At 40.6% G+C, this 72,089-nt stretch overlaps 1 protein-coding gene across 1 annotated transcript; it reads left to right on the top strand.

The window, feature by feature from the left end:
* Positions 1–36,838: 36,838 nt before the first annotated feature.
* On the top strand, positions 36,839–62,423 carry LOC145418149 (uncharacterized). The gene is made up of 7 exons (XM_080286670.1): positions 36,839–36,844; positions 36,991–37,297; positions 37,981–38,054; positions 60,915–60,991; positions 61,447–61,591; positions 61,806–61,892; positions 62,202–62,423. The coding sequence occupies exons 1-7, from the start codon at positions 36,839–36,841 to the stop codon at positions 62,319–62,321; spliced, it is 816 nt and encodes a 271-aa protein (XP_080142796.1). The 3' UTR covers positions 62,322–62,423.
* The last annotated feature ends 9,666 nt before the right edge of the window (positions 62,424–72,089 follow it).

Genomic DNA, 72,089 nt, shown 5'->3' with positions numbered 1-72,089 from the left:
TCTCCCGGTGACGACTCGAGGTGCCTGGAACCACTGTCTGACTCTCTTCTTCTTCATTTCTGCAACATTCGCGGCCTTTCCTCAAACTTTCGCTCTGTTGAGCACCACCTCTCCTCCTCTGAACCTCAACTTCTTTTTCTAACGGAGACTCAGCTGTCTGAGGCAACTGACAGCAAACCCTTTTCTGTATCCTCCTACTTTCTCTATACTCATTTCAAAGCCAAAGGTGGCTGTTGTGTATATATACGCAACGACTTATCTTGCTCTCGTGTTCCTGAACTCGATTCTTCTGAATTCTCTACACTCTGGCTTCTGGTTTCCTGTCATTCTCTGACTAAATATATCTGTGCTGTTTACTTATCCCCTAATTCTACTGACTATCAAAAATTCTTCGACTATCTTACTTCTACGATGGAACACATTCTATCCATTTCTCCTTTCTCTGAAATCTCCATTCTAGGAGATTTCAATATTCACCACCACCTTTGGCTCTCCTCTCCTTTCACGGATCCACCTGGTGAACAAGCCTACATCTTTTCTATACTTAATGACCTAGAGCAGCTTGTACAGCACCCTACCCATATCCCTGACCGCCTTGGAGAGAGCTCCAACATACTTGACCTCTTCCTCACAACTAATCCTTCTGCTTACTCTGTTAATTTTTTCTCTCCGTTGGGCTCCTCCGATCACAACCTTATTACCTTAACCTGTCCTATCACTACGGTACGGCCTGTGGACCCTCCAGGGAAACGTCGTCTGCGGCATTTTGGAGCCGCGGACTGGGAGGCCCTCAGGCAGTACTTCTTTGATTTTCCCTGGAATGATTATTGCTTCCATGGCCAGGAGCCATCTGAGTGTGCCTTGCGCATTACGGAGGTTATTCTCTCGGGCATGGAAGCATACATTCCTTTCTCATATCCTTTGACTAACGCAAGAAAGCCTTGGTTTAATCATGCTTGTTCTAATGCTGTCCACAACAAGGAGAGGGCCTACAAAAGGTACTGGAGCCAACCCACCCCTGAATCACATCATCTTTACGTTTCTGCCCGGAATCGTGCTAAGTCTGTTCTTCGCTCTACTAAAAATAATTTCATCCATACTAAATGCTCTCAACTCTCCAACTTGAATTCTTCTCGCTCCTTCTGGCACCTTGCCAAAAAACTTTCTAACAACTTTACCTCATCATCCTTCCCTCCTCTTTTCTACTCTGATGGTTCTGTAGCTATTTCTTCTACTGATAAAGCAGATCTCTTCACACAGACTTTCCCCTCCAATTCCACCTTAGACGATTCCGGTGCTGTTCTTCCATCACTTCCCCCCTCTGACTTCCTCATGGCAGACATTAAAATTTCTTCAGTTGATGTATTTTCTGCCATCACTGGCCTCAGTACTAACAAGGCAAATGAGCCTGATTGGGTCCCTCCTGTTGTTCTCAAGAACTGTGCTTCTGTGCTTACACCCTGCCTAGGCAAACTCTTTCGCCTTTGTCTGTCAACTTGTACCTTTCCTTCTTGCTGGAAGTTTGCTCTCATTCAGCCAGTCCCAAAGAAGGGTGACAACTCCCAACCCTCCAACTATCGTCCAATTGCTTTAACGTCCTGTATTTCAAAAGTTTTCGAGTCAATTCTCAATAGAAAAATTTTAAGGCATCTTTCCTATCACAACCTTCTTTCAGATCATCAGTACGGGTTCCGTCAGGGACGCTCCACTGGCGATCTTCTCACCTACCTTTCAGACTCCTGGTCATCCTCCTTTAGGTACTTTGGCCAAAGCTTTGCCATTGCACTTGACATCTCAAAGGCTTTCGATCGAGTCTAGCATAAATCTTTATTTTCCAAACTGCCCTCCTACGGTTTCTATCCTTCTATCTGTGCCTTCATCGTTAGCTTCCTTTCTGGTCGTTCTATAGCTGCTGTTGTAGACGGCCATCGTTCTTCTCCTAGATCTATCAACAGTGGTGTTCCTCAGGGCTCTGTCCTATCACCAACTCTATTCCTTTTATTCATCAATGATCTTCTAAGCTGTACATCTAACCCTATCCACTCATACGCTGATGACTCCACCTTTCACCTTTCCATTCGGTTCCCGCAACGCCCATCTCAACAGTTACTTCAACAAACAAGGGATGAGGCTATGGCACACCTAATGTCTGACTTGGCTCGTATCTCTGACTGGGGTAAAAATAATATGGTTGTTTTTAATGCATCTAAGACTCAGTTCTTACACCTATCAACCCGACATAATCTTCCACAGGTATACCCACTAATGTTTAATAATATTCAGCTTAATGCTGCATCATCCTTGAACATGCTTGGGGTTTCATTTACTCGGGACTTATCTTGGAAAGATCATATTACATCTCTTGTAAAATCTGCTTCCAAGAGATTGGGTGTGCTGAGCCGACTCCGCTCTTTCTTTACCCCTGCACAATTGTTGACTCTATACAGGGGTTTTATCCACCCCTGTGTGGAGTACAACTCTCATGTGTGGGGAGGCTCCCCACATACAGCTCTTCTCAATAGGGTGGAGTCAAAGGCTTTTCGTCTCATTAACTCTCCTCCTCTTACTGACTCCTTTCAACCTCTGTCTCTTCGCCACACTGTTGCATCTTTATCTCTTTTCTATCGCTACTTCAATGGTCACTGCTCCTCTGAACTGTCTGCTTGCATTCCTCCACCTCTACGATGGGTGCGTAGCACCCGTCTGGCAGCAAACTCTCATCCCTTTTCTGTCCAACTCTCTAATGCAAGAGTTAACCGTTACTCCCAGTCTTTCATTTATGCAACAGGTCAGCTCTGGAACTGTCTCCCTCTGTCTGTATTTCCTGCTGCCTATGATCTCCAGTCTTTCAAATGCAGTGTGTCCATGCATCTCACAATAATCGGATCTTGAACTTGGCTCTCTATTGTATTTTGTTTTTCTCTTGGAGGGAACTGTTACTGCGGGCTCATGGCCTTTGGTTCCTTCTTCCTCGCATAAAAAAAAAAAAAAACAGTACAGGGAGTTTCCAAACACTGCCCTCTCTCATTATGGCTGCTCCAACATCCACTGCCCTATCTTTTATCTCTTTTATAACCCCATCCATATACAGACTGAACAACCATGGAGACATGACACATCCCTGTTTCAATCCAACCTTCAAATAGAAAAATTCACTAAGTTCTCTATCCACATGCACTGCAGCCTCAGCACCCTCATACATAGGATACAAAAACTCACACTGGCAGACGAAAAAAGATGTATTCCAAACAGTTTCGGCGACGGCTGTCGCCCTCTTCAGTGGATCTACAGACCAAGAGTCTGCCAGTGTGGGTTTTTGTATCCTATTTCATGGTCACGATAGTGTGACTCTTCAACCCTCATACATGCTCTTCACGGCATTCAACAACTTCCCATCTACTCCATATATTCTTAATACTTTCCACAATTCTTGTCTATCCATCCTGTCATATGCTTTCTCCAAATCCATGAAGGCCGCATACAACTTCTGCCCCTTCTCTAAAAACTTTTCCACTAAAGATCTAAGAATGAATAACTGATGAACACAACCTCTTCCCTTTCTAAAACCTCCCTGTTTTTCTCCAACTAATTCCTGTTATTTCCGTAACTCTGTCAATAAGTATCCTACCATGTACTTTTCCTACTGCATTAAGAAGACAAATGCCCCTATGATTAACACATACTTCTTTGTCCCCTTTTCCTTTGCACAGGGGAATAATTGTACCTGACTTCCAGTCATCCGGGACTCTACCTCCAGGCCAATTTGCACATCTTCCACATCCATTCTATTACTCTCTCTCCCCCATGCTTTAGCATTTCACCACACACTCCATGAATTCCTGGGTCTTTCCCCATTTTAACTTTCTTCATTGCTTCCACAACTTCCATCCCACTGATTTCTTCCTCTCCTCTCACATACCTCCGTCTCCCAGCCATTCCCCAGCCACATATACTCGCATTACTTTCATTCTCTATGTTCAACAATTCGTTAAAGTGTTGTCTCCATCTACTCACTTTTTCTCCCTTCTCCACTAGTAATCTACCATTTTCATCTTTCACTCCCCAACTAACTTCTTTGACACCTTGTCTAACTCCCCTTACCTCTCTCCAGAACATTTTCTTACATTCCTTTTACTTTACACTCAAATTCCTTCCAAATTCCTCATCCACTCTCTTCTTACTCTCTCACACTAATCTTTGCACCTCTTTCTTCCTCTCTACATTCAACTCTCTCTTCCGTCTCTCAACTTCTTGCACGACCCTGTTTCTCATCCACTCATTATATGCTTTCTTCTTTTGTGTCACAGCCTCTCTCACTTCATTCTATCATGCTGTTCTCTGCACCCCTTTTCGTCTTCTCTTCATCCCGCACTCAACCTCACATGCTGTACAGATTTCTTCTGTGAATATCTTGCACACACCTTCCACATCCCCCATCTGCCCCAGTCAATACTTCCCCAGTCGCTCCTCGACTTCTTTCTTATATTCTGCCCTTTTTTCATCTTTTTGTAAACTTTCCACCCTCCTTGTATGAGCTACTTCCTCATGTCCTTCCCTTCTTCTTTTTCTCCATTTTGTTTGGCCACTGATTCTGACCACCACCATGTGGTGGTCAGAGAGTCCACTACCCCAGCCTCTATACACTCTTCCATCCATTATATACTTTCTCATCCTGTCATCCACACATAAATAACCAATCATTGCCTTCCATTCATTCATTTCACTATCCATCCTTCTCATCACTCGCCACGTATACCTGTGGATCCTTTTGTGCCTGAGGAGGGTATTGGCTATCACCAACCCCCTCCCGGCACAAATATCCACTAAAGCATATTACAGTATATATATATATATATATATATATATATATATATATATATATATATATATATATATATCTATCTATATAATATGTATATATTGTTACGAAACAGAGAAAGATAATGTACACTTTAAGTGAGAATACGAAGAGTCACTACTGTCCCGTAAAGTTCCAGGTTCAAAACAAAAGAGTTAGGTAAAATTACAAGTTAAAGTTTAATGCTCAAACTAACAACAAAACATTCAGGACTCATAAGGATAATGTAATGGCAAAAACAGGTTAAATATATGGTTAACTGCAATAGCCTCTATTAACACGAAATTAGCAAGAGTAAATTTATCTAAGTCAGCCCTGATAAAATGAGATACCAGATAATACTCAGTGAATGCCAGATAAATTATTACAGATACAAACTATTATCAAAAATGACTGACATAAAACTCTACATTAATCACAAAGACCTCACTAGGCCTAAGAATCAACCATATGCTACACAATACAAGAAAAAATACAACAACAGTTATACTCAAATTACACACAGCTGCTAGATGTTTGGAGATTTCTTGAGCACTCACAATAATAATATCTGTACAGGGGAGGACAGAGATGTGAACAAAATGAGGAGCAGATCTAAGTGGCAATGATGCAGAGACTGAGCTCATTATATAGGGGCCAGCAGAGCCTGATACAACTTGTAAGCAGGACGCGCAAATGAAGCCATGGGGACAAAGAGCTGATAATCCCGCTCTAAGCAACAGAGAGAACGACTTACTCCACTATAACGGTAGAAGGGGGGAACTGAGGCAGAACACGCTCGTGATCAAACATGCAGCATACTGAGCGTTAAAATTACACAAAGGATGATGAAATCATAGGCTATGTAACACCTCCCCACAAAGAAAAAGAAATTTACAAAGGAAATTTCTTATTACTCTAAAACAATCTGTACATAGCATTACAGAATATGCAAATGTCTTTCCTAATGTTACAAAACATGAGATCTCCCTAGCACGTTCAGTCATAGGTACTTGCCAGTATCCCCTTAACAAATCAAACTTACTTATGTACCTGGCCTTTCCGATCTTGTCTGTGCAATCTTCCACACGAGGGAGAGGGTAAGTGTCTGTATTAGTTATCTGATTAACACGTCTGTAGTCGATGCAAAGCCGCTGTGACCCACCTGGCTTAGGGACCAGAGTGACAGGAGAACTCCACTCGCTCTGACAGGGCTCAATCATCTTGTGGTCCAACAGGTAGCCAAGCTCCTTCTGGATGAGAGGAACTTTCACTGGGTTCACACGGTAAGGAGGCAATTTAATTGGCTTTGCGTCTCCAACATCGACATCATGCATCAACACAGTGGTTCTTCCTGGAGTGGCACGGAACACTTGCGGGTACTCCTGCAGTAATGCCGAAAACTCCTGCCTTTCCTTGGGTGGTAGATGAGAAAGCTTAGTCTGGAGATCATTCATGATATCAGGATTCTTCCCCAAACTATCACTCAGGCTCATACTGCATGGGAGAACTTCACTTGTAGACTCGGGTGGAACAGCTACAGTGCAGACTGGATTATTTTCGTCCCGCCTGTGATATAACTTTAGCATGTTGATGTGACATAGTTGCTTGCTCTTTCTACGATCTGGTGTGGCGATGACATAGTTGACATCACTGAGTTTCTTCTCCACGAAATAAGGACCACTAAACTTGGCTTGAAGAGGTTGCCCATGAACTGGTAGCAGAATCAAAACCTGATCTCCTGGCTGAAAGTGGCGTAACCTGGACTTCTTATCATACCAAGTCTTCATCTTCTCCTGAGCAGCTCCTAAATTCTCTCTCGCCAGCTGTAAAGCAGTGGACAGCCGTTCTTTGAAATTCATCACATACTCCAGCAGGTTGACGTCATCTTCCTCCGACAGCCAGCATTCCTTGAGTAGCTTAAGGGGTCCTCTTACTTCATGGCCAAACAGTAGTTCAAAAGGTGAGAAGCCCAGTGATTCATTTGGAGATTCTCTTGCAGCAAACACAACGAATGGAAGACCTTTATCCCAGTCTTACTGATGTTCCAAACAGTATTTCTTGAGCATCGATTTGAGTGTTTGATGATATCTCTCCAACGCTCCTTGGGTCTGGGGATGGTAAGCTGAAGACGTGATCTGGGTGATGCCCAACTCTTTCAGAGACTGCTTGAAAACATTTGACATGAAATTACTTCCCCGGTCTGACTGTACCTCCTTGGGCAGACCAAACTTTGTGAAGAACCCTAGCATTTCCTTAACCACGTTCTTTGCTGAGATGTTTCTAAGTGGAATAGCTTCAGGATAACGAGTAGCCATATCAATCATGGTCAACACATAAGAAAATCCTGAAGAAGTCTTAGGAAGAGGGCCCACAATATCCACCAACACACTGGTGAAAGGCGCCTCAAAAGGAGGAATGGGAACTAGAGGTGCAACCTTCTCAGTCTGATTACACTTCCCCACAACTTGACAGGTGTGACAAGACTTACAATACCAGGAAACATCCCTGAAGATACCTGGCCAGTAGAAGTGTTTCAAAATGCGTGCCACAGTCTTCCTCACTCCCAGGTGTCCTGCCAAACTGGAATCATGAGCCACTCTAATGATATCCTGCCTACAAACACGAGGGATGACAACTTGATGTACAACCTCCCATTCACAGTCGGCTGATGCTGTTGGGGGTCTCCACTTCCTCATAAGTACTCCTGACTTTACATAATAACAAGTAGAAGCACCGGCTGACTCTTCTTCACTCTAAGCAGCGTTAGCTAGACCTTTCAACTCAGGGTCAGCAATCTGCAACTCAACCAACTCTTGACGAGACAAATTATCAACACTACGGGGTACTGCCTCATCTGGTGAGTGGTCCAAATTAGCAAGAAAAGTGTCAGCTAGGATAACATCATCATCATCATTATCCTCTAAATCACCTGTAACTTTAGACTTAGCCCTAGTGACAGCACATGCAGGGAACACATCAGGGACATCACAATCCTGGGACGCAGCCACTGGCTCACTAGACAACTGAGGAGCTGGACACACTTGACTTCCACCAATATCATTTCCAAGTAAGAAAGTTACACCTGACATTGGGAGTGTCTCAACCAACCCGACCATAACGGAACCATTAACAAAACCAGACTCTAAATTCACTCTGCACAGAGGGACAGAGAAGTAATTATTCCCTACACCTTGTAAGATTACAGTTTCATCAGAGGAATTAACATTAGAGCCTAGAACACTGGTCAGCATAAGGGATTGGCAAGCACCTGTATCACGATATATTTGAACTGATTTCCTGTCATTACTGTCCAGAGGACTGACAAAACCATCAGACAGGAAATTAGCACATGAACTCTTGAGAGTGTCACCCACGTTACTGCTCAAAAGAGGAGCTCCATCATGAGAATTTAAGTTACCCCTCAAAGCAGGTTCAGTTAACTCAGTTAAAGAATTCTGGGAACTCTCAAGAGTGGACACTAGACCAATTGACTGAATATTTAAAGACTCCTTTTTGTTCACATCACGCTGTCTCCTGAAACATCTCTCCGTAGTATGACCAAGCTTACTACAATAAGTACATTTACTTTTCTGAAATCTAGAGGTGAAGCTGGTATTTACTTCCTGAGAAACATCATCTTTATTCTCTTTCCTGTTACCTGTACTCTGAGTAGAGGCAACGTACTTACTCTCAGCTTTCCCTTTTTCTCTAGAATATCTCTTGTGAGTGAGAACATATTCATCAGCTAAAACTGCAGCATCAGACAAATTATCTATTCTTTTCTCATCAAGATATAGGCTTACATCTTTACTAATACACCTTTTGAAGTCCTCCAGCAAAATCATCTGCTTAAATTTACCAAAATCAGAATCCACATTCTTAGAATTTAACCACCGCTCTAACAAATCTTCTTTGATTTTTGCATACTCAACATGGGATTGCTTATCTTGCTTGTAAGTTGTCCTAAATTTTACTCTATAAGCTTCAGGAACAAGCTCATAGGCCTTAAGAATCAAGCTCTTAACTACATCATAATTATCAGACTGATCCTGAGGCAAAGATGCATAAGTTACTTGAGCTTTACCGGTGAGAACAGTTTGAAGGAGTACTGGCCAATACTCCTTAGGCCAATTAAAACCTGTAGCTACCCTCTCAAACAACTGAAAATACTTTGTTAAATCAGATTCATTAAAAGGAGGGACAAGTTTAACATTTTTAGCCACATCAAAATCATCAGAGCTAGATGATCCAGTTCCACCTTGTTTCATGCGATACTCATGGTCTGCCTGAATCCTAGCAATTTCAACTTGTGCCTGAGCCTGTACCTCTGCCTCTTGAATACGAGCATTTGCCTCATTAACACGAGCCTCCTTAGCACGTGCTTGAAATTCAACTTCCTTCACTCAAGCCTCCTGCAGGGCTAGCTGTAACTTAGCTAATTCAATCTGCGTTTGCTCATTTGGAGGAGTTACATTAAACAAGATTTCATTAATCATGTCAACAATTTGATCTTTAGAATGATGAGAGTGAACTGCAATTCCCAATTGTTGAGCAACAAGCTTAAGTTCATTCTTTGTTCTATTTTCAATATCACACACTGTTTGCACATTTGACAAAAAATCTTTGGCTTCATCAAGTGTAGAAATAGTAGCCATCATGAATATATCACAGTCACAAAATATCAAACAATATCCTTATGATAATATCCTGAATATCCTGATATGAGGCCGCCAAATTTATGTTACGAAACAGAGAAAGATAATGTACACTTTAAGTGAGAATACGAAGAGTCACTACTGTCCCGTAAAGTTCCAGGTTCAAAACAAAAGAGTTAGGTAAAATTACAAGTTAAAGTTTAATGCTCAAACTAACAACAAAACATTCAGGACTCATAAGGATAATGTAATGGCAAAAACAGGTTAAATATATGGTTAACTGCAATAGCCTCTATTAACACGAAATTAGCAAGAGTAAATTTATCTAAGTCAGCCCTGATAAAATGAGATACCAGATAATACTCAGTGAATGCCAGATAAATTATTACAGATACAAACTATTATCAAAATTGACTGACATAAAACTCTACATTAATCACAAAGACCTCACTAGGCCTAAGAATCAACCATATGCTACACAATACAAGAAAAAATACAACAACAGTTATACTCAAATTACACACAGCTGCTAGATGTTTGGAGATTTCTTGAGCACTCACAATAATAATATCTGTACAGGGGAGGACAGAGATGTGAACAAAATGAGGAGCAGATCTAAGTGGCAATGATGCAGAGACTGAGCTCATTATATAGGGGCCAGCAGAGCCTGATACAACTTGTAAGCAGGACGCGCAAATGAAGCCATGGGGACAAAGAGCTGATAATCCCGCTCTAAGCAACAGAGAGAACGACTTACTCTACTATAACGGTAGAAGGGGGGAACTGAGGCAGAACACGCTCGTGATCAAACATGCAGCATACTGAGCGTTAAAATTACACAAAGGATGATGAAATCATAGGCTATGTAACAATATATATATATATATATATATATATATATATATATATATATATATATATATATATATATATATATATATATTTAAGCACATGTCTAAGAAGGAAAAAAGGCTGCAATAATTCAGGGGTACATATAGTGGGTGTTAATGCGTCCATACCTGGTCTATTATACCAGCCTCTTTGGCTTATGTATGTTCTCAGGGAGATACGGAGAAACTCTACAGCGACTGATTGGTGACTTTTGTAGTTTTACATATTTATCTCTCTCTCTCTCTCTCTCTCTCTCTCTCTCTCTCTCTCTCTCTCTCTCTCTCTCTATATATATATATGGGTAAGTCAACTGGAGGTCTATTAAATGTAGATAAGTACTATACTACTGGCATCCATGTTTTACTGTAAATTATACATGTCAATACCCACCTAGTCACTTGACTTTCCTTGTTCCTCAATGCCTAAAACTGCTGTGTCGGTTGGTGGTTTCAGCTCCATATGTGACAATAACACACACTTGAGAAATGTTTTATATTTGTTTTTGTCCCACAGACAGTTATACTGTTATTAAAAAAGGCAATGTTGCCTTTTTCCTGACATTAAAAAGGCAACATTTTCATACGAAAACCTAAAAAGTGAAGACATGATATTTTGACGAGTATTAGTCAAAAATATTAAAAGCCACTCTTTCCCCGTTCGCCCTGAATCAGCTTTCTTATATAAAAGTCATAAGATAGAAAGAAGAAAATCACACAAACATGATGCAACAAGCAGAACTAAAATAAAGTAAAGCGTTTTGGACCTATAAGTAAAAGAAAAAAAGTTTTTCAGAACGAAAGTGAAAAAAAACTTGGTGCTAGGCACAACAAACCTCGCCCGACGGCAGTTGTTAAATGCTGTTAAATGCCGAGTGGATACTGCCATTTAGTGTATGGTACACAATTAAAGTCCAAGGTAATGGTGCACATCATATCAAATTACAACCACTGCAAATCCGTGATCTTGCATTTGACCTTTCAAGGTCACTCAAGATCAAAGATCTTATTGCCAAATGAAAGCTCATATGAGACTTATATCTTGATAATAGTAAATATCATTCTTCAACGAGTTTCGAGTTATAGCCCCCTGAAAATCCGCGACCTTGAGTTTGACATTTCAAGGTCACTCAAGGTCAAAGGTCTTGGTGCCAAATGAAAGCCCATATTACGAGTTCCTGTATGTTCAGAATAGTAAATATCTCTATGCTCAACAGGTTTCAAGGTATCACCCTCTGAAAATCCAAGACCTTGATTTTGACCTTTCAGGTTCACTCAATTACCCGCTAAATTTTATCACTTTCTTCTAGGGCCAGTGCTCACATATCCTGTAAATTTCATGTGATTTCATTCAGCTGTTTTTACATAATTTTCTAAACAAACAAACGATCAAATAAACTCGACCAAAATCAATACCTCGCTAGAGTCCGTCCAGGCGAGGTATGTACCGGTATACACCATTTTATTCTGCGTTTTTTAACTGTAACATTGAAAAGTGCTAGTTTTTATTTCATAATCAAATACAAATTTTTGTGAAGAAAATGACTCAAAATAGATGTCTAAGTTTGAGAAACACAGAGAATATGAGGTTAAGAAAAAAAAAAAAAAAAGGATTCTACGAAACATTCTCCCATTTCTTTTTCGGTATGTCAAAGATGTATCAATTTGACTGGTTCTTTACTATGCAGTGCTGTGTTTTGATGTATGGACGTATATGGTAGTCATGGAAATATAAAACAAGAGGTGGTGTCAGGCAAAACAAACTTCGCCTGACAGCAGTTATTACATTGCTGCTAAATACTGACTCGTTTCAGCCAGTTAGTGTCGGATCATAATTAAAGTCTAAGGTAATGGCGCAAATGTTTTCAAGTTACCTCCTCTGAAAATCCGTTATCTTGCGCTTGGCCTTTCAATGTCACTCCAGGTCAAAGGTCATGTTGCCCAATGAAAGCTCATGTGAGACTTTCTATATCTTGGGTAGTACCGTAGTAAATATCTCTATCTTCAACGAGTTTCGAGTTATAGCCCCCTGAATATCCGTGACCCTGAGTTTGACCATTCAAGGTCACTTAAGGTCAAAGGTCAAGGTACCAGTTAAAAACCCATACGGATTTCCTATATGCTGACAATAGCAAATATCTCTTTCTTCAGCCAGTTTCAAGTTATAGCCCCCTTAATATCCGTGACCTTGAGTTTGACCTTTCAGGGTCATTCAAGGCTAAAGTTCTTGGTGCCAAAGGAAAGCCCATATTATGAATTCTTGTATGTTCCGGTAGTAAATATCTATATCTTCAACCGTTTTCAAGTTATAGCCCTCTGAAAATCCATGACCTTGATTTTGACCTTTCAAGGTCACTCGATTACCTCCAAAATTTAAATACTTTCTTTGGGGACGAGGGTCACATATCCTCAAATTTCATGTAATTGCATCCAACCATTTTTCCGTAATGTTGCCAACCAGACAGCACACAAAGAAACTCGACCAAAAACAATACCTCGTCTGACTCTGTCCAGGCAAGGTAAAAATATGAGGAAGACGACCGAACAAAGAGAAGTGAGGTAAGTCTGATATGTTTGAAGCCACAGAAAGGTAAAGAACAACTCCATATGGAGACAAACCATTCTAGATTATTATGTTATAAGTAGAACCGGAGAAATTAAGATTTAAAATGATCGAATGCACTTTGTGATGTGATGGTGGTGTGGTTGTGGTGGTAGTGTGGTGTGTAGGAATGGGGTAGTGATGGTGTAATGGTGTGGTGGTGGTGTAACGATGTGGTGGTGTCATGGCGTACTGGTCACAGGGTGCTGTATTTATGTAGTAACGTTTATCTATATATTGATGATAACTGATGCTTTCCTAACTGATTTCCAAACTGAAAATTATTTTGAAGCAATGTAATTCTAAGCAGCATGTGTCATACGAATTAATATAATCATCGTATCAAGACAATATGACAGAGTCTTAAAAAAAGAAAAAATACAAGATTAAATCTCTCTCTCTCTCTCTCTCCATGAATGTGCAACCGCTTCTGTATTAATATGTGAGTTGGCACGCAGATGTATGATTTTCTATAGTACCTTGTTTCAGAAGGAAGATATTTATAAGTATACATGGGTTAGACAGGAGGATGGAAGGGTTGTTGACAGAGCACTGATGAACTATGTGGCTGTGTCCATGAATGTCAGAGGAAAATTGTTGGATGTGAGTTTTGAGAGGGAAGTGTTAAGCTATGTCTGACCATTAACTGCTGGAGGGAATGTTTAGAGTAGGTAAGAGATGGGTGAGAGCTAGGTAAGTTAGGTGTGGCAGGCAGGTTTTGAAAGTGTGTTGGATGAAAGAGAGGAAATGATAAAGTATCAGGAGAAATTGAAAGATGAGTGGAACGCTGTGAAAGATCAGGAAAATGGCAGTGTGGAGGAAGAATGGCAGTTAAGAGCGCTGTAGAGGGACATGCGGAAGAGGTGTGTGGTGTGGTGTGGTGTGGTGTAAGACGAGTGGGTGTTTGAAAAGGAAGTGAATGGTGGTGTGAAGAAGTAATTAAGGCTGTGGCTGAGAGGAGACGTCCATACGAAGTGTGGCTGAAGAGGAAGGATATGTCATATGAGAGGTATAAGGAAAAGATGAATAGGGCGAGGAAAAGATGAATAGGGCTGTGCGTGATGCTAAAGTGGCAGCAGGTGAGACATGGGGTAGGCGGCTGACTGGGAATTTTCAACAGAATAAGAAAATATTTTGGAAGGAGGTGAAGAGGCTGCAAAAAGAAGAGTCTGGGAAGGAAGAGTGAGTAAAAGAAGAGGATGGAAGGATGTTATTTGAGATGAATGCAGTAAGGAAGAGATGGGCGGAGTATTCTGAAAGATTGTTAAATGTTGAGGAGGAAAGGGAGGCTAAGATTGTGGCGGATGGAAGGGTGCAAGGAATAAATGTCTCGGGAGAGTAGAATGATTCTTTGATCACGATGGATGACGTGCAGGAGGCTGTAAAGGAGATGAAAACAGAGAGAGCTGCAGGTATGGATGGGTGTGCTGTGGAATGACTGAAAGGTGGTGGAGCGACTATTGTTGAGTTGTTAGTAAGATTGTTGAGTGTGTTTTGTGAAAGGTATGATGCCAATGGACTGGGCAAGTGCTTGTGTGGTTCCGTTGTATAAAAGTAACGGTGATAAGTATGAATGTACTACCTATAACGGTGTAAGGCTGCTGAGTGTTGCAGGTAATGTGTATGGCACAGTGCTAATTAAGAGAGAGAGGGTACAGAAGGAGTGATTGGTGATAAGCATTGTGGCTTTAGGAGATGGAGGGGATGAGTGGATCAGGTGTTTGCTGGGAGACAAGTGTGTGAAAAGTATTTACTGAAGGGTAAGGATATGTTTTGGACATTCATGGATTTAGAGAATGCGTTTAATAGAACTGACAGGGAGGCTCTGTGGACTGTTTTAAGATTTTATGGACTTGATGGTAGCTTACTACAAGAGTGAAAGTTTTTATGTAAATAGTAGAGCGTGTGTAAGAATGGGAAATACTGTGAGTGATTGGTTTCCCGTAAGAGTGGGGCTGCGGCAATGATGTGTGATGTTGCCTTGGTTGTTTAATATTTATATGGATGGTGTTGTAAGGGGGGTGAATGCAAGAGTTTTAGGTGGAAGTCTGAGTCTGATGAATGTTGATGGTGGAGAGTTGAATTTGAAACAGCTGCTGTATGCAGATGATACTGCACTGGTGGCTGATTCGGAGAAGAAATTGAGACAATTGGTAGAGGAGTTTGGAAGGGTGTGTGAAAGGAGGAAATTGAAAGTAAAAAAGAATAAAAATGATGAAGTGTACGAGTTTGATAGATGGTAGGAGGATGAATATAGTTTTGAATGGTGAGTTGCTTGAGGAGGTATAGTGTTTTAAGTATGTAGGGACACATGTTCCTGTAGACGGAAGAAAAGATGCAAAAGTGAAGTTTAGAATGAAGTAGGAAAGGTGCTGGGAGGAATGAAAAAAGTGTTTAGATGTCGTTCGATTAGAATGGATGTAAAGAGAAGGCTGTAAGAGGGTGTTTCGGTACTGACTGCAGTATATGGGGCTGAAACATGGAATATGTGTGCAGCAGAGAGGAAAAGTTTGAATGTAATGGAGATGAGGTGTCTGAGGAGTATGTGTGGATTGGCGTGTGTGGATGAAGTGTGAAATAATGGAGTGCGGAGGAGAACTGGAGTTGTGCGGGAGATGGCTGATCGAGTTGAGCAGAGGATGTTGCGATGGTCTGGGCATATGGAGAGAATGGATGATGAGCAATTTGTGAAAAAGATAACTGGATCGGATGTGAAAGATGTAAGGCTGAGAGGATGACCACGAATAGAATGGATGGACAGTGTGCAGAGAGCATTGGATGCGAGTGGGATGTCTGGTGAGCAAGGAAGAGTGGCTGCACATGATAGGAATGAGTGGAGAGAAGTTGTGAATGAATAAATGGTGACAGCCCTGAGGGGCTATTCTCCCATGTTTGGTCTGATCAGCTGATCAGATCAGGTGTGGGTAATGAGATGGGTCCATTATGATGTGGCAAGGGTAAACCAGCACTGCTGTCAAGGCCTGCTGCGGATGTCACTGATTGCAGTGTGCAGTTGACCCTCGTCCGATGTGGTGCGGTAAGGATCTGTCCCTTCTTCCCTTGGGGTTAAGATGCAAATGAATGTGTGTGTGTGGATGAGTAAATTGGGAGTATGTCGTCCTGTCTCGGCTACCTCCCTTTCTTTGGGGGAAGCAGCCTAGGTATTTGGACAGACATTATGACAAGAGGAGGAAGTTCAGCTGACATCTGGCATGACGACTACATTGTGCATGAAGACTGACTAAAGTAGCCCTCGAGTGAATCAAACAGGATCTTGGCTCAGCCTACATGCTGCTGGAGAGTTGAAGAGTTTGCAACGTACTTATCCCAAAGTGGATACCTATATTTTTTATCCAGCTAAATAACAAGAAGCCGTGATTGACAGTCTTCAACTTTGAGAATGATTCTTCAGCAACTACAGTACACACGTGTGCTAACGCTTCATTCCATATCCACACAGTTGAGTAACCTTAACCTCGCAATTAGCACGGAAATTACCATTCTGGTTGATTTTAACATACATATTGTTGAATGGTTATTGCATTCTGCCAGGACTGATGATGCTGGTCTAGAGTGCGAGCTGTTTGCAGAATCGTTTAATCTTACGTAGCTGGTAAAGTAACCAACAGAATACCAGACAATCCTGACCATAATGCCCATCTCTTATATCTATTCCTGACAAATAATCCTGATCAATACAGGATAGAGGTATTGTCTCCACTTGGATCCTCTGACCACAATCTCATCAAATCATCATTAGTTAGCCCCCCCAAACCTCCCTGTTCTGAACCTGTCAGCGTGACCTGATGGCACTTTGATAGGGCAAACTGGGATGGATTTAGAATGCTGACATTCCATGGCAGTGTTTCTTCTCTAGTGATGCCAATTCTATCCAGTCCCACATTTGCGACTTAATACTAGCTGGTATGGATTTATTCATAACAAGTCAGAACTTCACTAGATGATCGAACTCTCCAAAATGGTTTGATAGCATCTGTGCCAGAGTAACAGCCCAAAAACCATTAGCAAATAACTCTTAAAATCAAAAACATCTGAATCACTCTCACAATTTAAAATTGCTAGAAACCATGCAAAAGCTGTAATAGATCTCGTTAAATCAAACTTTCTTCAAAATCAAGCATCAAAACTACTTAACAACCCTAATGACAATAGAATATTCTGGTTAACTTTCAATTCTTTCAATAATAACTTTAACAAGTCATCATCTATTCCCCCATTAAAATCTTCAGATGGCAACATTACAAATGACCCGCGTAGGAAAGCAGTTATCTTTGCCAGTACATTTGCTAGAAATTCTACCATATAGGAAGCCAGCCAGAAAGTCCCAGTACTAGAACTTGACTCTCCCGAAATTGTTCCACTTAAAATACAGAGAGGATATGTAAAATCCATTCTAGACAATTTACCTACCAACAAAGCTCCAGGCTCTGATGGAATTCCTCCAATTGTTTTGAAAAAGTGTTGCCCACAACTTGCCTCTGTTCTTGTTATATTATTCAGACTGTGCATACATACTTCTTCATTCCCTAATTCATGGAAAGAAGCCAATATCCACCCAATATCTAAGAAAGGAGTTCCTCTGATCCTTCTGATTACAGACCAATAGCTGTTACATCTTCCCTTGGTAAGGTATTTGAAACTTTAATTAATCAGCACATAGTCAAACATCTTGAATTCAGCAACTTGATTAGTGATAGACAATATGGTTTTCGCCAAGAAAGATCCACCATTGACATACTCAATCTCCTGACACATACCATCCATCAATCAATCGACCTACATGGAGAAACTCATGCAGTAGCCCTGGATATTTCTAAGGCTTTCGACAGAGTATGGCATCGTTCCCTGTTGTCCAAACTCCCTTGTTATGGACTAGGTCTTTTGTTCCTTTTATTTTCTCATGTCTCAGTAACAGAAAAATAACAGTAAAAGTAGATGATGCATATTCCAATTTCCACTCAGTTAACGCCGGCGTGCCGCAGGGATCAGTTCTGGCACCAACCCTGTTCCTAATTCACATTAATGATCTCTTATCTGTCACCCACAATTCCATCTATTCATATGCAGATGACTCAACTCTTCATGGTTCCTTCACACTCAGACACCCATTTACAAATTCTGAATATCGCTAACTCTGAACTTAGTACCGCCATCTCTATACATCAAGACCTATCTATGATCAGTGAATGGGGACAAAACAACCTTGTCTCATTTAATGCTAGTAAAACTAAATATATACATTTTACTAATAGACAGGTATTCCCAGATTCGTATATTACCTTTAATGGTACAAATATTCCCATCTCCAAAACTATTGAAATTCCCGGTGTCTCACTAAACAATGCCCTCAGCTGGACCTCTCATGTCAGATCACTTGCTAAAACTGCATCAGAGAAACTTGGATTATTGTACAGAGTCCGTAACTTCTTCACTGACGAGCAGTTAGCTATAATTTATAAGAGTCATGTGCGACCTCAGCTTGAATACTGCTCACACTTGTGGAATGGATGTGGAAAGGTTGCATTAAAACAGCCAGACAGGGTTCAGAACAGGGCTGTTAGAATTATTATTAACCCTGCTTTTACTCATAAACTACCTCCCCTACAGGTAAGAAGGAATGTTGCCTCCCTTGCATTATTTTACAGATATTTTTATAACAAATGCTCAGACGAACTTGTGTCCATTGTGCCACCTCTCCATGCCTTTCCTCGTGCTACACGGGTATCTGATAGCGCTCATGCCTGGACTGTCACATTACCATATTGCAGAACTTCTGCCTATCAGAATTCTTTCATTCCCCGAACTGCATATCTCTGGAACTTGCCTCCCCAGAGTTGTTTCCCTAACAAAACTTCAACCTACAGCTGTTCAAGACTAACTGTTACAGATATTTTATGAACAGAGGACACCAAGAATCTGGTGTATGGATTAGTTTTTTTTTATTCATTTGTCTTTCTTCCTCTGTTCCGTTATTTAAAAAAAAATTGCGTTTACTTCCGTCCGAATGCTTAAGTTCCTATTTTCAGTCCATTATGCCAGCTGTTCGGCTAATGCATGTACCCAGGGCGATCTAACAGGCTTTGTACTCTTCGACTACTGAATTTTGATGTTAAATATATGAGAAGGTTAAACAGAAATCTATTAAGACAAATGACTGTTTTCAAACATGATGTACTTCGTTGTATGCAGTGCTAATGTCCCCATATCTAGCTCATTATGCCAACCTACTTTATGTATGTACCCAGAGGGAAAGGAGAAAGTATCAGATCGACCCAGATCAGAAACCCATCCGTCTCCAGTTCGTTTTAATTAGTTTAAGATAGGTTAGTTTGGGTTACATTGCTAGGTTAGGTTAGGTTAGGTCCTCTGTGAAGTCAGAAACTGGTTTTGCAATCACACTATAGAAACTTACTTTTTTTCATCTGTTACTTATTATATGACATGCAGTGAATCCTTAGACAAATATTTGATCCTTTTGAGCAAAGCCATTATTTAAAAAATATTTTCAAGTGAGGTGCAGTTGTGCAGGGAAGCCATATACATCCAGCTTAAGTATGATGCAGAATAAAACTCTTTAGTTATCTTACAAAATTACGATGTTTTCGGGACTATAGTGATGCAAGTGGTCTTGGCACAGTACTATATATATATATATATATATATATATATATATATATATATATATATATATATATATATATATATATATATATTTATAGTTATGTCTAGTCCCACACTGCCAAAGGCTCCAACAGCAGTAGTTCAGTATAGGAAGGATGTCACCCAGTGAATCGTTCTTCGTAGGGTCTGCCTTTCAATGTACAGTACACAAGATCACCTCAGGCGTAATGACGAAGCTACATAATAAACAGTATATAGGCATAACCCTTAATCCAAGCTAAACATTTTATTATACACTGTCACGAATCAAATTCGCGACATTCCCCTTTTGTGAGAAGCCATGAACTATTAGTGGAAAACTCACTGTGTATCGCTCAGTTAACCTTTTCTCTCTCCATTTCGGGGTATACTTTTCAAAACATTCGTCACTGTTTTCAAAAGTGACCGATTTAATGCACGTCACTAAGTGCTGTACTGAGCGATACTATTGTTTCTTTATTGTTCGCCCCTGCTTGCCTCGACCATTAGAAAAATGCGGCCTACTGCTCCCCCTTTGTTCCCACGACTTAGTCAGTCCAGTGTTTGTTGTGACGGAGAGAGGTCCTGTGCTCCAGAAGTGTGAGAGGTCAGCTAGCACCCAAGCTCCACAGAGTTCAGTTAATCCAAGCTCCCACCCTCGGATGATACACAGCATTCATCGACCAGTATTTCCTTTTTGTATTTTCGTAGTCTTAAGAGTTTAGTTAAGGTGTTTTTTCCTAGGCGTAAGTATTTAGCTTTTGTGTGAGTGAGTGAGTGCGGTCTCATTGATTTGATTTGAAATGTAACGTTAAATTTATTTTTGTAATCAATAAATTTAACAGTTCTTTTTCTTGAGCTTAATGTAAAGTAAAATCTTGTTTCATTTCTCCAAATTAAGCTTATTTTCCACATAGCTCCTAGCTTGCATAAACGTTTGCTTTCATAACTGGTACTTAGACCAGTCTTGTATTAAACTTAAAATCCGTTGTGCCTTCTAGGAGTCAAGCATCGGCAAGAACCTGATGTTAGTATTAGTTATTTATTGTCAGGGGTGAAGTAACTTTCTCCAAAGGCTAACAGTACAGTAATTCAGCAATTGTGAGTAATTAGTCTCTGCTGTGTAGGCTACTGTTGAGAAAGTTTATAAATTCTCGTTCTTAGAGAATCTTTGCTTGTTGTAGCAAGACAATCATTGTCCCTGCTCTTTAATATTATTGAATATTAATATCAATTAAATAATATTTAAGCATTTATTTTAAAAACCCCGTGATATTTTAAAAACCCCGTGACATACACAAAATAGTCCTTCCATTTATTAGGTCTTCTCCTATGCCGCTTCTGATGACGTCAAAGCTCCTCCACACAGTCCACTATTCCTGGAATGGCTTGATCCTCTTCCTGATTCACTTCTCTTGGGAAACTGTCATTATTCTCTTGTGCTTCACCTCCTTGGTCTTCCTCAACATAATCTGCTGCGGGTGAGCACGATTCCTCGAAAATGTCTCAGCTGTACTGTCCTGGCCCATGGTTTTGCCACCGACGAATTAAATGTACCACCTTTGTGCAAGACTTCCTGCCTGCCCAAATCTGGTATGTTACGTCTGACAGGCAGTCCACCACATTGTAGGGCCCATCCCACTGGCTATGCAGCTTCGGTGACTGTCTTTTCTTCCGCTGAGGATTGTAATGCAAAAATCTGTTAACATCCATGAAGCTCTCCTCACTTGCCTTGGCATCATAATTACGAGTCATCACTTCCCCTGAAAATTTCAAGGCTCCTTGAATATGGTAATATACCTCAGACAGTCTTTCCTGAATGTGTTTTGCATAGCTGGAGGTGTCTGTAGGCAGCTCTTCACCAGGTGGTCTTCCCATTAAGAACAATCGTAACTCCTGGCCCAACATCAGTTTTTCATGGGTGTAGCCAGTTGACTCGTGGGATGCAGAACGATATGCCACTAGCAGTGCAAGTAATTTCTGGTCCATTCAATCTGTCCTTCTACACAGAACTTGGCCAGTTCCTGTTCCAGGGTCCAATAGAACTTATCCACCATCTCATCTGACTGTGGCTTTAATGGTCTTCATGATCCCCAGTAAATTGCAGCACTCACGGAACACAGCAGATCCGAAGTTTCTACTCTGCTCTGAATGTAACTCTTGTGGCATCCCAAAACGACAGAAGAACTGGTCAACCAAAATCTGAGCAACAGTTGCGGCTTCCTAATCGGAGATGACATAGGTTTCTGGCCACTTAGTGTTGTAGTTCATGGCAACACATATATACTGGTTTGACCTTTCAGTTAATGGCAGCAGTTCAGCAATGTCCGCCGTGACTCATTCCACTGGTGCACAGACTTAGTGCAGCTGAAGAGGATCGCAACCACGTTTCTTGGTTTCCTTTTTTGCACAGCATGCATCACAGGCCCGACATCACTCTCTGACATTTTGATGCATGCAAGTCCAGTAGAACCTCTGTTGCTGCTGGCCTAGAGTTTTCTTCAATCACCAGATGTCGACTAGTGAGTCGGTTATGTTACTCTTCTAACACCTCAAACTTCATTTTCTTAGGAACAACCAGTTGCTAATACTTGCTGAGGCCATTGGGTGTCTCCCAATGATGCTCCAGTTGTCTGTTGTTCAAGCTAAGAAGGCCCCACTGACTCCAGTAGCTTTTAGTTGCAGGGCTGAACCTAGAAACCTCTTCCCAAGATGGTCGCACTATGCTTTGCTGCAGCCACTCTAGCACTGGTTGTAAATCTGTATCCTCCATCTTCAGGTCTTCTTCAGCTGACACTGGCCCTGTCACTGCAGTACGGCTGCATCTCTTGCTTTGCTCTTATATCCTACTACACTGCTTGCAAGCTGGGTCACATGACCGATGCCTCAGGCTGTCAGCATTCCCATGTACCTGCCAAGGACGGTGTTGTACCTCACAGTTGTGCTAATCCAGCTTCTCAAGCCAGTGTGCCAGTTGTCCTTCCGGTTTCTTTAATGTCTTCGGCCACTTGAGTGCTGCATGGTCCGGCCTGATGATGATGTAGGACTCATACAAGTACAGATGGATAAAGTTAAGGCACTTCATCACTGCCAAGATCACCAAGAGTCACACAGTAGTTCCACTGAGGTGGGCTAAGCTTCTTGCTGTAATACGCCACCACATACTCTTTGTCATCTTTCTTCTGTGACAAGACTCCACTGATGCCATGGTCACTAGCATCACAGTCCAAGTTGAATGGCTAACCCTGATCTGGGTGCGGCAACACTGGAGAACTTGCCAATGCATGCTTGAGTTCATCAAAGGCTTCTGAGTCACTGCAGTCCACATAAACTTGTCTCTCTTTCCTAATAACTTGTGCAGACGTGTAGCTGTCATTGCAAAGTCCTTGACAAAACATCAATAGTGGGTACACAAGCCCAGGAAACTCCGTAGCTGCATCACACAAGTTGGAACCGGCAAGTTCTTTTTTACAGCTGCCACCTTCTCCTGATTAGTACGGACTACAGAAGCCGCCCTCACCTACAGTGTGTCCCAGGCACAGTACTTCACTTCCAACTGGAACAAGTAGCACTTCGTGGGGTTCAGCTTGAGGTGTGCTGCTCGGGTCCTGTTGATCATCTCCGACAGCCTCTCCAGTTCTTGGTCAAAAGTCCGTCCAAACACAATCACATCATCATTATGGATGAGAGCTGTCTGCTGGTGCAGGCCTTCCAGTAATCGATCCATGAGATGCTCAAAAGTTGCTGGGGCACTGCATAGGCCAAATGACATAACTTTGAACTCCCATAAACCCCACTTGCATGAAAAGGCTGTTTCCACATTGTCTTTTTCAGCGACCTTGACGTGGTGATATCCTTCTTTCATGTCTCGGGTGGAGAACCACTTGGCACTGACAGAGCATCCAGCATGCCATCAGTTCTTGGCAAGGGGTTTGCATCCTTCACTCTCACTTCATTCAGGGCTCAATAATCCACACAACACCTTACTGAGCCATCCTTCTTCCTTACCTGCCCAAGGACTGCTGGACTCTTCTATCACTCCCTGACTGAAGGTTCTCCATCACCTTCTCCATTTCTTGCTGCTGAGCTGGCACAATCCTCCGAGCTGGCTGTTTAATTGGGCAGTGATCCCTGGTGTCGATACAATGCTCTGCCAGATCTGTGCATCCCATGTCTAGGTCTGTTGTGGAAAAAAAACATCAGCAAACTTCTCTAGCAGTTGCTTAACTGCAGCACTTGTGGGTCATGCAGGCACTGGCAACTCTTGGAAAACAGATGTTGCAAGTGATCTGACAAATTCCCATCATCTCTGACTACAGTCTCTCTACAGGCCTTCCACTTATGCCACTCAGGGTCCACTGCCTGGCACAGTCCCCCTATCCCTCCCTCGTCGATCTTCAGTGTCTCATGGGAGAAACTGGCCATCACAACTGGCACTTCATTAGCGCCTGTTTCCTCCAAAGTCCCCCCAACCATCACTCTAGCCTTCACCCGCACTGTCCATCTAGCTCCACCACTCCTAGACAGCTGTCAAAAGAGCCATTCACCTTACACCGGAGTAGTAGTTCTGATCTAGGGGATATCACTGTAGCGTGCAGCACCCTCACCTCACCACAACTGGTATGTCTCACTGTCATAACAGGAACTGACTTTCCTCAAATCTTGAGTCTCATGGATCAGAATTCCAGCCCACATCCCACGGACATCAGACAGTCCAGACCAAGAAGGGAAGGATCCTCCAGGCCTGCCACATAGATTGGAAGAGTGGCATCTTGCCAAGCCACTTCATTCCAGACATTCAATGGTCCCCTCAGTTCCGCACAGTGCCCAGTTACACCACACAGCTGTTCTGACGACTCAGGCAAATACCGGTACCAATGATGTAACCATCTGGCCTTATAAATGTCTGCTCCAAGGCAGAATCCAACCCTAGGAAACACTTCTTGCCATCTATTCTTCCGTCTGCTCACACACTGTCAATCGCAGTTCTCCTGCATTTTCTCAGCAGTGGGGCTACTTGGGAAAAACTGGCTGGTGGTTGCCTCTTAACACCAGCCTTCACTAGTTTTCTGTGTCTTTCTTGTCTACTGTAGCCTTCTTTTTATCCTCCTTTTTCTTCTTCGAACAGTCAAAATGACGTGTCGTACATGACTACATGTCCAACACCCTTTTATTGCATTCATAGATTTCCTTACATTGTTTTCTTTTTGCTCCTTCTTCCATTTGTAACAATGCATTTTCTTGTATCCTAGTTTCTCGCAGAACCAGCAACCTCCTCTGATGTTCACCTGTTCTCTCGTCCATTTGGAACAGTCCTCTTTCCTATGTCATGGTTTTTCACAGTACCAGAATGCTCCATTGATTTTTTTCCACTTCACATACCTGCCCTTTTCTTGCCTTGAACCCTGCACTATGTCCTATCTGTACACTGCATGTATTAGACCTGACATAGGACTCAAATTCCAAAGCTTTGGCTAGTGCCTCTTGCATGCTTCTTGGTTGTGCCTGATTCACTTGCACTTTCAAGTCTGCCTTTCAACACCATCGATGAACTGGTCCCCTAGAAGAACAGTCAACATGTTAGGTGCTGTTCCAGGGTACGCCTTGTGAACCATACTCTCCATATCATGAGCAAGCTGCTGTAGGAATTCCCCTCGAGCCCATGCACGGGTCCAGAATCTTGTTCAGTAAACCTCATTCTGGTACATGATCTCATATCTGCGCTCCAGCACTTCTACTAGGGACTGATAACTGTTCCCCTGCTCCACTGACACTAGGCCAAGAATCTCCACTGTGGCACCCTTCAAGCTAGTGGGAAGCTGCATTTCCCTCTGCCTATCATCCCACCCATTCTGATCAGCAAGTAATTCAAATTGCACACGGGAAGCTTACCACGATATTTTACCATTAAACTCCCCAGGTTTCTTATTAATTGGACCCAGGTACAGCCATGCATTTCACTGGGATGGGACTTATAAACTAGGCCATTATAATTAAGACCAGACCTAGAATCTCCTACATTTTAATTATTCAACCCTTTAATGCTTCCATCAGATGCTTTGGATTCATCAAGATTCAAACATACTGTCCATTTTTTTTTTTTTTTTCATATGACTCCTGTATACTACCCTGAGGTTCAGCAGTGCAAGATTTCTCTACAGCCTCAGTTCTCTCACTAATTGTCTTCAACTGGTTGTCTACATGCTTCAGCTGGTTGTCTACATGCTGTCTGCACTCCGTCACATTATTGCTTGCCTCATGCTTCTGCTGCTGTAGATCAGCATACCCTTCCTCCTTCAACTGTTGCTGTTCTTTCTTCATTTCCTCCTTGAAAGCTTCTAACTGTCGCTGGACTTTCAGACGTAACCTCTTCTTTTGTTCCTGTAATGCTTCTTGAAGACACTCATATCGTTCTTTCTTTTCTTCACTTTGTGCTGCTAGCTGTTCACTTAGTGCATGTAGTTTTTCACTGAGTTCTTTCTTGAACTCTTTCTGTTATTTACTTTGTGCCTGTAGTCATTAGCTTTGTTCTTGTAGTTGCTCACTGAGTTCTTTCTTGAACTCTTTCTGCCCTTCAGTTTGTGCTTGTAGTTGTTAACTAGGTTCTTTCTGCCCATCCATTTGTGCTCAAAGTTGTTCACTTTGTGCTTGTAGAAACTCATGATTACAGACAGAAACGCCTCCTCCTGCATAGCATGGTTTCTTCTCTGTACACCTTCCGGCTCATGTCAAACATTTGACTCACTGTAGCACTTTCTGTTCCAGCTCATGACACCCACACTGCCACAGACCCTAACAACAGTAGCTTAGTATAGGATGATTGTCACCCAGTGAATCATACTTCGTAGAGTCTGCCCTTCAATGTACAGTGCTCATTATCATTGCTCAGGCGTAATAACACAGGCTTCTCACATTCGTTTCCTCTTTTTAACAAGTAATTACACTGTATACCCACCAATCAGAGCTACACTAAATTCTGAAGGCCACAAGTCAAACTGAAATGAACTGAACTGAAACTCCATTATTCTCTCCCCCATCCTTTTATAACTTTCCCTTCTTCCCAACATTCTAGGACGTTCTGGTACCTGATCCTAGCAACAACAATACTATTTCCAGGGTTCTTACATTACGTAGCACTCTCAGTGCTTTATCATAAATAATGAAATAAAATTACACATTTTAACAAACACCGAAATATAATATCATAGACAAAATAAAATAAACATTATCGCATAACTTTACAAAATACTTCCGTTCACAACAGCAAACTAACTGGCAACTCTAACTCGTAACAGAAAATGGGAGATTTGTCAGGAATACTCAACACTACCTAACTAGACAATCCCTCCTCTCAACACTATACAGTATATATATATATATATATATATATATATATATATATATATATATATATATATATATATATATATATATAGTGCCATAATTTTTAAGTATTAGCATAAGTTGGTATAAGCTAGTATTGTATATGTAATCTTAAGCTTAGGTACTGTAATGTTATAAATACGGTCTGTACAGATCATTTTTCTATGCAAGAAAGAAGGAACCAAAGGTCAGGAGCCCGCAAACAGTTCCTTCCAAGAAAAAAAAACAAAAACAATACAAAAGAGAGCCAAATTAAAGATCCATTCATTTCGAGATGCATGGACACACTGCTTTTGAAAGACTGGAGATCATAGGAAGTAGGAAATACGGACAGAAGGAAACAGTTCCACAGTTGACCTGTTGCATAAATGAAGGACTGGGAGTAACGGTTAACTTTTGCATTTGTGAGTTGGAAAGAAAAGGGATGAGAGTTTGTTACTTGACGGGTGCTACTTGCCCGTCATAGAGGTGGAGGGATGCAAGCAGACAGTTCAGTGACCATGAAAGCAACGATAGAAAAGAGATAAAGAAGCAACAGTGCGGCGAAGAGACAGAGGTTGAAGGTAGCCAGCAGGGGGAGGAGAGTTGATAAAACGAAAAGCCTTTGACTTCACCCGATTGAAAAGAGCTGTATGTGAGGAGCCTCCCCACACATGAGAGTTGTACTTTAAACAGGGGCTAATAAAACCCGTGTATGAAGTCAACAACTGTGCAGGGGTAAAGAAGGTATGGAGTCAGCTTAGCACACCTAATCTCTTGGAAGCAGATATTACAAGAGATGTAATATGATCTTTCCAAGATAAGTCCTGAGTGAATGGAACCCCAAGCATGTTCAATGATGATGCAGGATTAAGCTGAATATTATTAAACATTAGTGGGTACTCCTGTGTCGGGTTGATAGGTGTAAAAACTGAGTTTTTGATGCAATAAAAGCAACAAGATTATTTTTACCCCAGTCAGAGATACGAGTCAAGTCAGACATTAGGTGTGCCATAGCCTCATCCTTTGCCTGTCGAAGTAACTGCTGAGATGGATGTAGCGGGAACCGAATGGAAAGGTGAAGGGTGGAATCACCAGTGTACGGGTGGATAGGGTTAGATGTATAGCCTAGAAGGTAATTGATGAATAAAAGGAAGAGAGTTGGTGATAGGACAGAACCCTGAGGAATACCACTGTTGATAGATCTAGGAGAAGAACGATGGCCGTCTACAACAGCAGCTATAGAACGACAAGAAAGGAAGCTAGAGAAGAAGGCACAGATAGAAGTATAGAAACCGTAAGAGGGTAGTTTGGAAATTAAAGTTTTATACCAGACTCGATCGAAAGCCTTTGAGATGTCAAGTGCAATGGCAAAGCTTTCACCAAAGTCCCGAAAGGAGGATGACCAGGAGTCTGAAAGGTAGGTGAGAAGATCGCCAGTGAAGGGTCCCTGATGTAACCCATACTGACAATCAGAAAGCAGGTTGTGACAGGAAAGATGCTTTAAAATTTTTCTGTTAAGAATTGACTTGAAAACTTCAGAGACACAGGATGTTAAAACAATTGGACGATACTTAGAGGGTTGGGAGTGGTCACCCTTCTTTGGGACTGGCTGAATGAGAGCAAACTTCCAGCAAGAAGGAAAGGTACAAGTTGACAGACAAAGGCGAAAGAGTTTACCGAGGCAGGGTGTAAGCACTAAAGCACAGTTCTTGAGGACAACAGGAGGGACTCCATCAGGCCCATATGCCTTATTAGTATTGAGGCCATTGATAGCAGAAATTACTTCAGCTAAAGAAATTCTAATGTCAGCCATGAGGAAGTCAGAGCGGGTAAGTGATGGAGGAACAGCACTGGAATCATCTAAGGTGGAATTGGAGGAGAAAGTTTGAGTGAAGAGATTTGCTTTATCAGTAGAAGAAATAGCGACAGAGCCATGAGAATAGAAAAGAGGAGGGAAGGATGATGAGGTAAAGTTGTTAGAAGGTTTTTGGCAAGGTGCCAGAAGGAGTGGGAAGAATTCGAGTTGGAGAGTTCAGAGCATTTAGGACGGATGAAATTATTATTAGCAGAGCGAAGAACAGACTTAGCAAAATTCCGGACAGAAATAAAAACAAGATGTGATTCAGGGGTGGGTTGGCTTCGGTACCTTTTATAGGCCCTCTCCTTGTTGTGGACAGCATTAGAACAAGCGTGATTAAACCAAGGCTCTCTTGCATTGGTCAAAGGATATGAGAAGGGAATGTATGCTTCCATGCCCGAGAGAATAACTTCCGTAATGCGCAAGGCACACTCAGATGTCTCCCAACCATGGAAACAATAATCATTCCAGGGAAAATCAAAGTATTGCCTGAGGGCCTTCCAATCTGCAAAAGTGCCACAGACGACATTTCTGTGGAGGGTCTGCAGGCCATGCCGGAGCGATAGGACAGGTTAAGGTAACAAGGTTGTGATTGGAAGAGCCCAACAGAGAGGAAAGATTAACAGAGTAAGCAGAAGAATTAGTTGTAAGGAAGAGGTCAAGTATGTTGGAGCTCTTTCCAAGGCAGTCAGGGATATGGGTAGGGTGCTATACAAGCTGCTTTAGGTCATTAAGGATAGAAAGGATAGAAAAGATGTAGGCTTGTTCACCAGGTGGATCAGTGAAAGGAGAGGAGAGCCAAAGGTGGTGGTGAACATTGAAATCTCCGAGAATGGAGATGTCATAGAAAGGAGAAATGGATTGAATGTGTTCCATCGTAGAAGTAGGATAGTCGAGGAATTTTTCATAGTCAGTAGAATTATAAGTAAACAGAGCAGATATATTTAGTAAGAGAATGATAAGAAAGCCGAAGCCAGAGTGTAGAGAATTCAGAAGACTCAGGTTCAAGAACACGAGAGCAAGATAAATCATTGTGTACATATACTCAACAGTCACCTTTGGCTTTGAAATGAGTATAGAGAAAGTAGGAGGAAACAGAAAAGGGTTTGCTGTCAGTTGCCTCAAGCAGCTGAATCTCTGTCAAGAAGAGAAGGTGAGGTTTAGAGGAGAAGAGGTGGTGATTGACAGAGAGAAAGTTAGAGGAAAGGCCGCAAATGTTGCAGAAGTGAAGAAGTGAGTCAGGCAGTGGTTCCAGGCATCTCTCTTAGCCGTTAAATCTTATATTTAAGTTTTAGTCTTAACTGATATTCATAATGTGACCATGATTCTGTTATTGATAGTACTAAATCAAGTATTGTTGTGAATATGATTAATTGTTATACATATGGAACAGCTCTTCCCCAACAAAGACCTATGACCGCAAAATTTTAGTAGAGATTAATAATAGTGAATGTCCTTCTTCATATTCTGATCTAGAGATTTACCTGCCGAAGTCAATAGTATTCCTCTTTTGAACTATGCAGTGGTGATTGAGAGCTGTCTGACATAAGGTTGCTGATGATGACTGTTCGTGAAGAGCGAAATTCATGTTATCGGAGTCTTGTTTACAGTCATGTAGGCATATGTAACCAACACGGGTAATAAAACTGTTCGAATTCCTAACTGATATGGCTTCGTTATGATTAAAGTCCTTTATGCCTAGTACAAAAATTTTAAACATCGTAAGTCATTTATCTGTGTATGTTAAGTTCAAACGTATATCTCATATTGTTTGGAGATCTAGTAGAAACAAAAAATATTACAAAGTAATCACGCAAAGTTTTACCTGATTCCTGAACACTGTCTTGATGCTTATAAATGGTGGGAGGAAGCCACGCCAAGCTATGAGACCGTCTCTTCTCTTCATCATTACAGGTTAGTGCCCAAACTCTCACCCCCCCTCCCTCGTGTGATAAGTCCTCATATATGTAAGTTAAATTTGTGATATTTCCCTTGATACCTTTTGTACTGAATAATGAGACCGTCGCTTCTCTTCATTGTTACAGAGATCGTCCCTGCAAGCCACTGTCAAACAACTCACATTACTCACTCCCCCACCTTTTTTTTTTTTCCTAGTTCATGTACTGTAGCCTAAGTAACGAATATATCGGCTCATCCATTGATTACAGTCCATTTGATCTCTGTTCATATAATTACTGTCACTTTACTGTATATGATTCGTGAGTTATACTAGTTTAAACTTAAGAGAATATCTTGGAGGTAATCAGTAATTTTTTTAAATCTTCCCGAGAGCCCAACTGTGACCACGGGGTTAATACATCCATGTGTATCAGTAATCTTTGAATCTTCCCAAAGAGTCCAACTGTGACCTTCAGTATTCTTTGAATCATTCCGAGAGTCCAACTATGACCACGGGATTAATGTATCTATGTGTATCAATATTCTTTCAGTATTAATTCAGGGTGTGAATTTTCATATCTCTAGTGATTTAGATCCTCATTATTATTTCGTTTGGGTTCATTCACAGTTTGAAGAGTAATCTGTCTCAGTTCTTAATACTTAGTAAATCGTAGGTTAATCTATTTTGAGTTCGGGTTTTGCTATCCTCCGAGGAGTGGTACAGACGAGACTGAGCGGCCTGCAAGTTGTGCTAATGTCTAACTACTCACGCCTTCTCGAATAAGATCACGCTATCACATTTCCCATAAACTGTAGTAAGATCATGCTACCTCATTTCCAGTAAATTCTCACATGAGATCACGCTACCTCATTTCCCATAAATCCTCAAATAAGATCATGCTACCCATTTTCCATAATCTCTAAAATTCCCAGCATTACACTGGTGTCATTTATTGATGTCTAAAATTTCATGCGTTACACTGCTAGCTAAAGCGGTGGGATAAGATATTATTGTGGGATAAGACATTGTGGGAATAAGATACCGTTGTGGATAAGATATTGTGGGAATAAGATACCGTTGTGGATAAGATATTGTGGGAATAAGATACCGTTGTGGATAAGATATTGATGTGGGTTAGATATTGTTACAGTTAATTAACTAATTGAGTTAGAATCCCTCAATAACAGTACACTGGAGGCCCACTTAATCTCGTGGTAATTCTAGAATTATTGATCTTTAACTCTCCTGGAGGACGGGCAAACTTATTCTTCACCAATAATATGAATACCGAGATGGAAACATAACTTATGTATTTTGTGGCTTGATCTAATGAAAGAAGGAATAAAGTGGAAGATAAGCTGTTAACGGGATTAAGGGTCACATGTCAAGGAGAACAGAGCTGACGAGATAGTATGAAATTGAAATTAAAGAGGAAGAGGAGAAACCTTTATCTAGATCTTGGGTAGTGAATGAATTAGACGGGTCAGAAACTCAACTGTCCCCCACGAATCTTTGCTATCATCCATCTTCTAACCCTTATCCAACAATAAGAGCAAAAGGGAGCCTCACAAAGCCTCGCGATATCCCGATTCTAGAACTCCACATGTTATAGGGCATCGATGCAGCAGCACGTCTGGAAATGTTTTTTGAATTAGCTGAGCAATGTGATTCCGATGATGTGATGCGCATGCAGATTGCGAAGGGTAGAGAGAGCCCTGAACTTGCCATTTTCATTCATAACAACCAGACAAAGGATCGAGTAGTTTCATGGCTAGCACTTAACCCGCGCCGTCCCGAGGACGTACTCGTACTTCCACGTCCTCACGTTTTGTCACAGCTAATCCCGAGGACGTACTTCAATGTCCTGCAATTGCAAGGTTCATAATTTCCACAATTTTCAATTTTCGCGAGTCATTTTTGGTACGTATACACGGGACACCTTCCTCAACAAGAGGCCAGGCAGAGACAATGCCTTACCCAGCATGACCTCCTCCCCCCCCGGCATGCCCTTTTCTCAGCAATTCACCTGTTATCAGTGACCTGGCCAGTATAGCCATGTCATGCCACGGTACAAAATTCAGGGCCAGAGTGATTCCCCAATCAATGACAATGTGAAGGACAAACTTTACATAGCATTAGAGGAAGAAACAGTTAGAAATGATGATCAGGTAATGTGGCAAAAAAAGGTCAGGTATTAGTGAGTGAAACAATGCTTATAATGCCTATATTACTGCTTGAAAATCAATATACTCTTGTACTACATATAAATTCGTAACAGTAAATAAATAAATACCGTTTATGAGTGGTGTGAAATAGTTATCCTCCCATGGAACTCGTTTTCTTTGGTGCCAACCTGATAGAAAACCCAGTAAGGTAAGGAGGCTCTCCTACCTGTAATGAGTATTTTAAACCTAAGGTGAGCGATTTCTCTATGAATTTTCGAAGTTTCCCACCAAAAGCGAAAGTTTTAGCAAAAAAAAAAAGGGTCGAAAAATGGTCGGGATTGGGGGGTAACAGTGGTCAAAAAGTGGTCGGGACGGGGCGGGTTAAGGAATTTCTTCGAACTAAGTTTTCCATTGAAATCAATATTGATCGGGCTTGGTAGGAATTAGAATCAATGTGTAATGGTTGGATAGAGTCACCCTAAGCTTTCACGCACCATTTCATCTGCCAGCATGTGGTGATGGAACATTAATTCCCTAAAGAAAAGTTCCCGAACTGCAACAAAGCAATCAAATGGAAGCTGTGGTATGGCTTACCTCTCCCATCACGAGAAAAACTCGAGGGATCCCTAGATGATGAGTACCCATTAAAGAAGTTCCTAGACAGAGTTGAACATGAACGTCAGTCGTTGGAAGTGAACAGACCGCTCGTGTCAATGCAGTGCCTGCCAAGAATAAAGTCAAGGAAAGGAATCTCGAGAATCAGCCGTTGCCGTCCATCTCGGTGAACCAGACAGATCACTCGAGTCCAGCTGGGCCAAAAAACGAAGTGGAAGAATTAAAACGCCAGGTCCGCGAGCTCAAATCTAGCCTAGCACGAGTGAATAAAGGGCAACCTTCCAACTCCAGAACATCTAATTGTAAATATTGTGCCCACTGTTTAGCTTCATCACATAGTCTCCAAGAGTGTTGGCGGAAACCTCCTCCCGGATATTGTTTTGACTATTATAGACCCGGATGTCGTTGTGGTAACCGTGGGTGTCCTTGACGTAATTGTAAACCTCCAGAGCAAAAAGACTTTAAATCGAAAGATTCACAAAATCCACCCCAAAAGTTATGACTAACCTGTGGTCATACATCCTCCACCATCAGTGTAGTGATTAATGGAAAGATAGTAGAAGCTATAGTTGACGCCGGGAGTAGCTACACTCTAATTAAAGAATCAGCTGTCAAGCGAACCGGGGGAAAAGTAAACACACGGCAAAACCCGCCTCGTTTGCATGAAGTCGCAGGTGCCCTTTTAAGAATATAGGGAATGTTGTGGGCAGAAACCGGAGTTGGAGATAAGAAGATCCGTAAACAATGGTTCCCGGTAATGCCAAATTCTTATATTAATACGGATCTGCTCCTAGGTTGCGATGTACTAGGTCAAGCTCCTCTCATGTGGGATGGAGTAAGGAGAGTCATGGTATGGGGAGGTGCCCCTTATGTTGTGAATCATATTCGCCTACAAAGGAACAAAGTTGAAAGAGTGAAGGCTGACCCAGTCGAACCCTCCAACCCATCACAACACTTCTTGCAAATCAATCTTCGTACCACAATGCAAGTAGATCCATATCAGTCTAAGTTTATTCCCATCCCTGTAAGAGAAACCCAGGCACTAACCTTATCATTTATCCTCAACCTGGGGTCAGTCATAACAGTCACCCATATTTGGTCAAAGTCAGTTCTGAGAATTCAGTCTACTTCCCTCTCACTAATGCGCCTAAGAAGGAGAAGGTATTTCGTAAGGGCACAATTGTTGGATCGTACAAGAGAATTGATAATCCACCTTCTGGGAGGGTTAATGTCACTAAAGTTCACAATGCCCTACTCCCAGAAAATGATCAAGTCAGACAAAACAGGACACGTGTTCAGAGGTTGAAAGAACTGATTGGAGAACTACACTGGCAACATCTCATTAGTGCCCAGCAAGAAACTTATCTCAGTTAATCCTTAAGCACGACTCTCTATTCTCGGCAAAAGTGAGTTAGAACTCATCAGTGGCCCTCCTGCTCATATCAAAGTAGCTGATCCTCAACCCAGTCGTGGACCCATGTACCGCTATCCCGAACAAATGAAGTAGATCACTGCGGATATGCTAAAAGATATGGAGGACAGAGAAATCATAGAATGATCTACTGCAGCCTGACTGTCACCCATTGTACTTGTAAATCAGCCGGATGGTTGCAGACGTATGTGTCTCAACTATCGTCATGTGAATCAACACCTCGCGACTGACATCTACCCCCTCCCACGATTGCATGAACTAGTAGAACAAGCGGCCAGACATCAGTATTATGTCACTCTTGACATGTGGGAGGGTATGACCAAATTCTGTTATGTGAAGAAAGTCGTGACCTCACTACCTTCAGTGAAGCGGTCACTCTATAATGATTTCAACGACTCCCATTCGAACTTAACTGCTCCCCTGCGATCTTTTCCAGGCAAATGGCTTCAGTACTAGCACCCCTCCTACAGAAGGGGTGGGTCTGAAATTACTTAGATGATTTGATTCTTTGGGCACCTGACCCTCCTGTCCTACTAGATCGGCTGAAACAACTTTTCCAGTTACTTACTGAAAATAGAGTGCCGAAAGAAGCAAACCTGATCTGAAATTTGTTGAATCGATCACAAAGATGAAACCTCCCACCACAGTAAAGGAAGTAAGGCAATTTCTAGGAATGTGAGGGTTTTACAGAAAACATGTTCCATCATTTGCAAAAATTGCTATGCCTCTTACCAACTTAACTAAATCTCGAGTAACATTTAGCTGGACAGACGAATGCCAGAGATCCTTTGAACATCTGAAGTCTTGCCTCATAAATGCCCCTGTCTTACTTAGAGCTCAGGTAGAACAACCATTCATTCTCACTACAGTGCTGGTAACACTCATGTTGGTGGAGTCCTGAGCCAGATTCAATCAGATGGTACCAAACAGAGCAACTGGGTATTTCTCTAAAAAGTTGAACCCCTGTGAGACTCGATATTCAGTGATGGATAAAGAGGTCCTAGCTGTAGTCCTTGTGTGTCATAACTTCCATCATTATCTGCGGGGTGCCTGTTTTACTGTAGTCACTGATCACCAACCTCTCACTACTTTACTCAAGCGGAAGACTAAATTGCCTCGAATGAATCAATGGATCCTAGAGATGCGAGAATATAACTACGACATCCAGTATCTCAAGGGTAAAAACAATTTCGTAGCAGATCAGTTGTCACGCCCAGTTCGAGTAGTAGTCCATCCACCCGAAGCCACCTGGCTTGGGTTAGATCGAGAACAAATGAAGGCCCGCCAGAGAGAAGACCTTGTGTGGGGAGAACTAGCACAGTATCTTGAAGGTGGTAGAGTTCCCGTCAAAAGACTACCCAAAACCATCTTACATCAGTTTGCCTTAATAGTCGAAATCTTATATTTTGCGTTGGAGAAGACAGACGGTAGTCTTCATTACAGCCTCATAGTTCCTCATGCCTTAGTTGTACAGGCCCTTCAACATGCACATGAGTTAATTGGTCATCTATGACAAAATAAAACTATCAAAAAGGTTGAAGAACTATATTACTGGCAAAATCTTAAGGTTGATGTGTGTGAATATGTCAAAAAAGTGTGTAACTTGTCAGAGATTCAAAAGGGACACTGGACTGAAGCAACAGTGGAAGGAATTGCCTTCAGTGAATAAGCCACTGGAGAAGATCTTACTGGTATGGTTGCTGGAGTCCAGGGTTACCGTTACTTTCTTACAGTAGTGGACCATTATAGCCACTTCATTAGGTTCTTCCCCCTCAAAACAAAACAATCCACACACATCACAGACAAATTTGGGCAGTATGTGGCAGACAATGGCACACCTCGCAGTATCATCCTCGACAATGGAGGTGAGTTCACCAACAGAGACTTTCAGCGATTCTGCAAGTGACACCAAATCACCCTCTACTACATGACCCCCTATCACTCCCAAGGGAATGGCATCACTGAGCATATGCATTGGACCCTGAAGTCAGTCCTCTCTGCCCTGTGTCAGTGCCACCCTCTGCGATGGCCTCAACTGCTCCAGTCATATCAGATCGTCATGAATCAGGCAGTTCATACATCCAGGGGACAGCAACTCTTCTTCGCCTTTTTCTCTTGCCATCCACTTAGGCTGGTCAGTGCACCTTTACCCTCTGTCGACGGTGAGGAAGATGAGATGGCTGTCGCCCATGCTGCCATTCGGGAAACGCATCAGAAGATGATACATCAGTATAGAGATGTCGCTAACCGAAGGCAGAAGAATCAAACAGTTGGAGTTGGAACCCTTGTATGGATTAAGAAGGAAACTGTGGCACCTGGTATGTGTTGAAAACTTAAAGTGAAATGGGATGGTCTGTATCGTGTAGTGGAAGTGTTGATGGACGGAAGTGTGTATGTGGTAGAAAATGTATTCACGGGGAAAAGGGTAAAAGAGCCGCAGGACAAATGAAGCCCTATTATGGAGGTGAAGAGTGGCTCTTAGAACCCCTGGAAGAGGTTTTTGAACCTGATTCGATTGATGAACAATTACCGCCCCGTGAGAGACGCCCTCCTCGGAGACTTATTGAGGAATGTTGAGTGTCAAAGCTGGTTATTGCAGTATTAAGTTAAGAGATGGATAGGGAGATGTGTGCGGGTCGGACTGTCCGACTGTTGGCTGTAACAATTTAAAGTTCAAGAGAAGTTTCATCTATCGAGAGTTCAGAGAGTTACATCTTGTGTCTAGGGTTCAGCCCAGTTCAGTGGATAGGTTGCTTTAATTCGAGGGGCAGTGTGCATGTACCCCTCAATTACAGTCGACACAGTCTAGGGTGAAACAGTGACTTCAGGACCAGACAGGCACATGGCAATTGCTGGGTGGAGAGCTGGAAGTGTAAGAATGAATTGATGAAAGTGTGAATGCGATTAGTCCATATGTTGTGTGAATGGGAAGCACCCCTGGGACGATCCTGGCAGCGAGAGTACAGGTTAGTCCAGGTGAGACGACCATGTTGCCACTCAGGCAGGAGGTTGGCTGGGGCACACCTCTCCACTGGATCTCGAGAGTTTACCATGACAGAGAAGCGACCCCCTGGGGCACGTGTTTTTACTTGTGGACTGACAGGTGCAACTTATTGGAGGAAGAGTCAGGGAAAATCTTTATCTCATCATAGAGAAGTTCACAGTCAAATTTGGTAAGTCTGTCCCGTCTGCACACACGTCCCTAGGAAATGTAGATGAATGATTTGAATGTTGACTTCCGATGTTAAAAATTTGTTTCCCGGAGGAAGGACCCGTATAGTGCCATAATTTTAAGTATTAGCATAAGTTAGTATAAGCTAGTACTGTTAGTGCAATCTTAAGCCTAGGTACTGTAATGTTATGAATATAGTCTGTACAGTTGATATTCATAGTGTAAGCATGATTCTGTTATTGATAGTACTAAGTCAAGTACTGGTGCAAATATGATTAACTTTTATACATATGAACCAGCTCTTCCCCAACAAAGACGTATGACCGCGAAATTTTAGTAGAGATTAATAATCGCGAATGTTTCTTCGTATTCTGATCTAGAGATTTACCTGCTGAAGTCAATAGTATTCCTCTTTTGAACTATGTGGTGGTGATTGAGATCTATCTGAAGTAAGGCTGCTGATGATAATCGTTAATAAAGTGCGAAATTCATGTTATCAGAGTCTTGTTTACAGTCACTTAGGCATATGTGACCAACACTGGTAATAAAACTGTTCGAATTCCTAACTGATCTGGCTTTATTATGATTAGAGTTCCTTTATGCTTAGTATAAAAATTTTAAACATTGTAAGTCATTTATCTACTCATGTTAACTTCAAATGTATGTTTCGTATTCTTTGGAGATCTAGTAGAAACAAAATATTACAAAGTAATCAAAGTTTTAGTTGATTCCTGAACACTGTCTTGATGCTTATAAAAGGCGGGGTAAGCTGCGCCAAGCAATGAGACTGTCGCTTCTCCTCATCGTTACAGGTTAGTGCCAGAACTCTCAATTCCCCCCCCCCCTTCCCTTGTGTGATAAGTCCTCATATACTTAACTTAAATTTGTGATATTTCCCTTGGTCCCTCTTGTACTGAATAATGAGACCGTTGCTTCTCTTCATCATTACAGAGATCGTCCCTGCAAGCCACTGCCAAACACCTCACATTACTCACCCCCCCCCTTTTTTTTCCCTAGTTCATGCAGCCTAAGTAACGATTGTATCCGCTGGTTTATTTTCATTGCAGCCCATTTGATTACTGTTCATATAATTACTGTAACTTTACTGTATAAGATTCATGAGTTATACGAGTTTAAACTTAAGAGAATATCTTGGAGGTAATCAGTAATTTTTTTAATCTTCCCGAGAGTCCAACTGGGACCACAGGATTAATACATCCCATGTGTATCAGTAATCTTTGAATCATCCCGAAGAGTCCAACTGTGACCAAGGGATTAATATTTCCATGCGTATCAGTATTCTTTGAATCATCCCGAAAGTCCAACTGTGACCACGGGATTAATAAATCTATGTGTATCAATATTCCTTTAATATTAATTTAGCTTGTAATGTTTCACATTTCTAGTGATGTAGATCCTCATTATTATTTCGTTTGGGTTCATTCACAGTTTGTAGAGTAATCTGTCTCAGTTCTTAACACTTAGTAAATTGCAGGTTAAATTATTTCGAGGTCGAGTTTTGCTATCCTCCAAGGAGTGGTACAAACGAGACTGAGCGGGCTGCAAGGTGTGCTAATATTTAACTAGTCACGCCCTCTCTCATAAGATAACGCTGTCACATTTCCATATACTGTAGTAAGATCATGCTACCTCATTTCCCAAAAATTCTCAAATAAGATCACGCTACCACATTTCCCATAAGCTCTAATAAGATCACGCTACCTCATTTCCTATAAAATCTCAAATAAGATCACGGTACCAATTTTCCATCTCTAAAATTCCCAGCATTACACTGGTGTCATTCGCGGTGACAAAATCTCTAAGCATTACACTGGTGGCTCTAAAAAATTTTTCGTGATTACACACACACATATATATATATATATATATATATATATATATATATATATATATATATATATATATATATATATATATACATACATATATATATATATATATATATATATATATATATATATATATATATACATATATATATATATATATATATATATATATATATATATATATATATATATATATATATATATATATATATATTTGTGTGTGTGTGTGTGTGTGTGTGTGTGTGCAAATTAAAAGGAGGGGAGGAGACGAGGTAGGCCAAGGAGAAGGTGGAGGGATATTGTGGATGAAGGTGTAAGGAAGAGAGGTATGGAAGTCGATGAGGCTAGGGGAATGACAAAAGATCGAGCTGGCTGGAAGTGCATGATGAGGGATTTGGTACCCCTTTTTAACGTGACAACGTTAGGACTGACTCTATCGGATATGTTTATATGATGATACAGAAAGTGGTGAAAGTTATTGGCGTATCAGACAGGCAGTATTCGGGGGGCTTCAATAATAGGTGAATGGAAGCGTGGCCGATTGGATTGGGCAGTCTTAGGCTGTCTGGACGTTGCTACTTCTAACCCTGCACTGGGGTGGCAAAGGAGGTCCGGATGATGATGATGATATATATCTGTATCTCTCTCTCTCTCTCTCTCTCTCTGTATTTCTCTCTCTCTCTCTCTCTGTATTTCTCTCTCTCTCTCTCTCTGTATTTCTCTCTCTCTCTCTCTCTCTCTCTCTCTCTCTCTCTGTATATATATATTTATATATATATATATAAATATAAATATATATATAAATAAATATATATATATATATATATATATATATGATGGGGGGCGGGGACAATCCGGCCACACTGTGAGGTGGTACTACCATTCTGCGGCCAGGTTGTGTTAGGAAGAATTCTGCCACCGTATTCCCTGCATGTTGAAAAAGATGACCAAAAGGGGTGGGGTAAGAGGACTAGGGACCCCTCCTCTATTTTTTAGTTCCTGCAGTGAGACAGGGCATAGAATGGGATGGGGGATTGAATTATCCCCTTACCCTGAACATTGGGTCTATGAATGTGCGTGGATAGTGTATTATTGAGGCTAAATGGGAGCAGATTGGGAGAATGTTTGTGAGAAGGAAGTTGGATGTGTTAGTTTTGAATGAAACAAACATGAAAGGGAAAGTGGGTCTAAGTTTGGAAGTGTGAATGGAAGGATGTCAGGTTGTGACTGAATGGAAGGAGGTGTCATCGAGACTGATGTGGGTGAAAGAGAAATTTGGAAGTGAGTTGTGGGTAGTTGAGTGCATATAGGCCTGGTATTGAAAGGAATGCAGAAGAGAGGGAGTCTTTCTGGAATGATGTTTATGAGTGTCTGCAGAGTTTTGGTGCAAACGTGATTGTGGTAATGATGGGAGATCTGAATGCTAGAGTGGGAAATGTAGCAGTAGAAGGTGTAATTGGCATGCATGGTGTGCCTGTAAGAAATGAAAACGGGGAATGAAAGATAGGGATGTGTGTTGAGCGAGAGATGGTGATTGGAAATACCTTGTTTGATAAGAAAGATATTTATAAGTATACATGGGTGAGACAGGAGGGTGGAAGGGTTGTTGATAGAGCATTGATTGACTATGTGGTTTTGTCCACGAATGTAGGAGGACGATTGTTGGATGTGAGAGGTTTGAGAAGGGAGGGTGGAGGTATGTCTGACCACTACCTGATGGAGGGAAAGTTGAGAGTAGGTAAGTAATGGGTGAGAGCTAGGAGGGTTAGGTGTGGTAGGGAGGTTTTGAGAGCGGGTGGGTTGAATAAAAAAGAGATGATAGAGTGGAACGCACTGAAAGATCAGGAAAATAGCAGTGTGGAGATGGAATGGCAGTTGTTTAAGAGTGCTGTGGTGGGGCATGCGGAAGAAATTGTGGTGTGGGACGAGTGAGTGGTGGTGTATGAAAGGGACGCGAATGGTGGTGTGAGGAAGTAAGTATGGCCGTGGCTGAGAAGAAATGCGTATATGAAGTGTGGCTTCAGAGAAAGGATGAGGTGTCATATGATAGGTATAAAAGAAAAGAGGAATAGGGTGTGAATGGCTGTGCATGATGCTAAAATGGCAGCAGATGAGAGGCGGGGTAGATGGTTGACCAAGAATTTTCAACAGAATTTCTTAAGAAAATGTTTTGGAAGGAGGTGACGAAGGTGCAAAAGGTGGAGTCTGGGAAGGAAGAGCGAGAGAAGCAAAGAACAGAAGGGTTAACTGATGTGGATTCAGTAAGGAAGAGATGGGTGGAGTATTTTGAAAGATTGCTAAATGTAGAGGAGGAAAGGGAGACTGAGATTGTGGCGGATGGATGGGTGCAGGGAATAAATGTGTTGGGGAAGTTGAATGATTCTTTGGTCACGATGGAGGAATTGCAGGAGGCAGTAAAGATGAAAGCAGGGAAAGCTGCAGGTATGGATGGGTGTGCTGTTGAATGCCTGAAAGGTGGTGAAGTCACAATGGTTGAGTGGTTAGTAAGATTGCTGATTATGTGTTTTGTGAGCAGTACGGTGCCGACCAGCTGGGCAAGTGCTTGTGGTTCTGTTGAATAAAGGTAGCGATGATAAGTATGAATGTACTAACTATAACGGTATAAGTCTGTTGAGTGCTGTACGTACGGTGTTTGGTAGACAGTTATAGAGGGTACAGAGAGAGTGAATGGCGATGAGTAGTGTGGCTTTAGGAGAGGAAGGGGATGTGTGGATCAGGTGTGTGAAAAGTATTTAGCAAAAGGTAATGATTTGTTTTGGGCGTTCATGAATTTAGAGACAGCGTATGATATAATTGATAGTGAGGCTTTGTGGACTGTTTTAAGATTCTATGGACCTGATGGTAGCTTGTTTAAAGGAGTGAAAAGTCTTTATGTAAATAGTAGAGCGTGTGTAAGAGTGGGAAATACTGTGAGTGATTGGTTTCCCCGTGAGAGTGGAGCTGTGGCACGGATGTGTGATGTCGCCTTGGTTGTTTAATATTTATATGGATGGTTTTGTAAAGAAGGTGAATGCAAGAGTGTTAGGTGGAGGTCTGAGTCCAGTAAATGCTGATGATAGTGGAATTTGAATCAGCTGCTGTTTGCGGATGATACTGCACTGGGCTGATTCGGAGGAGAATGAGACCGTTGGTAGAGTTTGGAAGTGTGTATGAAAGGAGGAAATTGAGAGTAAAATGAGAATAAGAGGGAAGTGATGAAGTGTACGAGGTTGGTAGTTGGTAGGAGGAAGAATATAGTTTTGAACGGCGAGATGCTTGAGAAAGTATAGTGTTTTAAGTATTTAGTGTCCCATGTTGCTGTGGATGGAAGAATAGATGTAGAAGTGAAGTTTAGAATGAATGAAGTACGAAAGGTGCTGGGAGGAATGGAAAATGTGTTTAGATGTCATTCTCTTAGATTGGATGTAAAAAGAAGGCTGTATGGGTTGTGCTGGTACCATCTGCGTTATATGGGGCTGAAACATGGAATACGGTTATACCAGAGAGGAACAGTTTGAATGTAATGGAGATGGGATGTCTGAGGAGTATGTGTGGAGTGACGCTTATGGATCGAGTGAGAAATGATGATGTGTGAAGGAGAACTGGAGTTATGTGTGAAGTGGCTCGTATGGATCAAAAGTGAAAAATGATGAAATGCGAAGAGAACTGGAGTCATGCGGGAGATGGCTGATCGAGTTGAGCAGAGAATATTGCGTTGCTTTGGGGCATATGGTGAGAATGGATGAAAAAGGATTGGTGAAAAAGATAACTGGATCGGAAGTGACAGGTGTAGGGTTGAGAGGAAGACCACGGGTAGGATGGATGAACCGTGTGAGGAGAGTATTTGATGTGAGAGGGATATCTGTTGAGCAAGGAAGAGTGGCTGTGCATGATAAGAATGACTGGAGAGAAACTGTGAATGAATAACTGGTGATGCGGCCCCCGGGGGATTTTCTCCCTCATTAGTTCTGATCAGCTGATCAGGTCAGGTGTGGGTAAGGGGATGGGCCCATTATGATGCGGCAGGGGTAAACCAGCAGAGCTGGTTTACCCCTACTTATCATTTTCTTGTTTATGCCAAATATCAACTTAATTCATCTGATACTGTCACTGCCTGAAAACTTGATTACAAACTCATTCATGTTGATATTTTTGATTCTTCCTGGTTCAGTTCTCAGAACACCAACATGATGAGGTCGTTAGCTGCGTCTGGGGGGAGGGGGGGTTTGGGTAGTTACTATGCTGTGAGAACCATGCAAGAGAGTAATAAATGCAAAGAAAAACAAAGAACAACAGACCAAATTCTCCTTTCGTGGCAGCTAGTTACAGAGAAGCTTGATTGCATTATCTTCACTATGAGTCCAAGATAAGGATAGTAAACCAAGAAAATACTGCTAATTGATACCGATTTATTAATCACTATTAAGCTAATTCCTACAGATCACCCTTGACTATGGTATTAAAGATAAAGGTAGGGCAATGTTTGTGGACCGCGATATTTGGAAGCTTTTACAGAATAAACAAGCCAGAGAGAAAAAGGAACGGGAAGATTGAAGCATGTGGGCGGTATATTTTGCTAATCTTAATGTAGCCCTGGTTTTCATCCATTTGAACCTAATTCATGCAGTTCAGTGGCAGAGTAAGACCGTATCCTTGTCATGATACGTCTTCCTGACTAGCTTCATATTAAATTAAATTGTTAATCTTCTGTTGCAATTCCACATTCAAGATGGATAGAAACAGTGGTAGGTTTAAATAAAGTGAGTATAGTCAGGATTCCGGCCTTGACAGGAATGTGGCACCTTGGTAACACAAAGAGAGTATAAGTGTTATATGAGTGTAAGTATTGCTAGTCTGTATCTTTACACATTGGCCTTTATGTAACATTGATGTGCGACCCTGACATTCATTATGATCACTAGATTATCTATGTCAGTAAAAAAAAAAAAAAAAAGATATGGTCATATGGGTACAAGAATACTGATTAGAACCTTCTTATGTAAACTGTATGGTTGCTGTGGCTTGCACCATGTCTCTATGACCTACATGTCTCTACGCCCCACCAGACCATTACCTGATACCGTTGTCCCCCCTCCCCCCCTGTCTCGCTCATATAATTTGATATACTATTTTAGTAAAGTGTGTGTGTGTGTGTGTGTGTGTGTGTGTGTGTGTGTGTGTGTGTGTGTGTGTGTGTGTGTGTGTGTGTGTGTGTGTGTGTGTGTGTGTGTGTGTGTGTGTGTGTGTCAAAAAATTGTTCGTCCAAATCCGATGAAACTGTGACCACAACCTTTGGACTCCCAGTAGGTGCCAAACGAAATCTCAGGAGGGTTTCAATTGGAGGTTAGTTATAGGTTGTTTTGTGTCCCCATTGGATTACATTGAGCGATTGATCCTTGCCAGAGTCAGCATACCTGCTTCAAACCAGTCATTAGATATCAAATAAAAGTGTACAGTACGAGTATACAATTCTCAATGCAATTTCGACTTCGGTGCTCCGAAGTGTTCTATTTCGATTGGTGAGTTTCTGTTGAGGTAATTCACTTATATCAAATTCGCTGAGGTGCTCTAAGCACATCACATATACATCGCATCACCCAGCGTCGTCCTGAGTGCCGACTTTCTACCAGCTTATTCACGTGTTCTTCATGTACCATGAGGTGCTCTGAGCTGATCACGCAACAAAAATCCCCCCAAGTACATCACTTATGAAACCACATAGTACTTTGAACTTAAAAAGAAATTAGTAAAGCAGTTTTGTCTTTTCTTTCAATGCATAGTTTGATGTAAAAGAAACGGCTTAGCAGCAGCTTTTGACTTACAAGTCTCGGTAAGCATCTACTCCAAGCCAGGGTACGAGGGCAAAAACCGAAAGCCCTTCGCATGAGCAACGGCGCCAAGGCCCGAATGGCAGGAATCGCTTGTTTATTTTCTACTTTGAAAACGAAGGCCTGTTCAGCTTTCTTTAATTCCTTTCTCCTTTTTACAAGATATGAACTGTAATGTTACAGTTTCTAAATATTCAGGAAAATAACTCTTTTTTACTTAAGTGAAATATACTTTTGCACTTTAATTCAATTACACTCTCATTATAAGCAAAAATAATTAATCTCCTGTTTTTGTATTCTCTTTTGTCACCCCCACATACGTGGCGCTCCATTAATGGTTTATGTTGATTTTGTCAGCTTTCTGTTCATTCTCCTTTTATTAGTTTCAGTCAAGCTTTTATTATAAGTACTATTGAAAAGATACTGATATTAATATGAGCAACTACATTTCAAACTGACCTACTTTTTTCGTCTATTTGCCTTTCTAGTAAGTCTGCAGCTGTTGTTGTAGGAGTTCACTGTTCTGATGTTATCAGCAGTGATTATCGCTTATAAATGTTACATAACATCAGGTGTTAACACTTTCTTTGCTATCGACCCAGTTACGTCTTTCATTCTGGTTTTCAGAAAGTGGGGGTATTCAGCTTACGGAAACTTCTTCCACTAACAAGTTAAAACTGCCTTGTGGATTATCTGTCGAGAAAATAAATTCTTAAACTTTTATTTGTACTGCACATGCATATAGACTAATCAGTCCTTTCTCGGATTTCTATTAGTCTGAATAAATGAGGCCAAGAGATTTAGTTACTGAGAATAATCTCATGACATCAGTTGGGTATTTTTTAACCACTGCTGGAAACTGGGGAACTTCATCCAGTACGGTGTATTAGCAACTAGAGTATATACCTTGTACTTTAAGCGTATGGAAAACAACTGAAATAGAGTAAAAATTCACTCCTTTAGTCAGAGAACATATTAGTTACATCCGTGTATATAGTACTTCATCGGGTGTAATGATTTGAACAAAATAACTTAGATTTGACTAGATTTTTAAACAAACTTAGTTGAAGGTTACCAACCGACTAAATGTCAAAGTCACATGGTTAGATTTTTTTTTTTTTTTCCGGGAGGATTCAGAGTAAAGCATGGATAACTTTATTTTACTTTTAGAACAGTCGGACAAAGACCAAGGTCACAGACAGGTCAACAGGTAAGGTCTGTTAAAGTAATTCTGAACCGACTCATATCGTACCAACTGAAGGTTAATTCAATATTAATAATATTTAACCAACGGTCAAAGTCACTGGGCAGGGCCTGCTCGACTCATGTGTTTGTTTATGAAAAAAAGAAAGTCAAGTATTCGCCCATATAACGCAGGTTTATGTTATGTACAATGGGCAGGCTGATGTATTATTATTTAATTGGGGGGCATATTTCTTGATGTAAAGTGACTCTAAAATCCTAATGTCGGCACTGCAACAAGAATCTAAGATAGTAAAATAATCTTTTTTCGGAGGCACATCACACTCTAACAAGTGTTCCCTTACTGAAGAGTGAGGAGGGACTAGCAGAGGAAGACCGATCCTGCTCGACTGGCCCAAGTGTTCATCTGTCCTGCTTTTATAGGCTCGCACTGTGCTGCCTATATACCCCGTCTGGCAACTGGGGCAGGTGAACTTATAAATGACAGATGACCTTAGGTCTGCCGACAGGCGGTCCTTGAATAAAAAAAAAAAAAAAAAATGAACCTATTCTAAAATCATTGACAAATACAGATTTAAAGTCGATCCGAGGGTAGAAAGAACTTAATTTATTACATAGGCGATGTTTCATATCCGAGGAAGCATCGCCTAAATAGGGCAGTCTAAAGAACATAGATTGCTTCGGAACCGTATGAACAACAGGCTTTTGCTGGTGCCTCATATTAAAAAATTTGCAGACTAAATTACCAAAAACATGTGTCGGAAAGCCATTCGTTAAGAAAAAAGATTTTAAAAATTTTATTACATTATAAAATTTGTCATAGGTTGAAGTTAGATTATAAGCTTTATGTAGCAAGGTTTTGATGGTGTTTATCTTGAATTTATAACAACAATAACTAAAATAACTAATGCCAAGTCCCGAGAATGTAGGTTTACGAACAATACTTAATTCTAGTTTACCTTACATTTTTCTGCCATTAAATCCAAAAAAAGATAGTTTACCATTAACTTCACTGTCTATAGTAAATTTTATATTATTATGCTGTTTATTAATATACTCCAAAAATTTATTAGTTTGACTCTTGTTTTCAAAAATGAAGAACGTATCGTCAACATGTCTGCGGTAAAATAATGGTTTAAAATTATCTGGACAATTTCGTAGCCAATTCCGCTCATGAAAGCCCAAAAATATATTAGCAAAAGTGGGGCCTAAACCTACATTCTCGGGACTTGGCATTAGTTATTTTAGTTATTGTTGTCATAAATTCAAGATAAACGCCATCAAAACCTTGCTACATAAAGCTTATAATCTAACTTCAACCTATGACAGATTTTACAATGAAATAAAATTTTTAAAATCTTTTTTCTTAACGAATGGCTTTCCGACACATGTTTTTGGTAATTTAGTCTGCAAATTTTTTAATATGAGACACCAGCAAAAGCCTGTTGTTCATACGGTTCCAAAGCAATCTATGTTCTTTAGACTGCCCTATTTAGGCGATGCTTCCTCGGAGATGAAACATCGCCTATGTAATAAATTAAGTTCTTTCTACCCTCAGATCGACTTTAAATCTGTATTTGTCAATGATTTTAGAATAGGTTCATTTTTTTTTTTTTAATTCAAGGACCGCCTGCCGGCAGACCAAAGGTCATCTGTCATGTATAAGTTCACCTGCCCCAGTTGCCAGACGGGGTATATAGGCAGCACAGTGCGAGCCTATAAAAGCAGGACAGATGAACACTTGGGCCAGTCGAGCAGGACCGGTCTTCCTCTGCTAGTCCCTCCTCACTCTGCAGTAAGGGAACTCTTGTTAGAGTGTGCTGTGCCTCCGAAAAAAGATTATTTTACTATCTTAGATTCTTGTTGCAGTGCCGACATTAGGATTTTAGAGTCACTTTACATCAAGAAATATGCCCCCCAATTAAATAATAATACATCAGCCTGCCCATTGTGCAAAGTATAAATATTCAGTGTTTTAATATTTTTTTTTTATAATTTGTTTTTCATTTTTTGTAACACACTTTTAACTTTCAGTAAACCTTGAAAATGGCATAGTCTCTGTGCCGAAACGTTGGTACTACAAATTAAGATGCTGTTCGTTGCTGCTGTGGTGTTTCTCTTCATGTGCAAGATCCGGTTTCCCACCGACCAGCCTGTCTCAAATAACGCAGGTTTAATTCTATTTAAACGAGACTTGGTGGAGCACTGTGGAGTCAACGATGGATTAAGATATTCAGCTTTGAGTACAATAAGTTAAATATCAGGGTCGAAATGGTAACGTCAGCTCAATCAGTTCTGATTTGATTTGGACTAAGCTTAATGTAAAGGTTAAGGGTCAGGCAAGAATGAAGTAATTCATTTCTGTGAACAATCCTTCGAAGGTCAAGGTCACAAAACAATTTTAGATCCTTAAGCCACTTGTAGGTCTTGGGTGTTACTACCCACTGGACAGTGTCTTTTCAATCTGTTAACACTTAGCTGTAACATCGAGACATGAATTTGTAAAGTAACGGTTATGTATCTTGGTCTGGTGGAGTTTGTCTGGTGCCTTATCAATGGTGCTTCTCATTCTCGTCGATTTTATGCAATACTGGAAAGACCTGTCGTACTGAAAGGTCCAGTGAAGGACTATATATAAGCTTTACAGTTCAGAAGTCCTTCCTAGACTGAATAAAGTCGGCAGCAGAGAACAAGAATATAATGGAAAATAACGTTCGCGTGCTGAATGAGTTAAATCTAGTACTATCTCCCCGTGGTACACTGGGATTAGAGTCTGAAACATCATGCAAAAATTCCAGCTCAGCTGGATAAGTCACCATACAAAGCTTTCCTAAACTTTTGTAGTGCGATGACATATTTTTAAAAATTATTATTGAAGTTAGACGATTTACTCAGTTAAGAGGAGTCCACTAGTTGCGAATGAGTTAATGAACATTATAAGTAAGCATTCCGGTTCTGAAAGTTTTCTCTAAGTTGAATATAGGTGATTGGAGATGGGGAGAATAATATTGGTAAGAAGAAGCATTCATAAAGTGCAACAAGCACTTAACAGTCCAATAGGGTTGCACATAGCTTGCCCCCGAGACACGCACTGACACCAAACTTGACATGAGCCTGCTCTTACACACTAGACATATCCATGCGAAATTTCAGCTCATTCCACCCAGCGGTATAAACCGTAAAGGGTTCCCAGTGTTTGGGGAAAAATCGGGCACAAAAATGTGTTTGACCCATGAGCAACTTACCACACACAATTATAATTTACTACATCATTGCCAGTTCGTCGTTCTGTGTCTTTCGATGGATGGCACATCGAAATTCGAGAAGCCCAAATGTGGAAAGGCACACACACACAGAAAAGCTGATTTGCAGAGTATTTTTGCTATCCGTGCCCACATTATAGTCTAGGGGCTAACATTTGACTTTGCCCTGTGACCTTGACCTCTGAGTAACCACTCTTAAAAGCAGACTGTGCTATAATTTCCTAACCATGAACCCTTTTATTAGTTTAGTCCAAAACGTATCAGTGCTGTTTGAGTCGACCTCGTCCTGTGACCTTGACATTAAACCACTCCCTGTGGCCTTGACGTTTGACTGATTGTTCCCAAACTCGAATCTCTTCGTCCTTGCCTCATCCTAAACTCTTCAAATAAATTTGTTCTAAATCTGATACAAGTTGTTTAAACCTACCTTGGCATGTGCCCCTGATCTATGACCTATAATTCTTAAAATGAGATTGTCAGTTCCTTGGCAGATCATTAACCCTTCCACCAAAATTAGTTTAAATCAGATCAAAACTGTTGTAGTTCTTTTGTTCACACACAGATATACTGGCTGAACTTTAACTTTGCCCTGATTATTCTCAAAATTAATTCACTTGGTTCATACCCTACCCTCAACCATTCCACCAAGTTTGGCTTAAGTCGGACTAAAATTGTTAAGTTTGAAATTTGAATGATCCCTGTGACCGTAACCTTCTACCTATTTTTCTAAAAATAATAAATAAATAAATTACCCAACAGCTATCTCAAAAATTCCACTGAGTTTGCATAAAATAAAAAAAAATGACCGTTTTTACACACACACACACACACACACACACACACACACACACACACACACACACACACACACACACACACATACACACACAACCACTTTCGCGTCGTTAGGGGGGTTATAAATATGTCTACTAACAGAAGGAGGGTATTGAGGACGGAGCTAAACTTCGTCAGAGCATCCATGTTCCTGTCACAGACGCCCTACGTTATTCCTAGCGGCTTTGCCCTCTCTCTCTCTCTCTCTCTCTCTCTCTCTCTCTCTCTCTCTCTCTCATATGTACACATCAGTCATTGCTCTATCCATCTCTCACTGCATCCCACATTCCTTAAACTCTTTCACTGTAGTATACAGTTCATGAATATTTGTGACAATCATATTCAGCTTGATAAACCTTGCATAGTAAAAGAATAACAATCATCAGGAACTTACTTGGCGAAGTTGGCAACATCAATATTTGACCAAATTTTACTGTCCCTAGTAACTTTATCTTGGAACGTTGGGGTCAAACTGAAGTGAGATGTGATACTGACCCTGGCCTTATGGGATGCTAGATATTTCTGCTGGCGTTATCAGTCTGTGACTCAGTTTTTATCCCATCTCTCTCTCTCTCTCTCTCTCTCTCTCTCTCTCTCTCTCTAACACGTACATATCCAACATGTAATTGATTTTTTTTTTTTTTAAGCTCTGACTCTGCTTAAACTTTCTTCCCTGTCCCTGTCACTTTCATTTTTCTTTATAACCGATTCTGAATAGAGATACGATCCTCGTTCCGTGAAAACCACCAAACACTTTGACTGCCACGAATACCCACCGTTCACATTAAATACATATTCAGGCTGTCCATTCAGGAATGTTGTATAGATATTACAGGAAATGTTTTAATGATACATCGGTGGATCTTATGGAAGAAGAGTAAAGTCTGTTTTAAGAAAAAGAAGGGAAAAGTTAAAGGTGAACTCATTAGCGTATAACTAGACAGGGGTTAGATGTCCAGCTCAGGTCAGTGGGGAATATGTTGACTAGGTGAAAGAACCGAACACTGAAGAACACCAGTACTGACAGGTTTAGCATAATAACAGAGGCCGTCTGGAACAGCAACTTGAACGACGAGAAAGTAAACTCGAGATGTCTCAGGCAATAATATATGAACTGTAAGAGGGCAGTTGGAAATTCAAGATTTATGTCAGAGTCGTTCGAAAGCCTTTGAGATGTTTAGTACAATGTCATAACTTTTACCATAGTTTCGATGGGAGAATCACTAAGAATATGAAAGGAATGTAGTATACTGCCAGTGGAGTGTCTTTCACGGAATCCATATTAACTCTCAGAAAATCTTTTATGAGAAAAAGTGCTTGTAAATCTTCCTAATAAGGATCAGGTCCAAAGACTCTCTGTATACAGGATATCTGAATAGCTGGGCAATACCTAGAGGGTTTGGACTAGGTCATTCTTCTTTGGGACGGACTGAAAAAGTGTAAATTCCTCTTAGAAAAGTACAAGTTGGCATATAAATGCAAAAAAAAAAAAAAAAAAAAAAACTGGACAGGGTGTCAGTACAGTTGGAGAACAACAGAGTCTGTCGGGATCATACGCCTTATGCCACGAGCTTAATAGGTAGATCTTATTTTAAGCTTTCTTCATCTTATACTCTTTCTATCCCTTACTGTAATTCATCCTTCGTCTCTATCCTCTGATACTCTCCTAGGCCATAGGCCTACACACCAGGTCAAACCGGGAAAGGAATAGCTGAGGGGTAATGGCGTCACTCGCCCCACAGTCACCACTCACCCCGTAGCAAAATACCATAGATCCTCTTTTACTGCAACATTTAATAAGTTCGTATCTACATTTTCCATATATCATTGTTTTTCCTTACCTACAGTATCATGCTCGGATCTACAGGTGGTGCTGCAAACAACATCGCAACCAAAGGTAACTCGGGATGTGGAGAATCTTCTTCCACGATAATATACTACATCTGGTCTCCCGTTCAAAGATGACAAGGAACTCTGTGTTGCATATTGTTCAGTGTACTCTTTCCCAAAATTATAATTAGAGCTTAATAATAAATTATCTTTTCCACCGAAGTGTATTCTTACTCGATGTTTAACATATAATCGAGAAGGATGTCTTTGGCAGGATCTTAATTGCCTAAGACAAGCAAGAAAAAAGTGTTTAAGAACATCTTTATATGACTTGTATAGTAAAAATTGGGAAGAGAGTCCTTCTGGGAACTCATACAGATTATGACAACCATGAACTCCCACTGATGTGACCGAAAATATTTTTTCATATAACATTCCGTACAGAGCCTTTAACCTGAAGCCATACGATGCACTTCTTTGCATCATACTAGCCTTATTAAACTATTCAGTTATTATCTGGAGTAAATAATTTACTGAGGATAGGAGAGGATATTTAACATCACGTTTAGAGGATGAGTCAGGTTTTGCTTTCCTCTTAAACTGACTAGGTATGTATGACCAATTTTTTTTTCTCAATAACAAAGCAGAGGAAGGAAACACAAACGAACAGAAAAAATAAATCCATACAGCAGATTACTATACTTTTTTTTTTTTTTTTTTTTTTATCGAGGCGAAGATGCACTTGACAGGTTGGTGATGATTGGGTGAATGCAACATTACTTCATAATCTCTTTACTCGTTAGCATTGTTAATTGACAACATATATCTGAGGGAGAAATTTGAGCAAGTACATTTTATTCGGACATGTTCAGCCATTCACCAGCAACCTGTCAAGTGCATTTTCGTCTCGATTAAAAAAAACAAGAAAGAAAAAAAAAACAGTATTGTGTTATGTTTTCATAGAAAGTCTGTAGTTAGATTTGAACAGCTGTAGGTTCAAATTTCGGGGGACACAACTCTGGGGAAGCGACATCCCAAGAGATGCAGTTCGAGGAATACAATAATTCTAATAGAAGTTCTGCAATATGGCTGCATGACATTCCAGTCACGAATGTTACCAGATGTTACTGTCATCTGTCTCCGCTCCCTAATCTAAGCCTAATGTTGAACCCTTTACCTTATCTGTGTGATAGAGAGACCCTCTCCATACACGATTAAAGTCATACAATACGCATCTCGTGACTGTGTGTGTGTGTGTGTGTGTGTGTGTGTGTGTGTGTGTATGTGTATGTGTGTGTGGAGAAAGGTTTGAAATAGCCTTCAATAAGTTCTTCATCACCGCTGTTAAACTTAATCGTTTGGCAGCTTCAGTAATACTTTAAAGATGATGTGCACTGGAAGTGTTAAGATCAGTGCAAGGATCTCTCTCTCTCTCTCTCCCTCTACACACACACAAACACACACAAACACACACACACACACACACGCACAAACACACACGCACACACGCACACACACACACACACACACACACACACACACACATATATATATATATATATATATATATATGTATATGTATATATATATATATATATATATCCATCCATCCATCCATCATCCAATCCTACATTGCCCCATGAGGAACGTAGGAGCCCGGGGCTAGGTAGTTGGTCCCGACATTTAAATTAAGAGTGACCAGCCTCACTCAACCCTGAGTGGCATTACATGAGCAATCAACCCCAACCATCCCTTGGATATAATCCTTCACCGGCTCAATCCGATTGGAGAGCAATAAATACCCACTATATATATATATATATATATATATATATATATATATATATATATATATATATATATATATATACTGTGTTTATATCTATCTATCTATATCTATCTATCTATCTATCTATCTATATATATATTTGTGTGTGTGTGTGTGTGTGTGTGTGTGTGTGTGTTGATTTATAAACGAACTGATTGATTGATTGATTGATTAATAGACTGATAGGCATACAGATAGATATTATACATATGAACAATACAGCTTTAATGAGTCTCTACATTAGTTGTGTGTTTCCTTAGTTGAATAACGTGACCTGAATGTTCAGTTTCAAACTGGAGAAACCAGATACGACTGATTAACCCTCCACTATTAGAGGTCTATCCATTAGATGAATAAAATCGTCTGGAAGTAGAATTAATGGTAGTTGGCAATCAATCTACCACTTTTTTCGTAAATTACATACAATACGTGGTGTATGATTTTATATATATATATATATATATATATATATATATATATATATATATATATATATATATATGTGGAGTCTCTGTGGTACAGTGGTAGAGTGTGCATTTCGTATACGGGTGAACCAGGGTTCGCGCCCCGCCAGGGTAATAAACTTTGGGAGTGTTCACCCGGCCACGTACTGCATTGGCGGACACAATGGGTGCTGTGGTTGAACCAGTGTCGCTTACTATAAAGTATGCTTGCACCCATTCGGCTTGCGCGGGCCGATTACACTTGGTTCACAGACTACACACACATCCAAAGCCACTCCAACACTACAATTACACTTACAAGCACTCCTCACCCTACATACAATCTCTACCAGACAGCCTAAGCCACTTGGTAGAGATACATTGGCTGTATCGTCCCGACTTCGGTCGGGATTGGCCTGTCCTGTAGTGGTTACTCAAAACGGATGATGATGATATATATATATATATATATATATATATATATATATATATAATATTTCCATGAATTTGGACCCCCATAACATGTGTCTATCCATACAGGCTATATCTATGAGAAAGCACTGTACATGTTAGTATGACATAGTTATAAAAGATTATATATATTAAAAAAAATACATTATTCTTTCAATTTCATACACCCTGATAAAAAAAAAGTATACCCTTTAAGCACATTACTGTAAAACATTAAGTGATTGACAAGAGAAATAACACACACAAAACACTAGCATAAATCCATAAAAATATTAGCCGTGAAGTATGTACTAATGAAAATGTAAAATATAGGAACACATATAAAGAAAAAGTTGTTAAAAATACACAGAAGGGAATAAAGTGAACACTATCAATATCGTAAAAACATAGTAACGATTTTATTATAAATAATGTAAAAACAATGACACCAGTCAATAAAATTAAAAGTAAAATCATGTGTCTAAACTTTCTAAACCAATGTAGTTATCAAATGACATGCCAAAAAATATTTCGAATCCCGAATAAAAATAATACATTAATCAGTGTAATTTTTATGAAATGTAAAATAAACCGACGAAACTAGTATACATAGAAAATATGTCTGACGTAAACTGTAACAATGGCTCCCTTTGTATTTCATGTTTTTTTTATAAATGAAATACCGGAAAATATTAAACCAAATTGTTCACTGCTGATGTCTATGCTATACATATTGCTAAACAAACTCTGTGTATTACCAAGGCAATAACATTTTCTCAGTATTTTCATGCTGAGGTAAATTAACTAATATTACTAATTACTCTTATATAATACATTTAAAAAGCCACGCGATGCTTAAGTAAAAGCTGATTACACTGGTCTGCGACTGTATGACTGCTTGCACAAGATGAAGCACCAACATTTCGTGCTAAATGCATTTGCATAAGCCGTTTCAAATGTTTTAAAAATATGTTAACTATATGTAGTAGTAGTAGTACAGTTAGTAGGGAATGCAAGACTCATAAGAACTTTCAAACGATGGAATTCATGCCAGCGTTGCCTTTCCTCCGTAGTTCGCCATCCTCCTTTCGGGTGACGGGAGAGAGTAGGGGACTGAGGAACTTTTGTAAAATTTGGCAGCTCCACCTCCCCGGTCATATCAGGCCCACCGCGTGAAGGCGTCCCTCTCCAGACCCTGGTAGCAATAAATCAATTAAATAAATGCCCTAATTCACGAGAATAGTATTTTCTCGCTTGACCCATGTAGTTTCGTATGCGAAGTGCGTAGAATTATAATACTGACTAGTATCAGTCCACTGTATTCACCAGTAGCATATCATTTTCAGTCACATGTCTCTACTGTGCTGTGTCTATTTCCGTTTAAAACTGCGATCTCATCATCTCCAATGTTGAGCCGCAACAGGAAGTAAACCAGAAAAATACGATGCTAATCATCAAGATGTGTTATGGGAAGGATATAGAAAAGTAGCAACGTTTTCCTTTGCCTCTGAGCTGTATCGAAGTTAACAGTAGAAAGTGGAAAGGATGTAGAAAAGTCGGACTGTCTTTCTGCCACTGAGCTCTGACAAGGTATTAACACGAATATGGTGCTCGTCACGAAGTAGTGCTATGCCAAGGATGTGGAGCCGTAGTATTGGCTTATTCATTGTACGTACAGTACATTTAAAGCGAGGGTAATCGAACTCACTTTACCCTGAGTGGCATTTCGTGGGCATGAAAAAAAAAAAAAAAAATCAACTCACATGTAAACCTTTATGGGTCCATCCAGTTAGAGCACTTTAACTCAGGAGACCACCAGGCTTCATTTGGTATATACCGTAGTGCATGTTTTCCTAGGTTACAGGAAACCTTTTGGCATGTCACTCAGTGCAGAGTCACCTGATGGCACAGTGGATATGGGCATCCCACCTACCACCATTTTATTAACAATAGGATTTTAGTACTAGTCATAATACAGGGTGGTCCATATATTGCACTCTCCAATGCTTTGTGTTGCTGGTATTCCTCAGTTCTCAGTCTATTTATTTTAGGAGTGATGGTGTTTTGGCTCCTTCATGAAACCGTTCATCAGCAACGCATTCAATGACATTAAAATGCAAAAACTTAAAAACATAAAATGGATTATCGGAAGCAAAAAATTCTGTTGGGTAATTACTGACATTGCTGACTGATCCGTCCCCGCAACACCGAGTAACTGGATTGAGTACTATATGGACCTCCATTTATATCATTATTTGTTAAAATTAAACTAAGAAAAATATGAATCGAATTTTTTTTTTTAAATCCAAATATCCCTCGTTGATCTTAATAAAGTTGTCTGATGTCCCCAGTGGATATATATATATATATATATATATATATATATATATATATATATATATATATATATATATATTTATATATTTATATATAATATAAATTAACAATATTATATATATATATATAGATATTTATATATATATATATATATATATATATATATATATATATATATATATATATATATATATATATATATATATATATATATATATATATATATCCCACCGTCGGACGGTTTTTCTCGCCTCTTTTTGTCCACTGATTATAAATAATGGCTAAAAAATATGTTAATCTTCACATGCCCTAATTTTAAAATCAGACACGTGAACATCATACCTCTCGGTGACGACAGCAATTCCTAGTCAGGAGTCAAGGTCAAGTCGGTGATTACATTGTTCTCGTGAGGAAAAATTTGAATACAAAGAAATAAGTATAAATTATAACTGAAACGATGGATCATCAACTCCAAATTAACTTCTGATTTAACTGAGGATAATGTAAAAGCAGAGTGAATAAGAGACAAAAACACAGTGAATGAGCCTATATTCTGCACTCTGAAGAGAGAGCCAACATTGCTGATCGCCAAGCTGCGGTGCGTGGGTCTGCGGGGCACCCTATAAAAACCCAAACAGTCTGGTCAGCCATCAGTCACATCACGGCAGCCCTTAGCTTCAGTAGTTGACTCCCGGTCCACACTGTCTCTACACCTTCACTGTAAGTTGATAACATTCTCACCCTTACTCGTCAGAGGAAAAAAAAAGTTAAGAATTATTGCTTGTCCAGTATACAGGTGTCAGTAAAGCAGAGAATCAGTAGTTGTTAAGTCCCACTTTTCCCTAAGATTTCAATCAGCACTATCGATGGTATATCCAGGTCCCTACTTGCATAGATGGTGGAACAGGAACAAGAGGGATATACATCCTGTCAAACCCAACACATCTGTTATTTTGTACCCACTATATGTGTTAGCGCTTGTCCCATGCATTATAATAAAACCTCATGTATACTCATCCCGTGTTATAATTAGTACCCAACCATCTCGACAACCTTAGAGTAAGTTCACGACAATCTCTGTCGTGTGAGTTTACTCTCAATCACCATATATGTTATGCCTTATCCACTTTATATTGGCCTAATATTGCCATCCTTCCATTGCGAATGCTGAGCTGTAATAATAAGGTAGAATATGATACTAATCTTGAGGAAGTTCTGTGGACGGGGTGAAGGCATAATGTCTTATTCTACGACTCATCTTCGATATATAAACCACTAATAGATGAAGATCTCTGTCAAGTTCAGAACTATAGTACCCACTCGATATTTCAGCAAACATCCACGTAATTTTACCAGTACCATGTAACTACCCCATGTTTTAGTATCGACCTCTTGCCTACCACACCATGTTCATCAGATTTTCTCAACATAATTTTTTTTGAATAATGGGAAAAGGACATAAATCGTTTAAGGTGTTTCGTAAGATCGAGATTTATGTAGTGAAATCACTGTAACCCTCTTTCTTATATTAAAATGGAGTGAAGTCGGATCAAGAACCAAGAAAATAGTACGTAATGGAGTTAGGGACCTATCTACAGCATGCAAAGTGGGTCCAACAGTCATTCACACATTCCTCAAGTCCCTAGAAGTCTTCCGTCGTCTCACCAGTTTAGCAATCTATACATTTACTTTTATTTTTAGATATACATTACATACAGACAACCCACTGTCTCTCCCTACAGGTCTCTTAACATGAAAATTTATTGTAGTAAAGAAAGTAAAACATGCTACTGCAAAAACTTTAAAGATTTTAATTTCGGATAATTATTGTCAACATCACTATGACCAAGATTGAAATTCCCACCTTAAAGATGACTTAAAGCAAGATCAAGACTCAAAGAAAGGATACAAAAATTAGGAAATCAAACAGCATGACCAGTGGAATGAGCCAAATATATGGCAAAATTCAAGAATGTTACTGCAATAATTTCTGTGAATTATTTCTCATGTATGGTGATATACTTAATAACCAAAGCTGTCATCGAGAGGAATGTATTCCGTGCACAGATCTGAATTGTAAAACACAATTGATGAATATAGTATAGAAAAAAAATGGAAGAAAGAATGATTTAAGAAATAATTTAAGAATTATAACACATTATAATGAAACAACGTCGCCAGGGTACAGAGGCAATTTACAGAAAGTAAAGTTAGGCAATAATACAGTTTATTTGTATCAATACAATGACACTTTTTCCACAATGCTGTTATTATATTTAATGAAGATGAAATAATTAAAAATCGTTTTTATTAAACCTTAATTCGTGAAAGTATTATCCAGTTCGTCCTTGTTACCCACAGCTGATTTCATTCACTTTAGATTAATAAGACTACTGATGAGGTGCTGCAGAACAAAATGTGAACCTGGTTTATTTTGGCTGCTGAAAGAGAAATCCTTCATAGACAATGGGGTATATTAAGTGATTAATTGGCAGTATAGTGGTTACTTAGATAATGAAGTTGTAATACTTTATACTGCAAAAAGATGGTACTATTGTGATTCTGCAGAACAATATATGTCCCTGGTTTGTTTCGACGGTGCTAAAAGATATCCCTTACAGAGAAAAGGTTTATCAGTGATGGCCATCAAGTGATTTCCGTTGTTGTGTTGGTCCGAGGCTCATCGGAACGTGAACCCATTGGAGTAAAGGCTAGAATTACCATTTTCTCTCAGTCAGCACCCTTCTTTGGGGGAATAGGATAGGAGATGAGGGACGTTTGCATATTTAGGTAGCGGAACCACCCGGTTGAATAAGTGATGCCACATGAAGACTTTCCTCTCCATCTCCAGATTGTGTAATGCTGTTCAGTAAAACTACATTTCTGTGGTGTTTCAGAACAAGATGCGTGCATGGATGGTTTTGGCGGTGCTGGTGGCGGTGGCTGTCGGTGCTCAAGGTGCTCCTGCTGACATGTGGGTTAATGGATATTGGTATAATTAAGAGTCATATTCTCGTCAACCTAGGAGCCATTCTAACACAAGTTCCTTAGCTATTTATAATGAATATTACAACTTAAAGTTATCTGAGTTACTTTTACGATTTTAATATAGGCACAGATGAAAAAATTACATACAAGAGGTTATCACGGTGCCATATGATGAAACACGGAGATAAGAGAAGGTATCGAGAAGATTTCTTAGTCTACGAGATGCATGAGCCTAAGTATACCTATAGTGTATACCTGAATATGATTTAAGAAAATTATATAACTTTATAGGCAATACGTAAATAAAAACAAAGGTGCAGCCTATCCTGTTTTCTATAGCCTGTTCACATTCATTAATCGCTGACCTTGCTAACGCATATTATGACATCAGTCGTCATGCAATTAGGTCATATTTATTCACTCACTCGCTGCCTCTTACAGGGCCAGGCAGGTTATGGACACCGTGAGGACATGGGTGGATACTGTCACCACCTACCTCAATAGCCTGCCCTCCAAAACGCCCAGTGATGTCGCCACTGATGTTGCCTCCCTCACCAATAATATCGCCTCTGATGTCCAAACGACTGTGAGTCTCTCTCTCTCTCTCTCTCTCTCTCTCTCTCTCTCTCTCTCTCTCTCTCCTAGAGTTATGAAATAATGAAATATTATTTAATAAGTAGTTATGTGTTTTGATATGTAAAAGTATCATGGTAATCACGAGAGCATCTCTCTCTCTCTCTCTCTCTGGGGGGGGGAGGGTGATTGTACGTGGAGTAATACGTGTCATGTGCGTGTTTCAGGTGGTGGACCTACAGAGGTGGGTTCAAAACCAAGAAGCTGTTCAGAACCTCATTGCCTCCATCGCACCGGCCCGCCAGTGGATCCAGGTAATTGACAAAAGTATCTAATGCTCTAATCTTAAGATTGCGTAACTGAATAAATGAACGTCAGGATCCCTATTAATAAACTTTTCCAAGCCTAAACGTGGCATAAGAGGTACAGTTTTGGCGTAGATGAAAATAGTTTTGTTTGTATGGTGTAATAAAAAGGTTAAGTTTTTGATATAGTTGATCATAAACGCTTTAACTTTGGTATGATCTGTGGATGAGGAAAAAGAATATCATTATTTTTCCCTCTTTTTTTCTTTTTTTCTTGTGATTTGTCGAACACGTCTTCTTTTTGCTTCCCGCCTGCAGAAAAATGCCAACACCATCGGCGACAAGAGCTTCCAGCAGCTGTACGAGGACGTGAAGTTGAGGGTGACCAGCATGGAAGCAGAGATCGCCGCATGGGTACAGCAGAATATGGCGGCCTAGATATTCAACATCTGACCAACCCAACACCACCACAACCTGTATCAAGCAAATTGCTTGTCAGCCATGACATCTTGGTTTCGTAATGCTGTATACTGGCGTACTTGTTGCTGATATTGTGGCCCCAGACACATCTGAATGTGAACTCGGTTACTGAAGCTGCCCTTCTTCTGCAGCCTACCATCTTCCTTTCGATGATAAGGAAGAGCGTAGAAGACGTCTGCATAACTGGGCAGCGGAGCCATCGGTTAAATCGATGCCAGTGTGAGAAGATGTCCTTCTCCAGCACCACCGAAAATTGGGCCATTGGAAGAATGGTACCCACATATGGAAATGTTGATTTCCATGTGTGTATATTTCCTGCATGCAGTACTAGCCATACAGAAAGGGAATTACAGCAGACAGATGTTGGGATGTGTGATCATTGAATAAACAATGAAAATTTCATCTGGTGTGTTCCTCTATACATATCCTTAGTTGTGGTGGAAATGTACCAGTGATGTTATAATGGCTGGGAGAAGGAGGGATGTGAGAAGACAGGAAGAAATCATTAGGATGGAAGTTGTGGAAGCAATGAAGAAAGTCAAAATGGGGAAAGCCCCAGGAATTGATGGAGTGTGTGGTGAAATGCTGAAGCATGGGGGAGAGATAGTTGTAGAATGGATGTGGAAGGTGTGAAGATTGGCCCGGGAGGAAGGTAGAGTCCCGGATGATTGGAAGTCAGGTATAATTATTCTCTTGTACGAAGGAAAAGGGGGAAAAAAGAAGTGTGTGGTAATCATAGGGGCATTTGTCTTCTTAGTGTAATAGGAAAAGTGTATGGTAGGATACATATTGACAGAGTTAGGAAAAAAAACAGAGAAATTAGTTGGAGAAGATCAGGGAGGTTTTAGGAAGGGAGGAGGTTGTGTATATCAGACATTCATTTTTGGGGGAGGCGATAGCTCAGTCGGTAGAGCAGTGGCTTGCAGTCCTACCGGATCCAGGTTCAAATCTCCGCTGGGGCAAATAACAGTTTAAGGATTTGAATTTAATAAATGCAGACTTTACTGATCTACCCGCCGACATGTCGTAAAAATACCTCCGGTAATACCAGTACACAAGTCCTGTATGAGACAGCCCTAGCATGTATTCAATATGGACGGTGGGTGTTAGCGCCGAAGTGGTTACATGTAGAGGTGTATGGTATGTAGGAGGACTACTGGGCCTTGGGATCAGGCTGGGAAGCCTATGCCCAGAGTCGGACACATTAAAGAAAGAAAGAAAAAAGATCCTTAATGGAAAAGTTTCTAGAGAAGGGAAAGAAGTTGTATGCAGCCTTCATGGATTTGGAGAAAGCATATCACAGGGTGGATAGACAAAGATTGTGGCAAGTATTAAGAATATATGGAATAGATGGGAAGTTGTTGAATGCTGTGAAGAGTATGTATGAGGGTGCTTAGGCTGCAGTGCGTATGCATAGTGAACTGATTGAAATTTTCTTCTTGAAGGTTGAATTGAAACAGGGATGTGTCATGTCACCATGGTTGTTCAACCTGTATATGGATGGGGATATAAAAGAGATACAAGCTAGGACAGTGGATGTTGGAGTGGCCCTAGTGAGAGAGGGCAGTGTTTGTAAACTCCCTATACTGTTGTCTGCAGATGATACTGTGTTGATAAGTGAAGACGAAGGGGAACTGCAAGCCTTGGTGGATGAGTTTGGGAAAGTGTGTAAGAAATGGTATCTAAAGGTGAATGCTGGGAAGAGTAAAGTTATGGTCTTCGAGAGAAGTGAAGTCAGTGAACATACAGTGAGGATGGATGAGAAAGAAATGGAAAATGTGAGTGCGTTTAAGTATTTGGGCAGTGTGATGAATAAGGATGGAAATTTGGAGGATGAAGTGCTCGAAAGGGTACAACAAAGAAGAAAGGTTGTTGGTTCCCTGAAAGCAGTGATAAGAAACAGGGAAGTGAGCATGGAATTGAAAAAGTTACTACATGACAGTATTGTGATACCAACTCTAACTTTTTTTTTTAATGTGTCTGACTCTGGCCATAGGTTTCACAAACTGCTCCCAAGGCCCAGTAGTCCACCTACATTCCATATACCTCTACATGTCACCACTTCGGCGCTAATACCCACCGTCCATATTGAATACATGCTAGGTCGGTCTCATAAAGGACTGGTGTATTGGTATTAGCGGGGGTATTTTTATGAAATAGGAGGTCTTCTGGTAGATCAGTAAGGTCTGTTTTTGTGAAATTCAAACCCTTAAACTGTTCCCTGCCACAGCGGGGATTTGAACCTCTGTCCGGTAGGACTGCAGGCCACCTCTCTACCGACTAAGCCACCGCCTCCCCCCTTAACTTATGGAAGTGAAGCTTGGACCTTGTTGGAGGGACAGAAGTCAAGAGTGAGAGCAGTGGAAATGAGTTATTTAAGAGGAGCCTGTGGAGTCACATGGAGAGACAGGCTGACAAATGAGGATATAAAGGAGGGTTGTGGTGTGGATGTGAATGTGACAGGAAGCGTTGGGAGAAACACACTGAGGTGGTTTGGCCATGTGGAGAGGATGGAGGGTGAGAGACTGACGAGGAGAGTGTATGTGAGTGAGGTGAAAGGGGGAGAGGGAGGGGGAGGCGAGGATGAGATGGAGGGATGGAGTGGAGAGGTATATGAGGGAGGGGGGTATGAGTTGGGAGCAGGACAGTGAAATGGTGGGAGGCAGGGTGACGTGGAGGCGATTTGTTTGTGGCCACCCTGTACGAGATTCAGGCGTCTGGCAATAGATTGTAAAATTTAATTGCTCTGTCACTTAAAATTCATGCCTAATGAAAAAAAAAAAAATCGAATTCAGCGTAAAAATTACTATAAGGTCTACTTATTTTAGTTAGTGGAAGAAAAAAAAGGTCATAATTTTGTTTATCAGTGTAATTGTTCCAAGTATCCAAATACTGGGAATGCTTCAGTTTCCATACGAGCAGTAGCAGATATTTGTCAGAGCCTGGTTGCCTTGTGGTCCTAAATTTTGCTAGTACAAGTTACTGATGCCATGTGCGCTTGGGAGTGCAGAGTTCATTGTGTCCTTGTAATGTTACGTGTCTGGAGTGAAGAGGGTCGCGTTTAATAATTGCTTATTTTAAAATGGTTGTTTTTCAGACTCACTGCATGTTGTTTTTAAGGTAGACATGAAGGACATACATTATTAACCATCCGGTCTGACTTAAGTATTTTTGTATTAAAGGACATGTTATAGGAAAACTTTATATTTTCATAGCGATGAGGTAAAAACTCTTTCCTCCATTTTTTTGTATTTCTTTGTCCATATTTTTTTTTTTTTTTTTTTAGCTGCTTGCACATCGTTATATATTATCCTATGCTGATCTTTATATGGTTGTGTGATATACACTTCTGAATATCAATGTGCATGGAAATGCCAATGCTGTAAAAAATATTTTTATAATTTTCTGGGGGATGGGGTAGGATAGAGGCTTACATTTTCCTTCATTAAAATTTGTCCAAGGCACCTGGGACTTTTATTATGCACAGGTTTGTCCTGCTTTCAGTCCTCTGTCAAAACTACAAACAGAATAAAAATTCCTCTAATAGTTTTTTTTTTTTTCCAGAATTTTATAGACAATATTACTTTTGACTTTCGGGTGCTCAAATTTTTTTTCGTTTATAATGTCAGGTTACTGTTAAAAAACTCTAACTCTCTATTGCCACACGCCTTAATCCCTTATACAGGGTGGCCACAAACAAATCGCCTCCACGTCACCCTGTCCCTCGCCATTTCACTGCCGTGCTCCCAATTCACACACCCCTTTCTCATATACCCCTCCACTCCATTCCTCCATCTCATCTTTGGCCTTCCTCTCCCTCGCTCCTCCTCCACCTCACTCACACTCTCCTCGTCAGTCTCTCACTCTCCATCCTCTCCACATGGCCAAACCACCTCAGTGTGTTTCTCCTAACGTTTCCTATCACATCCACATCCACACCACAACACTTCTTCACATCCTCATTTGGCAGTCTGTCTCTCCATGTGACTCCACAGGCTCCTCTCAAATAACTCATTTCTACTGCTCTCACTCTTGACTTGTGTCCCTCCAACAACGTTCAAGCTTCACTTCCATACGTTAGAGTTGGTATCACAATACTGTCATGTAATAACTTTCTCACTTCCATGCTCACTTCCCTGTTTCTTATCACTGCCTTCAAGGAACCAGCAACCTTTCTTCCTTGTTGTACCCTTTCAAGCACTTCACCTTCCAACTTCCATCCTTACTCATCACACTACCCAAATACTTAAACGTACTCACATTTTCCATTTCCTCCTCATCCAACCTCACTGTACATTCACTGACTTCACCTCTTTCGAAGACCATATATTTACTCTTCCCTACATTCATTTTTAGATTCCGTTTTACACACTCTCCCAAACTTATCCACCGAGCCTTCCAGCTTCCCTTCGTCTTCACTTAACAACACCGTATCATCTGCAAATAACAGTATAGGGGGTTTCCAAACACTGCCCTCTCTCATTAGGGCCACTCCAACATCCACTGTTCTAGCTTGTATCTCTTTTATAACGCCATCCATATACAGGTTGAACAACCATGGAGACATGACACATTCCTGTTTCAACCCAACCTTCAAATGGAAAAACTCACTCAGTTCACTGCCTACACGCACTGCACCCTTAGCACCCTCATACATACTCTTCACAGCATTCAGCAACTTCCCATCTACTCCATATATTCTTAATACTTTCCACAATCCTTGTCTATCTACCCTGTCATATGCTTTCTTCAAATCCATGAAGGCCGCATAAAACTTATTTCCCTTCTCTAGAAACTTTTCTCCTATAGATCTATGAATAAATATCTGATGTACACAACCTCTTCCCTTCCTAAAGCCTCCCTATTCTTCTCCAACTAATTCCTCTGTTATTTCCCTAACTCTGTCAATAAGTATTCAAAAATTACATTTATTTTTATTATAGGCTTGTATTTAGTACATCCATGATCAATTTAGGCATTTAAAGCACTGGCAGCACTTGGTCACCGTGTGTTTCCAGCCTATTACTGGTATCTACTCAAAGGAGGTGTATCACAAGGCACCACCTCGTTGTCGGCAAGTTCGCTTGCAAAGTCTCTTAGAATCCACGTGGACTATACTTGCTGCTGTATTTTCGTGGGCTTCCTCTTTTACTTCTTTGCGTCAGTCGACTTCCTCTTCGTTCTAAGGTCCTTCCTGCTGAGTGAGGCTAGAGTGGAAGGTAAATTAGGGAATGTAAGTGTGCAGAGGAATGATTATTCATAAACTGTGTTTAGCAGGTTTCTAGGACAAAAGATGCCAGGAAGCCCTAGGATGAGGATTATCGCAAATAAAAACACATCAATTTCGCTTTTTGCGTATTCAGGGAAAAAAGGAAAAAGAAAGAAAGCCAACCTGTAGGTAGGGCACAAACCACCTCGTGAGTCGTGGCCCAGGGCATTTAAATACCGTGTGCGTGGGCACTTAAAATACATTATAGCACCATTCTTTCGTTGAGGGAAATAATGGTTTGCCACTATATTCCATGAGTCTGCCATTTTTTCTGGACACTTCTTCAGAGAAAACTATATTTCGAGGCATATCTTTGAGATACATCAGTTTCCACCCTCAAGTGTCATATGCTTGTGTGGTGTTTCATGAGTATGTGTGCTTGTTTTGTTTTGTTTTTGTAGTGTAAGGGCCCTCCCTTCTTCTTCCTCTTGTATAAAAGTGTCTGTCTTGATTCCCCTCTCGTCAATCTCTCTCTTTGCTCAGACTTCAGGGAATCCTCGACCAACCAAGGTTACCGTAGCCCTTACTATTAAAATTCCTCTTACTAATTAAAAAGGGGGTAATTACACAGTGCATGATCATTGTGAAAAGGTAATTATAAAGGAAACTCAAATTAGAGACTTACATTACTTATTAACACCAGAATGATACAGTATAAAAAATGAGAAAACTATACTGAGTATTAAGTACACATCCACATATCCTTAATATAGCACCATGAATCATCCACTTATCACAGCACCGTGAGACATTCACTTATCCCTCCTTGCTTGAACCTGCTTCCCTAGGCTGTCCATGGCCTAGATATGACTCTGGGGGACCAAATCTCGGTAAATCTTCCCCAGCTCTCGAACTCTCGAACACTCCAACCCGTTCCTATAAGTTCAACATTATACTTAGGAACGTTTGTTTAATATTACTCTTTGTCTAACCAAAATTTGGCTTTACTTTGGATAATAGGGAACATACATTGAGTATTCTTATCTTACTCCTTAGCTTAGCTACGTATTTCAGAGTCAGGTACATTTCTATGTCATGATCCATTCACTGATATTGGTAGAAGTACTGTAACTTACATAAAAGGGAGTCTTTGTTCTCTTATAAAACTGGGGCCTTCATCTGCGTCGCAAAAGACCCCCGAGTGGAGAGAACAAAGCTTGGTCTAATTTTGGGATACTGGCATGATATTTTGACTTATATATACCATACACCACTGTCTCATTACTTTATTTTACTTTAATTTTGGCCACTGAGAATTAATCTTACCTCTAATATTCCAAAAAAATGACGCGCACACAGCCATTCTTTACCTCTCCCCAGACGAAGAGCCGCTCAAGGCCATCCCAGACCCAAAACAACCTAAGCCATGGTTCTTTCACACTCCATATTAGGTTTATGTATTAGAAAATTTTCAGATTCCTTGGTAAGTAACTCCTGGTAATTTGTCAGATCACATTTTATCACAAACGGTGGGAAAATCTTAGTTTCTAAGATAAAAAAGGTAAACAAACCCATTCTCCTTCTTGTTCAATGGGGCAACTAAAGTGTTCTCTCCTTTTGCATAAAGGAGTGCCTTGGACTTTATATCCTGCCATCCATTTGGGACCAGCAGTTAGGGAAAACAATTGCACTACGTTTCCTCAGAGGGATTTCGGTCATAATATCAATGAAACAACCCTTTGGGTCGCTACAGTAGGAAAGGATATGTTGGGTGTTGAAAACTTGGAGGTGATGATGGCATGGGTCTTGGAGATATTTGCTTGTGATTTAGTGATACAGCTAAATATTTTGTAGAGCTGAGAGGGAACTGTGAAGTGATCAAGTGTTGTTACAAATGACTTCAGTTTTCCATTTTCTTTGTACTAATTTTGTTGTTGGCCGCATTGCTTAGTTCTTGGATCCCTGTAATGGTGTATTGTGTGTGTGGGAGAGAAGTGTTGTGTTCAGGTCTGTCGCATTGTCTTATGAGGCGGACAATCACTGATGTAGAGTTTTGGGCTTGATTGGTTTCATAACGTCCTTTACTTCAGTCCGTTTCCTAATCCAAGCTGATTCTTTCCTATATCTGAAAGTTAATAGCATCGATCTCTCCATACCTCTCTGGCACTTCATAACTTTATATCCAGGAGCTGGGTCATTGTCCATGTGTCTGAGCCGTAGGTTATTTCGGGGAGAATAGGCTACAGTGATTAAAAACTTTTTGTTTTGAACGTAAAGGTCATCATCATCATCGTCATCATCCAATCCTACGTTGCCCCATGAGGAGCGTTGGAACCCGGGGATAGGCAAGTTGGTCCTGACATTTAAGATGAGAGTGACCAGCCTCACTCATTCCTGAGTGGCATTACGTGAGCAGTAAACCCCAACCACCCCTTGGATATAAACCTTCACCGGCTCAATCCGATTGGAGAGCTGTAATTGCCCACTAAACCACCAGGCGCCAAAATTTGGTTATATGATTACCACCAAGCAGAGTAAATGGTTTCCTGGTACACAGGAAACCATTTGGCTTGTCACTCAGTGTAGAGTCACCTACAGGCAGAAGGACGAGGAAAGAATGAAGGAAAGACAGAAGAGGGAGTGTAAAGTCACCCGTAGGCAGAAGGACGAGGAAAGAATGAAGGAAAGAAATGACAGAAGATGGAAGGAAAGATGGATGAAGAGGAAAGGGCAGACACCCGAGAAGAGCACTACACCGAGTGAGCGGATGGTGAGCGCCCCCACCTACCAATAAGTAAGAGGTCGTTTAACATGATACCTCGTCTACTAAACGTGCTCCAACTCATCTTACATGTCTGCTTAGTTCAGGCTCGAAAGACAGGTTAGTATCTAAGCTACAAGTTGACAGAAGTATACATGTTCCTGGCTTAATTTTAGAAACTTCATCTTGGTTCTTATTTCCGCAATAATAATAGTTTGGTTATAAAACATTACTTTTGTCATTTTCTTATTTAATGTCATTTTTGTATTTAAGTCCCACGCAAAAGCTTTCCTTGTTTGGGTGTTCTATTATATGTTGCAGTTGTCCACTTGACTCACTAAAGAGAACGATGTCTTCTGTGAACCTGATTGAGTTACTCTGATATTCATCTGTTTTATTTCTTTTATTACTACAGTTAAACTTTCTAAATACTTCTAATCATGCTGTAAACAGTTTTGGTGATACAGTATCGCCCTGTCTTACACCTATATTTAATGGGAGTTTTCTAGTATACGTATGGAGCTTAATGGTTGCTGTTCAAATATTCTAAAGTAGAGCTTAGCTACACGCTGTCTACGAATTTCATCCAAGACCGCGGTTGTTCTACTGAGCTGAAGGCTTTTTCGTAATCAACGAATGCCACCATCAAAGGTTTCCTGTACTCATTTGTTTTTGAATTATCTAATTTATACAACTGTGGTTGATGGCTGAGAATCCACTTCGAAAGACAACTTGTTCCCCTTGCCTGGTTAGGCTAGAACGTTTGAAATCCTATTGACGATGATCTCCGTGAATATTTTGTATATACTGTAGCTGACAATAGGCTAATTGGTCGATCGCTTATGAGGTCAGGCGGTGGCAGAATCGGTAGAGAGGCGGCCTGCAGTCTGCAATCCTAATGGACCCAGGTTCGAATCCCGGCTGGGAGAGGGAACAGTTAAAGGATTTAAATTTCTTAAAAAACAGACTTCTGATCTACCAGACGACCCGCCGGCTTGTCATAAAAGTACTCTCGGTAATATCAATACACCATACTATATGAGACAGTCCTAGCATGTATTCGGTATCGACGATGGGTGTTAGCGCCGAAGTGGTGACATGTGGAGATGTAGGAGGACTACTGAGACTTGGGAATAGGCGCTGAAGCCTTTGCCCAGAGTCGGACACGTAAAAAAAAAACAAAAGAAAAAAAAAAAAAGATGCTTTAGGTCTCCTCTCTTATGTAGTAAAAAAAATACTGCATTTTTCCTTACTGTTGGAACTTTTCCTGCTCTGTGACATTTCCTTCTTTGTGGCATTTTCCACTACTCTGATGATTTTTTTCCTCTGTTATGTATCATTTTCACCATTTGATGTTATTAAAGTATATATCTGACTTTTTCCAGTCCCTAGTCTACTCTTTACTGCTCTTACACCAGTTTCGGAAAATGTTTCGTTAATTTTTGCATGTTATTTCAGCACGACTTCTTGCTTTTTCTGAATTGTGTTTCTGCTTTATCTCTAGTCGATACTACCTTCACGATTCTACCTTTCTACATTAACAGTTTAATTTCGTTTGAGTTTACTGTTCCTTTACTGTACTGCCTTCCCTCCTTTTTCAACTGTCGCTTCCTTCAGTATCTTGGTGAAGTTTTTATTTATTTGGTCAATGTCAAGGCTTTCTTCATTAAGGACTGAATACCTGGTATGGATGCTGATAATAAATTCTGTTCCCAATTACACAAGTTTAGTTGGGAAGCCTTGTTTGTATCAGGAT

Source organism: Coenobita brevimanus, chromosome 112 (assembly GCF_032717465.1).
Source record: "Coenobita brevimanus isolate Jiangsu-jjx chromosome 112, ASM3271746v2, whole genome shotgun sequence".
NCBI lineage: Eukaryota > Metazoa > Arthropoda > Malacostraca > Decapoda > Coenobitidae > Coenobita > Coenobita brevimanus.
The sequence above is the reverse complement of the archived record's forward strand: the minus strand, read 5'-3'. Positions and strand labels throughout refer to the sequence as shown.

Bases quoted from the DNA above. Each gene is read 5' to 3' on its own strand.
- LOC145418149 (XM_080286670.1), top strand. The intron at 60,992-61,446 runs GTGGGTTAATGG...TGCCTCTTACAG, and splicing joins CAAGGTGCTCCTGCTGACAT to GGCCAGGCAGGTTATGGACA. The intron at 61,592-61,805 runs GTGAGTCTCTCT...TGCGTGTTTCAG, and splicing joins CCTCTGATGTCCAAACGACT to GTGGTGGACCTACAGAGGTG.